This window comes from Engystomops pustulosus, chromosome 2 (genome assembly GCF_040894005.1).
Source record: "Engystomops pustulosus chromosome 2, aEngPut4.maternal, whole genome shotgun sequence".
Lineage (NCBI taxonomy): Eukaryota > Metazoa > Chordata > Amphibia > Anura > Leptodactylidae > Engystomops > Engystomops pustulosus.
Window position 1 is genome coordinate 1526122 of NC_092412.1, and position 72089 is coordinate 1598210.

The 72089-nt window shown below is 52.4% G+C and overlaps 1 protein-coding gene across 1 annotated transcript; it reads right to left on the reverse strand.

The window, feature by feature from the left end:
• Window positions 1–10069: 10069 nt before the first annotated feature.
• On the reverse strand, window positions 10070–31130 carry LOC140116344 (vomeronasal type-2 receptor 26-like). The gene is made up of 5 exons (XM_072132871.1): window positions 30848–31130; window positions 26035–26841; window positions 25095–25352; window positions 23314–23434; window positions 10070–10968 (listed from the first exon to the last, which is right to left on the reverse strand). Exons 1-5 carry the CDS (start codon window positions 31103–31105, stop codon window positions 10070–10072), a joined length of 2343 nt encoding a protein of 780 aa, XP_071988972.1. The 5' UTR covers window positions 31106–31130.
• Between the last annotated feature and the right edge of the window lie 40959 nt (window positions 31131–72089).

The window sequence follows — 72089 nt, forward strand, 5'->3', positions numbered from 1 at the left end:
CACACACAATATTGAGCCACATCAGGAGCATGCCGAGGCTTTGTAGGGAGGTCAAACAGGCACATAGAGAGCTCCCTTACATGTATACAGAGGCCACACACAATTCTGACCTTAACAGGTGCAGGGCGAGCCATTGTATGGGGGGCATTCAGGTACGTGGAGGCCACACACAACACTGAGCCTCATCAGGAGAATGCCGAGGCATTGTAGGGAGGTTATGCAGGCACTTGGAGGCAACAAACTACATTGAGCCTCATCAGGAGCATGGCAAGGCATTTTAGGGAGGTCATACAGGCACGTGGAGGCCACACACAATACTGAGCCTCATCAGGAGCATGCAGAGATGTTGTAGGGAGGTCTTACAGACGTACAGAGGCCACACACAATACTGAGCCTCATTAGGAGCATTCCAAGGCACTGTAGGGAGGTCATACAGGCACGTGGAGGCCACATACACCACTGAGTCTCATCAGGAGCATGCCCAAGTGTTGGAGGGAGGTCATACAGGCACGTGGAGGCCACACACAATACTGGGCCTCATTAGGAGCATGCCCAGGTGTTGTAGGGAGGTCATACAGGCACATGGAGGCCACACACAATATTGAGCTACATCAGGAGCATGCCGAGACACCGACACAAAACCACTTCCCCCCCCCCCCCCTAAATCAGGGAGACAAAGACCTTCCATCCGCATAAACATGATGTCATGTATTGCCATACAAGCCGGTGTTAATTTGCATATAAAAATACAAAAGCTTACTTACATGTAAACAAATTTTAAAAAACTAATTAAAAAAATGAAATGTTCGTTCAATATTCGTGCTTTACATATTACGATCGCCTCCTTCATTCCTATAGCGCAGTGGTGGCAAACCTTTTAGCAGCCGAGTGCCCAAAAAGCAACCCAAAACCCCCCTTATTTATCGCGAAGTGCCAACCAAAAATTAAAGCAGTAACTTATTGCTCCCTTTTCTTCAACAACTTTCAATCATATTGGCCGCCTGAGGACAGCAACACAGTAGAAAGATGGAAAATGTTAGCTTCTTTCCAGTGTCCCTCTGTACACAGAGAATCGTAGGGCCAGCAAGAGGTACTCCAAAAATAATTTGGCCCTGTCTATTCATTCTCCCTCTGCCTACAGCCCCACGTAGCGAAATAAGTATCAAAATATGACTGAACGCAGCATGTTTTAAGTTACTTGGAACTGCAGGAAGATTCTTTGAGTTCTGTCTGCTGTGCTGGGGCAATGGCCCGGGTGCCCACAGAAAGGGCTCTGAGTGCCGCCTCTGGCACCCGTGCCATAGGTTCGCCACCACTGCTATATCGGCATTGGATCATTATACAGTCTCACTGGTTGATAGTAGTAACTATTACCAAGCCGGGACTGCATGGTCCAATCAGCTTTTTAACCAAACAAACGGAACGGCCATGGGTGCGAAATTCACACCCAGTTTTGCGAATTTGTATATGGAGCTGTTTGAGGAGGAGTTTATTTACTCCATTACGAACCCTTTTGAACAATATATACAAGTGTACAGGAGGTATATAGATGATTGCATCATTGTGTGGCCGGGAACTTCTATTGAGTTTGAAAGATTTATTTAGTACCTCAATACAAACAATTTTAATCTAAATTTTACCTACGAAATTGATCCCAAAAAAAATCAATTTTTTGGACCTGGAAATATACATAGAAAATCATAAGATTCTAACTAGAAATCATTTTAAAGCCACTGATGTAAATAGTTTCATTGAATTTAATAGTTGCCATCATCACCCCCTGGATAAGCAACGTACCAAAAGGCCGACTAAAAGGGATTCAAAGGAATTGTAGTAAACGGGAGGATTTTTCTGCACAGGCTGAAATCATCTTAAAGGGGTTGTCCAAGTTTAAAAAAAAATATATATATATTGGCCGGCAGCGGGCTGACTAAAATAATAAAGCTGTACTTACCTCCCGGTGCCCTCCCGTATCCAGCGCTGCTGTCACTCCGGTCCGGGCACCATGTAAACAAACATGGCCGCCAGAGCAGCATTCAGCTTCCGGCCGGACCCGACAACCTTCCGGCCCCCATAAACAATGCTGTGTATAGGGACGGATAGGCGTACCTGGCCACGGCCGGCCGGAAGCTGAATCCAGCGCTGCTCTGGCGGCCATGTTTGTTTACATGGTGTCCGGACCGGAGCGACAGCAGCGCTGGATACGGGAGGGCACCGGGAGGTAAGTACAGCTTTATTATTTTAGTCAGCCTGCTCCTGGCCACATATATATATATATTTTTTTTTAAACTTGGACAACCCCTTTAAATAGGTTTAAGGAAAGGAACTACACCAGCGATATTCTGAAGAGGTATCTAACAACAGACAAAGAATTTCTGAGGAAAAGATAAAAGTGAAAGCCTCTCCTCTAACCCCATCTTTGTTACGAAATATTGCAGGGAGGCACTGGAGGTCAAAAAAATAATAGAGAAACATTGGCATCTCATAACAAGTGATCCGGTCACTGCTAGACCTAAGACCTAAGTCTTTAAAAGAGCACACAATATTAGGGATCTAGTCACCTCAAGCTTTGTGAGAGAGGGAACCACAAAGGGTTCAGGGATGCAAGGATTCTATAGTTGCAAAAAATGTCAGGGATGCAAGTATAGAAGTTGGGTGGATAAAGGGGCAGTAAAGGAATTCAATATAGACAGGAGCTCACCCCCATACAAGATAAAAGGGTTTATAAATTGCGCCATTATTTATTTGATTGTTTGCCCATGTGGACTCAGGTATGTTGGGAGGACGGGGAGAAAGCTACAAATTAGAATCGGCGAGCATGTTAGAAATATAAAAAGGGTTTAAAGACACAACTCTTGTCTGCCCACTTTCAGGAGAAGCACAACCAGGACCCTAAGGCCGGCGCCACACAGGGCGCTTTGTCTGCGCTTGTAAACGCAAACGCAGACAAAGTCGCGCCCACCGGGGCGGGCCTCGGCCCGATCGCATCGGCGTTTCTATGGAAACGCCTGCGATCGGGAACGAGCCACCGGTGTTTTGCGTTAATTTAACGCAGACAAAGCGCCCTGTGTGGCGCCGGCCTAAAGGTTTAATTTTTTTTTGGTCTGGAAAGGGTTGAGGCACACTGGAGGGGAGGAGACCTGAACAAGAAACTGAATGTCAGGGAAGGTTTTTGGATTTACCACCTGAACACCCTCCAACCATATGGCCTTAATATAGACTTTGAACTAAAAAGTTTTCTTGTATGATTATTTTAGTAATCGCCCAAATAATAATACCTTCTATTATAAAAATATACCCCCCCCCCTCCATCTACAGACACCGTTTTTTTGCAAAGATGTTTGTTATAATTTTTGCATCTGTGTTTCTGTTTATGTAGATTGAGGACAGGTGGGTGAGGGGTGTGAATCGAGCTCAAAAACTGATTGGACCATGCAGTCCCGGCTTGGTAATAGTTACTACTATCAACCAGCGAGACTGTATAATGATCCAATGCCGATATAGGAATGAAGGAGGCGATCGTAATATGTAAAGCACGAATATTGAACGAACATTTCATTTTTTTAATTAGTTTTTTAAAATTTGTTTACATGTAAGTAAGCTTTTGTATTTTTATATGCAAATTAACATGGGTTTGTATGGCAATACATGACATCATGTTTATGCGGATGGAAGGTCTTTGTCTCCCTGAGTTGGGGGGGGGGGGAGTGGTTTTGTGTCGGTGTATGGGATTTTGGTATAAAAACACCAGTGATGACGCCAAACACCATGCCCTGGAAGAAGCCTGAATAGGCGAAACCTAGGTCGGGCGAGGTGTTTTAGGCGTCTTATGCTTTTACTATATGCGTGCTTTTAAATTGGAATGTGTGAGTATATACAATAAATACTATTTCCCTTTTTGAACCTGGCAATCTGCACTATCCTTTCGCATACCTCCTGATGTAGGATCGGGAACACACCGCGGACACGGTAACGAGACGAGGATTGAGTTTCAACCCACTAAAGGAGGACGAATGAAGAATGAAGAGTCCATGAAGAGGTGGTGAGAGGCTCTCGCCATTTGACAAACAGTATAAGGAGTAGAGCACTAATTTTATATCTGTGACTTTGTGGCGTATATGGGAGTATGCCGTATTAGTGGCTCCTCCATATTTTGTATGTTACATTTTCCATCTTTCCCTGATATTTTATTATTTATTTCTGTGTACACACAATACTAAGCCTCATCAGGAGCATGCCGAGGTGTTGTAGGGAGGTTATACAGGCACGTGGAGACCACACACACAATACTGAGCCCCATCAGGAGCATGCCGAGGTATTGTAGGGAGGTCATACAGGCACATGGAGGCCACACACAATACTGAGCCTCATCAGGAGCATGCCCAGGTGTTGTAGGGAGGTCATACAGGCACATGGAGGCCACACACAATACTGAGCCTCATCAGGAGCATGCCCAGGTGTTGTAGGGAGGTCATACAGGCACATGGAGGCCACACACAATACTGAGCCTCATCAGGAGCATGCCGAGGCATTGTAGGGAGGTCATACAGGCACACGGAGGCCACACACAATACTGAGCCCCATCAAGAGCATGCTGAGATGTTGTTGGGAGGTCATACAAGCACGTGGAGGCTACACACTACTGAGCCTTATGAGGAGCATGCCCAGGTGTTGTAGGGAGGTTATACAGGCAGTGGAGGTCACACACAATACTGTGACTCATCAGGAGCAGGCCCAGGCATTGTAGGGAGGTTATACAAGCACATGGAGGCCACACACAATACTGAGCCCCATCAGGAGCATGCCCTGGTGTTGTAGGGAGGTCATACAAGCACATGGAGGCCACACACAATACTGAGCCTCATCATAAGGACCTACTGAACCTTATGAGGAGCATGCCCAGGTGTTGTAGGGAGGTTATACAGGCAGTGGAGGTCACACACAATACTGAGCCTCATCAGGCGCATGCTAAGGCATTGTTGAGGAGGTCATACAGGCACGTAGAGACCACACACAATACTGAGCCTCAACAGGAGCATGCCGAGGCATTGTTGGGAGGTTATACAAGCACATGGAGGCCACACACAATACTGAGCCCCATTAGGAGCATGCCGAGGTGTTGTAGGGAGGTCATACAGGCACGTGGAGGCCACACACAATACTGAGCCTCATCAGGAGCATGCCCTGGTGTTGTAGGGAGGTCATACAAGCACAGGGAGGCCACACACAATACTGAGCCTCATCAGGGGCATGCCCTGGTGTTGTAGGGAGGTCATACAAGAACAGGGAGGCCACACACAATACTGAGCCTCATCAGGAGCATGCCCTGGTGTTTTAGGGAGGTCATACAGGCACATGGAGGCCACACACAATACTGAGCCTCATCAGGTGCATGCTGAGAGGTTGTTGGGAGGTCATACAAGCACGTGGAGGCCACACACTACTGAACCTTATGAGGAGCATGCCCAGGTGTTGGAGGGAGGTTATACAGGCAGTGGAGGTCACACACAATACTGAGCCTCATCAGGCGCATGCTGAGGCATTTTTAAGGAGGTCATACAGGCACGTGGAGGCCACACACAATACTGAGCCTCATCAGGAGCAGGCCAAGGCATTGTAGGTAGGTCATAGAGGCACATGGAGGCCACACACAATACTGAGCCTCATCAGGAGCATGCCCAGGCATTGTTGGGAGGTTATACAAGCACATGGAGGTCAAACACAATAAGGAGCTTCATCAGGAGCGTGCAGAGGTGTTCTAACAAGGTCAAACAGGCACGTGGAGGCCACACACAATACTGAGCCCCATCAGGAGAATGCTGAGATGTTGTTGGGACATACAAGCATGTGGAGGCCACACACTACTGAGCCTTATGAGGAGCATGCCCAGGTGTTGTAGGGAGGTTATACAGGCAGTGGAGGTCACACACAATACTGAGCCTCATCAGGAAGAGGCCCAGGCATTGTAGGTAGGTCATAGAGGCACGTGGAGGCCACACACAATACTGAGCCTCATCAGGAGCATGCCGAGGTGTTGTAGGGAGGTCATACAGGCACATGGAGGCCACACACAATACTGAGCCTCACCAGGAGCATGCCGAGGCAGTGTTGGGAGATTATACAAGCACATGGAGGCCACACACAATACTGAGCCTCATCAGGAGCATGCCGAGTTGTTGTAGGGAGGTCACACAGGCACATGGAGGCCACACACAATACTGAGCCTCATCAGGAGCATGCTGAGATGTTGTTGGGAGGTCATACAAGCATCACAATACACAATACACAATACTGAGCCTCATCAGGAGCAGGCCAAGGCATTGTAGGTAGGTCATAGAGGCACACGGAGGCCACACACAATACTGAGCCTCATCAGGAGCATGCCCAGGCATTGTTGGGAGGTTATACAAGCACATGGAGGTCAAACACAATAAGGAGCGTCATCAGGAGCGTGCAGAGGTGTTGTAAGAAGGTCAAACAGGCACGTGGAGGCCACAAACAATACTGAGCCCCATCAGGAGAATGCTGAGATGTTGTTGGGTCATACAAGCATGTGGAGGCCACACATAATACTGAGCCTTATGAGGAGCATGCCCAGGTGTTGTAGGGAGGTTATACAGGCAGTGGAGGTCACACACAATACTGAGCCTCATCAGGAAGAGGCCCAGGCATTATAGGTAGGTCATAGAGGCACGTGGAGGCCACACACAATACTGAGCCTCATCAGGAGCATGCCGAGGTGTTGTAGGGAGGTCATACAGGCACATGGAGGCCACACACAATACTGAGCCTCACCAGGAGCATGCCGAGGCAGTGTTGGGAGATTATACAAGCACATGGAGGCCATACACAATACTGAGCCTCATCAGGAGCATGCCGAGTTGTTGTAGGGAGGTCACACAAGCACATGGAGGCCACACACAATACTGAGCCCCATCAGGAGCATGCCCTGGTGTTGTAGGGAGGTCATACAGGCACATGGAGGCCACACACAATACTTAGCCTCATCAGGAGCATGCCCAGGTGTTGTAGGGAGGTCATACAGGCACATGGAGGCCACACACAATACTGAGCCTCATCAGGAGCATGCTGAGAGGTTGTTGGGAGGTCATACAAGCACGTGGAGGCCACACACTACTGAACCTTATGAGGAGCATGCCCAGGTGTTGTAGGGAGGTTATACAGGCAGTGGAGGTCACACACAATACTAAGCCTCATCAGTCGCATGCTGAGGCATTGTTAAGGAGGTCATAGAGGCACTTGGAGGCCACACACAATACTGAGCCTCATCAGGAGCATGCCAAGGTGTTGTAGGGAGGTCATACAGGCACATGGAGGCCACACACAATACTGAGCCTCACCAGGAGCATGCCGAGGCAGTGTTGGGAGATTATACAAGCACATGGAGGCCACACACAATACTGAGCCTCATCAGGAGCATGCCGAGTTGTTGTAGGGAGGTCACACAGGCACATGGAGGCCACACACAATACTGAGCCTCATCAGGAGCATGCTGAGATGTTGTTGGGAGGTCATACAAGCACGTGGAGGCCACACACTACTGAACCTTATGAGGAGCATGCCCAGGTGTTGTAGGGAGGTTAAACAGGCAGTGGAGGTCACACAGAATACTGTGCCTCATCAGGAGCAGGCCCAGGCATTGTAGGTAGGTCATAGAGGCACGTGGAGGCCACACACAATACTGAGCCTCATCAGGAGCATGCCGAGGCATTGTTGGGAGGTTACACAAGCACATGGAGGCCACACACAATACTGAGCCCCATCAGGAGCATGCCCTGGTGTTGTAGGGAGGTCATACAGGCACATGGAGGCCACACACAATACTGAGCCTCATCAGGAGCATGCTGAGAGGTTGTTGGGAGGTCATACAAGCACGTGGAGGCCACACACTACTGAACCTTATGAGGAGCATGCCCAGGTGTTGTAGGGAGGTTATACAGGCAGTGGAGGTCACACACAATACTAAGCCTCATCAGTCACATGCTGAGGCATTGTTAAGGAGGTCATACAGGCTTGTGGAGGCCACACACAATACTGAGCCTCATCAGGAGAATGCAGAGGTGTTGTAAGCAGGTCAAACAGGCACGTGGAGGCCACACACAATACTGAGCCTCATCAGGAGAATGCAGAGGTGTTGTAAGCAGGTCAAACAGGCACGTGGAGGCCACACACAATACTGAGCCCCATCAGGAGAATGTTGAGATGTTGTTGGGTCATACAAGCATGTGGAGGCCACACACTACTGAGCCTTATGAGGAGAATGCTGGGGCATTGTAGGGAGGTCTACAGGCACGTGGCCACACACAATACTGATCCTCATTTTGACTTGTTTTTAGGCCATTAGATCAAAGTTGGATCAGCCTGTAGTGAGTTTTTCTACTTAAATCCAGGCCTCCATTTTTTTGTGAACCCACAGACTTGGCTGGAGTTGTCAGATGTTATATTTGAGGAATTGGATGACCTAGTCAACCATTCAACAACCTTTGGGTTGTTGATCAGCACACTGCCGGTAGATGACAATGAGAGTCACAGAGTCACCCCTGCCCCGACGTCCCCTTACTGTGCTGCCACCTCTGCCTGCTCCACCTGCCTTCTCTCCGTCTGACATAGTGGTTTATAAACCACGTGGATTTGTCACAGATTTACTTTATCTAACAAAAAAACTGGAAATTTGGGGTATACAGATCCCCCAAATGGACACCCTTGGAGCAGAAATCACTACAGCACAGTACAGTAGAAGTAGCTGGACACTAGAGACAGCACAAGCAGTGTGAAGTGCCGAGATTAGAATATGGCTGCCTCTTTTATAGTCTGTGTGACATGATATAAGCTGCCGGTCACTGATTGGCTAACAGGTCTGCACATGTGATCGGGGGTGCTCCTTTCATCGCCCAGAGTTCTCTGCCTCATGTAACACGCTGTACTCGCGCCTATTTTAGTAATAAAGGAGGAAAAAAAAACTTTGTTCCCACAAATAACTGTAAACTTCGGCTTCGCGAGAAATCAGATTTTTCCTGAAATTGTAACCGAAGTTAGAATCATTAGAATCAATTCAGCCATCTCTAATGATACCAGTAGTAGTAGCAATAGTAGTAGTAGTAATAGTATTAGTAGTAGTATTAGTAGTAGTAGTAGTAATAGTAGTAGTAATAGTAGTAGTAGTATTAGTAGTAGTAGTAATAGTAGTAGTAATGGTAGTAGTAGTAATAGTAGTAGTAATAGTAGTAGTAATAGTAGTAGTAGTAATAGTAGTAATAGAGGTGGAGTAGTCACTGTGGTGGCAGTGTGGAGTCCTGCACTGATGATGGTGGCGGTGACAGACGCTGCACACCTTGTACGGTATATAATGACCAGCAGGCAGATGGCAGAAGTGATTGCGGATGTGGTAGAGCATCAGTGGGAAGTGTAAGAGACAACATACAAACAAATCCAGAGCGATGAGCCGGGAGGCTGCGGCACCAGGGCCTGATGTCATTGGAGTCTACAATTCCAGCTTTGAAATTATTACAGAACCTGCACAAATGTGACATCACCCGCAGCCAATATCAGACTCTTCCTCCCTTACCTCATTGAGTAACCGGAGAGGAGTGAGAAGCCATTGGTGGACCTTCTCTACATAAGGGATTTCTCAAACCAAAACTAAAGCAGCCGCAGGACCCCACTCGGGACACCTAGTCCTCTAGGTCCCCCATCAGGACACCCGCCGATTATAGACACGCTAGGGCCCGAGCAAGACTGTAGGTAGGGGCCCCTAATACTGTATGACTGTGATTACAGATCAGTCACATTCAGAGAATTCAGCTGTCACTGAAGAACTTCCCATCATACACACAATGGATTTACCTGCTACATACCTGAGTGGACATGATACTGCAGTGTACATATCCAAGGATCTGTCGCTGGTGGCCTGAGACAGAACACTGGAGATACTGGGACATATTTATCTACAGAATCTATGAAACAACAAATAGATTTACTCATCACTAATTTACAAAGGTTCTTCCAAACATTGGTAGAATCAGGAGTCACTTCTGTCATATTAAAGTCCTCATGGCTTCCCGATGAGCCTCTGCCTGGTGTTCATCTCCGGAGTGACCAGGATGATGTAACACTTGGGGATGAAGATACAGCCCAGCAGCCCTGCACTAGAGGTCAGGATGGCAAATACCTCCACCGCCACCATGTATTTGCCCTTGGTGCTGAGATATGCCGGGATGAAGGAGATCCACACACTGCAGACCAGCAGCATGCTGAATGTGATGAGCTGGGCCTCATTGTAGCTGGCCGGTAACTTCCTCACCAGGAAAGCCACAAGGAAACTGAATAAGGACAATAATCCCATGTAACCAATCAGAATGTAGAAAGCCACCGCAGAACCTTCATTACAGCGTAGTATCATCTTCTTACTGTCCGATTGCAGGTCATAGTCTGGAAATGGTGGAGAGGAGATCAGCCAGACCATGGATATGATGAGTTGTCCCACCGAGCAGAGGACAACTACACTGATGGACACACCAGACCCCACCCAGTCTTTTAACTTACTCCCAGGCCTGGTGGCCTTGAAGGCCAACACAACCAAGAAGGATTTAGCCAGAACACAAGATACAGACACTGTGAAAAAGATCCCAAAGACGGATTGTCTCAGCAAACAGGTAACTGCCATGGGACGTCCAATGAATAATAAGGAGCAGAGGAAGGAGAAGAGTAGAGACACCAGGAGGACATAGCTGATCTTCTGGTTATTGGCCTTCACTACCGGAGTCTGGTGATATTTCCAGAAGATCCCCAGCACAGCACAAGTCATCATACAAAGGATAATGGAGAGAAGAGCCAAACACATTCCCAGTCCATCATCATAGGAGAGAAATTCAATGGTCTTCAGGAGGCAGGAAGTTCTCATCTCATTGGAGTAGTGATCTTCAGGACACTTCACACATTCATCTGCATCTACAGTATACAAGAGTAAAGTTACTTGAAAAGTAAAGACAATGGAAATCTTATATCCACTTGGTAAGAAAGTGTGATGGACAGTATATTTACTGGGGAGAGACAGGACCAGCAAGAAAAACCATGGCTAAAGGTCATATCACTGATATGGGCAGGAGCCCTAGAGGAAACTTTTAGTAGTAAGTAGAGATGAGCGAGCACTAAAATGCTCGGGTACCTGGGAACCTCAGAAAAGGATGGAAACACAAGGAAATGGACAGGAAACAGCAGGGGCAGCATGTATGGATGCCTCTGAGGCTGCTTAATCACACCATTATGCCAAAATTATGGGCAACAGCATGGCCATGTCAGAGTGACCGAATGAGGCTAGATAGCATCTAAAACATGCAATAATTGACCCTGACACTATAGGGGACGGCATGCAGAGGCAGCGGCAGCAGCGGCAGGCTAGAGAGTGGCATGGCGACATACCCTAAATGGACTCAGGCTTCAAACCAATGGGTGGCAGAGAGGAACCAAAGGAGGTGAGCAAGAAGCGCTGAAATGATTTCCTATGTCAACAAAAGGTTGACGGTACATTTAGTCGATAACACAGCATGGTGGCGACATAGTGACCAAGTTCCATAACGTATCTGGTGAAACACCCGAAAAATGAGCCTGACACAGCTCTTTTGATAAGGGGACGACATGTGGAGGCAGCTATGGAGACGACTTCCATGATTAAGAGCGACAGTATGGGGCATTCATATTGCGCTGCTATGATTGCAACTTCAGGTCTCCAGCATGGCGGCGACAGATGGGCCGAGTTCCACTATGTATCTGGTGAAACACCTGAAAATTCTGCCTGACACAGCTCGTTAGATAAGGGGATGATGTGCTGCATATCCTCTCGTGCTCCAGTGTCTGGGGTATAGAGAGTTGAAAGTTGCGCATGGAGACATTGGTGGACGCTGTGGAGGATCGTGGAGGCAAAATGGACAGGAAACAGCAGGGGCAGCATGCATGGATGCCTCTGAGGCTGCCTAATCTTGGGATGGAGCTGGCGGTCCACTGCCCCTGTCTCTCGGCTCCTCCCCACCCAAAATGGGCCTGGGGGCCAGAAGCGTTTACTTTGAAGAAATTATAATTTTCAAAGCAGGCGGGGTCGTTTGAATATTTCACCTAGGAATAATGGAATAGCATAGCGGTTCTATTTTTAATTGTTTTTACGGAAATGGTTCCATGATTAAGAGTGACAGTATGGGGCATCCATATTGCGCTGCTATGATTGCAACTTCAGGTCTCCAGCATGGCGGCGACAGATGGGCCGCGTTCCACTATGTATCTGGTGAAACACCTGAAAATTCTGCCTGACACAGCTCGTTTGATAAGGGGACCATGTATGGAGGCAGTGAACTAGTAGTAGATTAAAGGTGCTGCAGTTAAAACTATGTTAGTTGGATCTTGAGATGGAGCTGGCGCACTGCTGACAGGCGAGCTTTCGCCAATCCAAGCCCCTGTCTCTAGGCTACTCCCCAAACAGCACTTCTAAGAACCTTTTGTATAAGATCAAGTGTAGTAGCGTTCTTATAAGTTTGGGATATGGTGGGTGAGGGGAATGTAAACAGATGCGCAAGAAGCGCTGAAATAATATTGGTAAATGATAAAAGTTTGCCAGTATATTTTGTGGATTACACAGCAGGGTGGTGACAAAGTTAACAAGTTTGATGTGGAATCCATGAAAACAACCCAAAATTCTGTCTGACACAGTTCGTTTGATAAGGGGACCATGTATGGAGGCAGCTGTATGGACGACTTTTGGAGGCAGCTATGGCGATGACGTGTGGAGGTAGCAATGGAGACAACGTGTGGAGCCAGCTAAAAAGACGACATGTGGAGGCTGCTATGGAGACAATTTAATTTGGATAGTGCCTGCATGTGGCAGTCCAAAAAAGTTTTCAAACCAGAGGAGCAGGTAGGTGATCCTCCAGAAAAATTAAATAGATTGAGTGCCTGTATGTGGCAGTCCAAAAAAGTTTTCTAACCAGAGTAGCAGGTATGTGGTACTCCAGAAAAATTAAATAGATTGAGTGCCTGTATGTGGCAGTCCAAAAACTTTTTCAAACCAGAGGAGCAGGTAGGTGGTCCTCCAGAAAAATTAAATAGATTGAGTGCCTGTATGTGGCAGTCAAATAAAGTTTTCAAACCAAAGGAGCAGGTAGGTGGTCCTCCAGAAAAATTAAATAGATTGAGTGCCTGTATGTGGCACTCCCAAAAATTGTTTAAAACAGAGGACCGGGTAGGTGGCCCTCCAGAAAAATTAAATACATAGAGTACTATAGCTAGAGCCAGTTGGACCTGGCAAAAAATAGCCAGTTTCCTCTGCTTTAGTGTACAAAGAGGAGGAGAAGGAGGACAATGAGGAGGAGGAGTGCATAAATTATTCAGGTTGAGCTTCCTTCACCTGGTGGAGAATGGAAATCCTGAGAAATCCAGGCTTTATTCATCTTGATAAGCGTCAGCCTGTCAGCGCTGTCAGTCGACAGGCATGTACGCTTATCGGTGATGATGCCACCAGCTGCACTGAAAACCCACTCAGACAACACGCTAGCGGCAGGGCAGGCAAGAACCTCCAAGGCGTACAGCGCCAGTTCGTGCCACATGTCCAGCTTTGAAACCCAGTAGTTGTAGGGAGCTGTGTGATCATTTAGGACGATGGTATGGTCAGCTACGTACTCCCTCACCATCTTTCTGTAAAGATCAGCCCTACTCTGCTGAGACTGGCGACAGGTGACAGTGTCTTGCTGGGATGACATAAAACTGGCAAAGGCCTTGTAAAGCGTACCCCTGCCAGTGCTGGACAAGCTGCCTGTTCGCCTACTCTCCCTCGCTACTTGTCCCGCAGAAGTACGCCCTCTGCCGCTAGCGCTGTCAGAAGGGAAATACTGTTTCAGCTTGTGCACCAGGGCCTGCTGGTATTCATGCATTCTCACACTCCTTTCCTCTCCAGGGATGAGAATGGAAAGATTTTGCTTGTACCGTGGGTCCAGGAGAGTGAATACCCAGTAATCGGAGCTAGAATAAATTCTTTGAACGCGAGGGTCACGGGATAGGTGTCACGGGTGCTCCCGCGATCGCTGTCTCGGATCGCGGGCGCACCCGTGTTCCTGCTGCTGCCCCCGGTCCCGGGTCCCGCTCACCTTCCCTGGCTCCCGCGATGTCCTCCCTGGCTCCCGCAGCTCGACGCGCGTGTCCCCGTCTCCTAGGGCGCGCGCGCGCCGTCACTCTTAGATTTAAAGGGCCAGCACGCCAATAATTGGCGCTGGCCTGCTATAAGTTTCTTCCCCTTCCTGTGACCCTTGCCGGATCTTTGTGCCTCTTAGCCTTAGAGAAAGCTTCCAAGCGAGTATTCCTGCGTTCCTGTGTTTTCCTGCGTTCCTGTGTTTTCCTGCGTTCCTGTGTTTTCCTGCGTTCCTGTGTATTTCTGCGTTCCTGTGTGTCTCCGCTCCCAAGTCCTGTGTTTCCCGTGTTCCTCCGTGTTGCTGTGTTCCTGTGCCTGTGTTCCCGTCCCCTTCTGCCTGGACCTCCTGTTGCTGACCCCGGACTTGGACCTGACGTTGCATCTCTGCCGCCTGCCCTGACCCTGTGCCTGGACCTGTCTACGAGATTGTCATCCGCTAAGGTACCTCGACCTCGGCTGCCACCGTGGGCTAGTCACACCTGGGAACGACCTAGTGGTATCCTGCCGCAGCAAGTCCAACCCGCTTTGCGGCGGGCTCTGGTGAATACCAGGTGCCACTAGGCTCCGGTTCCAGGTGTTGGCTAGTTACATCTCCCGCGGTGGTCCAGAGGATCCACTGATCCTGACAGTAAGATCCGGCCATGGATACCGCCGAGGTTCCGCTTCCTACTCGTCCCAACTTTGCCGCCATTGGGGTCCAGCAATCCCGGGAGATTGACGCTCAGCGTGAACAGCTGGATCAAGTCACCACCATGCTGCAACAGCTGCTAGCCACCCAGCAACAGCAACAGGCTCCTGTGCCCGCTCCAGCGACTCCTGCCGTTCCGGTCTGTCTTCCTGCCGCTGAACCCCGACTTCGGCTGTCTATGCCCCGCAAGTTTGACGGAGACCCCAAGGATTGCCGGGGCTTTATAACTCTGTGCTCTCTGCAAATAGAGCTCATGCCTTCGCAATTTGTCTCGGAGCGGTCTAAGGTGGCATTCTTCGTCAGTCTCCTCTCCGGGAAAGCTCTGGCCTGGGCTACCCCTCTTTGGGATAGAGGCGACCCAGTCACGACTACTCTCACGGCTTTTCTGGCAGAGTTCCGGGCCGTATTTGAGGAACCTGCACGGGCCTCTTCTGCCGAGACTGCTTTACTGAACCTGCGCCAAGGCAGCTCGTCTGTGGGAGAGTATGTGGTTCAGTTCCGCACCCTGGCCTCTGAACTTGCCTGGAACGATGCAGCCCTCATCGCTACCTTTAAGAAGGGACTCTCTGCGCAGGTTAAGGACGCTCTGGCTGCTCGGGACCTGCCGTCAACTCTGAGTGGTCTTATCACTCTGGCCACTCGGATTGATGTTCGGTTCAAGGAACACGCCGAGGAACTCTGCACCGAGCACCCTCAAGCCCGGGTAAGACGTTTTCCTCGCCTGGCTCCTGCCTTTCAAAGACCTCTCCAGCCTTCGCCTGAATTGTCTGCTGAGGAACCTATGCAGGTGGACAGAATTCGGCTCTCCCTACAGGAGCGTTCAAGACGACGACAGGAGAACCTCTGTCTGTACTGTGCCAGCCCAGAGCACTTCATCAGTTCCTGTCCTGTCCGTCCTCAACGTCCGGGAAACGCCAGCACCTAGGCTTCTTGGGAGAGGCGTCCCTAGGTGTAAGTACAGCTTCTCCACGTCTGACTCTTCCCGTGCTCCTCAGCGCTGGCACCGGTACCCAGATCCAGGTTTCTGCCTTCCTGGATTCTGGCTCTACAGCGAACTATGTGGATGCAGCCTTGGTCTCTCAGCATCACTTCCCGGTGGTTCGTCTCGAGAAGCCATTGTCCATTGTCTCGGTCAATGGTCAGATTCTCTCCGTGCCCATCTGGTTTCGCACGGAACCCCTGCTTCTGCAAGTTGGTGCCCTACATCAAGAGAGACTTTCTTTTTTTGTGCTGCCCCAAAGCACATCTGCTCTACTGCTGGGTCTCCCCTGGCTGCAGCTTCATGCCCCTGTTCTGGACTGGTCTTCTGGAGAGATTCTCCGTTGGGGTCCGGATTGTTCCTCACATTGCATGCGGGTCCTTCATCCACTGCCTGTAAGGACTTCTACGTTGTCTCACAAATCCCTGCAGAGACTTCCCGATCTGTATATGGACTTCGCAGATGTGTTTTCCAAGAGACAAGCTGAGACACTACCTGCACATCGTTCCTATGATTGCCCTGTGGATCTCCTTCCGGGTGCCACTCTCCCCAGAGGTAGGGTCTATCCGCTTTCTGTTCCTGAGATGGCTGCTATGTCTGAATACATCAAGGAGAATCTTAAGAGGGGTTTCATACGCAAGTCCTCCTCTCTGGCTGGTGCAGGATTCTTCTTTGTCACCAAGAAAGACGGCTCCTTACGTCCCTGTATAGACTATCGTGGGCTGAATAAGATCACGGTTAAAAACCGATACCCCTTGCCGTTGATCACGGAACTCTTTGATCGCCTGCGCGGCGTCAAGGTGTTCTCCAAACTGGATCTTCGGGGTGCTTACAATCTCATCCGGATCCGCAAAGGTGACGAGTGGAAGACGGCGTTTAATACCCGGGATGGGCATTTTGAATATTTAGTAATGCCCTTTGGACTGTGTAATGCCCCTGCTGTCTTTCAAGAATTTGTTAATGACATTTTCCGGGACCTCCTCTATACATGTGTCGTGGTCTACCTGGATGACATCCTGGTGTACTCTCCGGACCTTGAATCCCACCAGAGACACGTACGCCAAACTGAAGAAATGCCAGTTTCACCAGCACAGTCTTCCATTTCTTGGTTATATAATTTCCGACAAAGGCCTCCAGATGGATCCCGCAAAACTGTCTGCAGTTCTTCAGTGGTCTCGCCCAGAGGGCCTCCGAGCCATACAGAGGTTCCTGGGGTTTGTAAATTATTATCGACAGTTTATTCCCCATTTTTCCACTGTGGTGTCTCCCATCGTGGCCCTCACTAAGAAGGGTGCCAATCCATGTTCCTGGTCTCCTACAGCTGAAGAGGCCTTCTCCAAGTTAAAGTCCGCTTTTGCCTCAGCTCCAGTACTCTCTAGGCCTGATACCGACAACCTTTCTTTCTTGAGGTGGATGCATCCTCCGTAGGAGCTGGAGCGGTCCTCACCCAAAAAGGGCCCAGGGGCGGAACTTCCACTTGCGGCTTCTTTTCAAAAACATTTTCCCCAGCTGAAAGAAATTATTCGATTGGTGACCGAGAGCTCTTGGCCATTAAACTTGCTCTGGAGGAATGGCAGTATCTTCTGGAGGGTGCTCCTGTATGTGTGTACACTGACCACAAGAACTTGTTATACCTCCAGTCAGCCCAGCGCCTGAATCCCAGGCAAGCCTGGTGGTCATTGTTCTTTTCCCGTTTCAACCTGCTAATCCATTTTCGTCCGGCTGACAAGAACGTCAAGACTGATGCTCTATCCCGTGCCTCTGATGTGACTGGAGAGGAACCAGCTCCTCGGCATATAATTTCTCCGGACCAGCTTGTTGTTGCAGCTCCTGTTGATCTTCGGCAGCTACCTCCTGGCAAGACATATGTTAGACCTGCTCTTCGGAAGAGGATTTTGTCTTGGGGACATTCTTCCCGTGTGGCTGGGCACCCTGGAGTGCAACGCACCGTGGCCCTCATCTCCCGCTACTACTGGTGGCCTGACCTGGTCAAAGATGTTCGGGAGTTTGTGGGATCCTGCTCCTCCTGTTCCCGCAACAAAGCCTCTCATCTCAAGCCAGCTGGACTGTTATTACCGTTACCGATACCCAGTCGCCCGTGGTCCCACGTGGCAATGGATTTTGTCACTGATCTGCCTGTCTCCTCGGGCTGTACTGTCATCTGGGTGGTGACGGACCGGTTTTCGAAGATGTCACATTTTGTTCCTCTTCCAGGTCTTCCGTCTTCTCCACAGCTTGCCGGCCTTTTCTTCAGACATATCTTCCGGCTGCATGGTCTTCCGCTGCACATCGTGTCCGATCGTGGAGTCCAGTTTGTGTCAAAATTCTGGTGTTCCTTGTGTAACCAACTGCAGGTCAATCTTGACTTTTCTTCTGCCTACCACCCTCAGTCTAATGGTCAAGTGGAGAGGGTGAACCAGACTTTGGGCTGCTATTTCCGTCACTTCGTCTCAGCCCGTCAGGACAACTGGGCTGACCTCCTACCCTGGGCTGAGTTCTCATATAATTCCCTGGACTCTGGGTCTACTGGCTTATGTCCATTCTTCGTGGTCTATGGACGTATTCCTCGCCCTCCTCTTCCGCTGTCTACTCCCTCTGATGTCCCTGCGGTTGAGGATCTGCTGTTGGACCTCAACTCTATTTGGGACCAGACCCGCCAGTCTCTTCTGCGAGCTACAGACCTTATCAAGACCCAGGCTGATAAGAGGCGTCGGGCTCCTCCCGTCTTTTCTCCTGGTGAAAAAGTATGGTTATCTTCCAGATACGTCCGACTCAAGATACCTAGCTACAAGCTCGGTCCCCGGTTCCTTGGTCCTTTCGAGGTAATCAAGTGCATCAATCAAGTGGCCTACAAACTCCGCCTTCCTCCTTCTATGCGCATACCGAACTCCTTCCATGTCTCCCTCCTGAAACCTGTCATCCTGAACCGCTCCTCCCAACAATCCCCTCCTCCTGCTCCTGAGGCGGATTCCCCAGACGTCTATGAGGTTAAGGAAGTTCTGGACATGAAGTTTGTGAGGGGTAAGCGGTTGTTTCTTGTAGACTGGAGGGGGTTCGGGCCTGAGGAGAGATCCTGGGAGCCCGAAGAGAACATTTTGGATCGGACTCTCCTCCAGAGGTTTATTGGCCGCAGGAAGAAGAGGGGGAGGTCAAAGGGGAGGGGGGGGAACTGTCACGGGTGCTCCCGCGATCGCTGTCTCGGATGTCCTCCCTGGCTCCCGCAGCTCGGCGCACGCGTCCCCGTCTCCTAGGGCGCGCGCGCCGTCACTCTTAGATTTAAAGGGCCAGCACGCCAATAATTGGCGCTGGCCTGCTATAAGTTTCTTCCCCTTCCTGTGACCCTTGCCGGATCTTTGTGCCTCTTAGCCTTAGAGAAAGCTTCCAAGCGAATATTCCTGTGTTCCTGTGTTTTCCTGCGTTCCTGTGTATTCCTGCGTTCCTGTGTTTTCCTGCATTCCTGTGTTTTCCTGCATTCCTGTGTATTCCTGCGTTCCTGTGTATTCCTGCGTTCCTGTGTGTCTCCGCTCCCAAGTCCTGTGTTTCCCGTGTTCCTCCATGTTGCTGTGTTCCTGTGCCTGTGTTCCCGTCCCCTTCTGCCTGGACCTCCTGTTGCTGACCCCGGACTTGGACCTGACGTTGCATCTCTGCCGCCTGCCCTCACCCTGTGCCTGGACCTGTCATCCGCTAAGGTACCTCGACCTCGGCTGCCACCGTGGGCTAGTCGCACCTGGGAACGACCTAGTGGTATCCTGACGCAGCAAGTCCAACCCGCTTTGCGGCGGGCTCTGGTGAATACCAGGTGCCGCTAGGCTCCGGTTCCGGATGTTGGCTAGTTACATCTCCCGCGGTGGTCCAGAGGATCCACTGATCCTGACAATAGGCAGCCTAGCATGAAATTTGCCATATGCGCCAGAGTCCCAATGCGCAAGAATTCACTCCCCTCACTGGCCTGACTGCCCATTTCCTCCTCCTCCAACTCCTCCAACTCCTCTTCTTCTGCCCATACACGCTGAACAGTGAAGGACTGAACAATGGTCCCCTCTTCTGTCTCGCCAACATTCTCCTCCTCTTCCTCCTCATCCTCCTCCACCTCCTCCGATATGCGCTGAGAAACAGACCTAACGGTGCTTTGGCTATCAACAAGGGAATCTTCTTCCGCCGTCTCTTGTGACGAGCGCAAAGCTTCCGACTTCATGCTGACCAGAGAGTTTTTCAACAGGCCAAGCAGCGGGATGGTGAGGCTGATGATGGCGGCATCGCCACTGACCATCTGTGTTGACTCCTCAAAGTTACTCAGCACCTGACAGATATCAGACATCCACGTCTACTCCTCATTGTAGACTTGAGGAAGCTGACTGACCTGACTACCAGTTCTGGTGGAAGTTGACATCTGGCAGTCTACAATCGCTCTGCGCTGCTGGTACACCCTGGTAACATGGTCAGTGTTGAATTCCACCTCGTGGGCACGTCGCACAACAGTCGGTGAGCGGGCAGTTGGAGGCGGCGCTGCCCTGAGAGTGGCAGCATCTGTGCTGGACTTCCTGAAATGCACACAGATGCGGCGCACCTTCGTGAGCAAATCAGACAGATTGGGGTATGTCTTGAGGAAACGCTGAACTATGAGATTCAACACATGGGCCAGGCATGGCACATGTGTCAGTCTGCCGAGTTGCAGAGCCGCCACCAGGTTACGGCCGTTGTCACACACAACCATGCCTGGCTTCAGGTTCAGCGGTGCCAGCCACAAATCGGTCTGCGCCGTGATGCCCTGTAATAGCTCTTGGGTGGTGTGCCTTTTATCGCCTAGGCTCAGCAGTTTGAGCACCGCCTGCTGTCGCTTAGCGACGGCACTGCCGCTGTGCCTAGAGCTACCGACTGATGGCGCCATGCCCACGGATGGTAATTCTGAGGAGGTGGAGGAGGGGTGGGAGGAGGAGGAGGCATAGTAGGCCTTTGAGACCTGGACCGAGGTAGGCCCCGCATTCCTCGGCGTCGGCAGTATATGACCAGCCCCAGGGTCAGACTCGGTCCCAGCCTCCACCAAGTTAACCCAATGTGCCGTCAGCGATATATAGTGGCTCCGACCGGCAGCACTCGTCCACGTGTCTATGGTCAGGTGGACCTTGTCAGAAACGGCGTTGGGAAAGGGCACGGATGATGTTCTCTGACACGTGCTGGTGCAGGGCTGGGACAGCACATCGGGAAAAGTAGTGGCGGCTGGGGACCGAATACCGAGGGGCGGCCGCCGCCATGAGGTTTCGAAAGGCCTCAGTCTCTACCAGCCTATAGGGCAGCATCTCCAGGCTAAGCAACTTGGAGATGTGGACGTTGAGGGCTTGGGCGTGTGGGTGGGTTGCGCTATACTTCCTTTTGCGCTCCATCGTCTGGGGTATGGAGAGCTGAATGCTGGCGGATGCTGTGGAGGCGAAGATGGGGTTTTCGCACGGGAGGTGTTTGGGCTGGGGTCCTGGGCAGGGGGCTGACTAGCAGATGACACAGGGGAAGGAGCAGTGGTGTGCCCAGCCGAAGGTGAACGGGCTTGGTGCCATTGAGTGGGGTGTTTAGCATTCATATGCCTGCGCATACTGGTGGTAGTTAAGCTAGTAGTTGTGGAACCCCTGCTGATCCTGGTTTGGCATAGGTTGCACGCCAGAGTCCGTCGGTCATCCGGTGTTTCTTTAAAGAACCTCCAGACTTCTGAAAATCTAGCCCTCGCCACGGGAGCTTGACTACGGGAAACATTTGGCGCTGATGCACCAGCTCTGGCCCTGCCTCTCCGTCTGGCCCCACCACTGCCTCTTCCAACCTGTTCTGCTATAGGACTCGCCTCCATCTCAGAAGCACTGTGTTCACCCGGCCTATCAACCCAGCTTGGGTCTGTCACCTCATCATCCTCCGATCCCTCAGTCTGCTCCCCCCTCAGACTTTCTGCCCTGACAACAACTTCACCACTGTCTGACAACCGTGTCTCCTCATCGTCCAACACCTCTTTACACACTTCTTCCACTACGTCAATAATGTCATCATCACCCACAGACTGCGACCGGTGGAAAACCTGGGCATCGGAAAATAGCTCAGCAGCAACCGGACAAGTGGTTTGTGACTGTGGGAAGGGTCCAGAAAACAGTTCCTCAGAGTATGCCGGTTCATATGCTGACTGGTGGACAAATGGCTAGAAGCATTGTCCGCAATCCACGACATCACCTCTTCGCACTGTTCTGGCCTCAACAAAGCTCTACCACGAGTCCCAGTAACTTGAGACATGATGAACCTGGGGAGTGTAGCTCTGCGGTGTTCCCCTGCTCCCTCATCAGCAGGTGGTGTCTCACCCCGCCCAGGACCACGGCCTCTGACCCCTGCAGTAGTTGGACGCCCACATCCACGCCCTCGTCCTCTACCCCAAGCCCTCGGGTTAAACATTTTCCAAATTAAAGTGTAAACTTTAAATTTTTTTTTTGTATTTATTTTTTTTATTTATTTATTTTTTTAAACAAAACGATGCTATCCTATTGCTATGGCTAGTTTCTAACCTACACTGACAGCACACAACTGGATTTTGTGCTGTGCCTGATGACTTTGAGTTATAAAAAGAAATAAAGGTAAAAAAAAATAAATCAGCAGACTCTGCCTAATTCTAATCAAACCCCTAATAAATTGTCCCACTTCGGTGTTTGAGATGGATATGTGTGTCACTAAGAGCTAAACACAAGTCTCCCTTCAAATTCCTCACAATATGGTACTAGCTGCACTACTAATGCCAGCAAGCCCAGCCACAAGCAAACACAAAAAAGGAAAATATAACGCTATTGTAGCCCTAAGAAGGGCTGTTGGGTTCTTGTAGAATCACTCCTGCCTAACACTATTCTAATAGAACAGCCTAACGCTTTCCCTGACCAGCAGCAGCTCTCTCCCTAGCGGCATCCAGACACAGAATGATCCGAGCAGCGCGGGCAGGGGCTAGTCTATTCCGGGGTCACCTGATAAGGCCAGCCAACCACTGCTATCGACGTGTAAGGTTACCACGTCATGCTGGGTGGAGTGCAGAGTCTCCTGGCTTGTGATTGGTTCTGTTTCTGGCCGCCAAAAATCACAACGGCGGGAGATGCCATTTTCTCGAGCGGGCGAAGTATTCGTCCGAGCAATGAGCAGTTTCGAGTACGCTAATGCTCCAACCAGCATCAAGCTCGGACGAGTATGTTTGCTCATCTCTAGTAGTAAGATATCATTCACCAGCAAAATTTATTAAGAGAAGACTCTTTCCAGAAATGTCTCATGGTTGGCCTCCTCAATTTCTTCCAATACTTCAGGAATGTCCAATTTTTGATAAAATAAGACACTTTTGAGCTGTGGGGATGTCCTGCACTTATATGGTCTCTGGGGGTCTCTGTGCTGGGATTGTGATGAACATCTACTAGTCTTGGGATCCCTCTATCTACACAGACGCATCTAGTTCCCCACCTGAGGTGTTGGAGATCTCCCCCTCAGAACATACGACACAACTGTAGCAACAAATGTGGAAGCTCTCAGTCCTCTTCCGGTATCCGGGTTCACAAGTCTCACTACATGATGATCGAGGGAGCTGGAATGATTGGAAAGATAATAAAGGAAATTAACCATTTAAAAGGCAAAAAAACATCTAAGGATACTCACCTGGGCTCCTCTTCATTCTGATCCCGGCGCTGCCTTCTGCTAAGTTTGACACACTGGGATCACCTAGAAAGTCTGGGACAAGTTGTACGGTGCTCCAGGATGCTAATTATCCATGTCCCAGCATGCCGGGAGTGGGAGGTGACGTCATGTGAAGGGAGAGAGAGGTGGTGAGTAATTAGCATTTTGTGTCCGTGCTTTGTGCTGCTTTTTATAAATTTGTTTTCTGAGTCATCCTGGTTTAGCAAAGGACAGAGCCAGGATCGGAATAAAGAGGAGCACAGGTGAGTATCCTTAGATGATTTTTTGTTTATTTAAAAGGTTTGTCACGGGTGTTTCCACGACCGTCATGGCCTCACCCATGCCCTTCGCTCCCCGCAGCTCCTGCTGCTTATATGTGTGGCATTCGAAGTCTATAATACACATTCCACATCTATTGTTCTTCCCGCTGATGTGATGTAAGATTTGTGTGCAGAGACGGCTTGGTCCAAGGCAGTGGGGTCCCTCCTGTAACTTCCTGTGCTGTCCTCCTCCGGTCATAGAGATGAGTGCAGAGAGGGGACAGAGAGGACTGTGCAGCTTTTCCTAATTGGGAAGATCCTGTCCTCTGCAGGATCCATGTACTGACTGTACAGATAGGATTTGCCCAATATTGAGGAGGATTTATAAAAACATTCTCCCAGTGTTTTAGTTTGGTGATATAGAAGGGTGACCTGCTTCTCGGTATCATGGGTGATAGTTTTTTCATTCTCCTGGAAGATGCTCAGGATACTCCGTACTGTTCAATCTTCTCACAGTGATCAAAAAATGTATTGTGCAGAGTCCATGGGGTACAGCACCTCCTGCGCTATCCTGCCACTAATTCTTTGGATGAGGGGGAGCATTTGGGGGTCATTTAATCATGTGTGTATCCTGATGAATGGGCCACAGAGTTGTGGAAAAAAGCAGGATGGGCCCAGCAAACTCAGACAATAGGGAACTATTAGTGATGGTGTAACAATTGAGTCAGCATCATTCTCTCTCTGTTGCTTGCGACTGAGGAGGCGATTGATTAGCAGCACACCTGTCTCTTTCCTGCCTCTTGGCTATCCGCTAGTCAACCCACTATGATTGACAGCTTCCACACTTCTCACATTGCTCCCTTGCTCTCTGTGTTCTGACCAAATCACTATTGAGGCTGCCTCTCAGAAATCACATATTTACCCTTATTAAGCTATATAAGTTTCTTATTTAGTTAGCTCCATGCTTGTGATTCAGATTTTTGTTTTCATGGTATATTGACTTTTGCCTTGTGTTCAGACTATTCTACTGTCTTGTGATATTATACTGCATTTGCACTTTTTGTGGTGATCTTAATCTGATGGTCTTCTTATCTGTTTTGTCTTTGCTTCTATGTTTAGCCCTTTGCTGCAAGAAGGGATCTTTGACCAGTTGTCTTTTCCCCTTAGCGTTTGCGAGGCAATTGGGAAGAGAATTATGGCTAGTGGGCTGAGGCTTCTTGTCTGTTACCTGAGCATGAATTTCAGATGGTCTGTCCATCAGGAGATCTGAACACTAGAGGAAGGACATGAACAGAAAAGAAGGTAACTCACCTGTGTAAAACTGTGGTGCCAGGAGATGTGACTGTCATTGATGACCAGCCGCTGGTCCTCAGGAGCTGAGAGGTTGTAGGTTCCCACATCAATAGCCTGGACATCTTCTACATTAATGGAAGTTTTATCTGTGTAGTCAACAGACTTAATGAGCCAATTCTGGATATCAAGATCTCTGGTGATCTCTCCATCCTTACTAAAATAAATATCATCCCCGGAGCCAGAAGTAAAATGGAGCCTCTTCAGATATCCATTCAGCTGAAAGTAAAGAAACCAAACACAAAAGCAAATTGTAGACATATACAGAGGTGTAAGATAACAAGATAAGAATCAACACAATACCAGGTGCCTTCAATACTAGAGGAAGGAGACCTACACTATTATGTAAAATGGGACATTACCAATGAAAACCTATAATGGGAATAGTTGACTGAGATGGTCAGACAGTAGAATGGGAGAAATGGGGAGAGCTGTAGCTAAAGATTTGTTAATAAAGGTCCTGTTAGAGTATGTAGAGGGTCTACTGGGGTTTTGAGAGCTGGTGACCTTGGCTAGTAATGCTCCATTTAATGACTGAATAGGCTACAGCTCAGCCTGGAAGGGAATGTATGTAACCAAAGCCAGGAGTAGAATGGTTACCCTGAAGCTGGTAATGTGGTCTGGTTTCTGGTTTTGTCCTGTGGTGAAACCAATGTAAGAGAAGTGCGGCAGGAGGGATGTGAGGAAGCCTAATCCTGAGAGTTAGATAACTACAACAGGTTGTGTATAGCAATGTTACGTTACTGCGTGGGCACTACTATAACCCGTTTACAACAACCATAAAGCTTCTTTGTTTCAGGGCGGTCCTGTAACCATAAAGCCTGTTGTACTCTTGTCACAGGAAGCAAAGATCTTCTGTTTCAAACAACATGCAACTTGGACATAAAAAGTAATAGAAAACCTTCCACGGCTGTAGAGGTCTCTCCGGGATGGAAGGCTCCATGATGATTCCATGGGATTTGTCCATCAGCATCTCATGAAGAGAATTGGCCACAATGTAGACGGCGGTGTAAATGCTGTGCACAATTCTGAAATTGACCACATCATAGAGATGAAGTGATACGGACTCCAACGTCTCATCACCAGAACAAGGATCAAGGGCCGGAATAGCCCGATTGATATTGGCCAACACCGGATAACAGCCAAACAAACCAATCCAAACGTCTTTTAATAGATAGTCCTCTTTGTGACCATAGGGGGTATAATTGTATATAAACTCCCTCAGGCCAGGGATGTCCCCCTTATGGAGGAGGAAGGTCAGCGACCCGTTTAGCACCTCTGGGATGTATGCTACTTCAGATAATTGAAAATAGGTCAGACCTGACAGAAAGATCCAGACTTTACCAGATTTCATTATAGATAAGTGAAGTATTACACTGCTCGAAGAGTGAACATCACTGTTGACAATCACAACTCTAGCCGATGATAACATCATTTTTTCTTCCACATTTTCTCTTTGCCTATTATCAGATACCGTGTACATAAACTCCACACAACCTCCGCTGCTCAGGATGAGATTCTTCAGGTCTCGGCTTCCCCTCTCGCTGCTGTCATCATCTGCACTCAAGATTCCCACCCAAGTCCATCCAAAATGTCTCAATAATTGGACCACAGCCCGATGCTGATAATTCTGATTGGGAACCGTCCGGTAAACATGTGGAAATTGAACACGGTCTGTAAAGATGGGATCCATGGCCCCGTAGCTGATCTGGAGAGTAGAAAATCCCAATGTTATTATAGGTAACATCATCCATTCACAATGCACGTGGTGACACATCCTGAATGGAGCTGGACGTTGTGTGTTGTTTTATACGTTGTGTCTGTAAGTGGTAAGAGGTGTAATGCAGACTCTCTTCCTCTAAGTCACGCTTAGCATGGCTGCCACCATCTAGGTCTTTCAGGTAACATTTGTGCTTGTCTCTCGGTTGTCAGTAACATGGCTAGCCATTACTATCCCTCAGTGATATGTAGCATGACAGTCTGTATCTAGCTGATGTGTAACATGGCTGCCATCTCATCCAGCCACATCCTTTCCTACAGTTTGCTGAGGAAATACAAAAACATTGAAACAGTGTTGTCTACAGCTGAGAATCGCTTCCTTTTGGAACAGTGTTTTGGCTTTTATCCCGCATCACTAGGCTATTACTCCTGCTTAATGTTTATGAGGCTTGACTTTAAGGAAGCTTTGAGGAAAGTTACCGTTATTCAAAAATATTAAACTCACATCCTCCAAGGTTCGACGCAGCTCTCTTCTAGCAATGTGCAGGGATTTTAGGCAGCGGCGTCAGCCTGAAGCCACCAATAGCGGGCATAAGCAGTGTAATTTCCCTCTATATCCCTGTGTGCTGTGTCAGGCTTCTGGGGAAGTGGACCCACTGGACCACTGCAGACGATGACGTAAGCTGACACCTAGAACCTTAATCTATGTGTCACCCAGATTTCACAAGAGCCTGCCGCAAAGGACTTGCTGCGGCGTGGTATCACCAGGTAGACAGGGACAGGCAGGGGGTCAGGACAGGCAGCACAGGATCAGAGTCAGGGACGTAGCAATAGGTCAAGGCAGGCAGCAGAAGAGCATAGTCAGGAACGGAACCGATGTCACAATGTGAAATCACAAGAACAGCACAGAGCATTGAACACAGCTCTATGGCACAAGGAACGAAGATCCAGCAGGGTGTGCAGGGAGAGGCAGATTTATATAGAATTCTGGAAAATAGCCAGCGCCAATAAGTTTCTGAAACTGGCGTGCGCTTCTAGTGAATGGGGAGGACCCGAGGACCATGATCAGGAGCGGGGAGAGCTTAGCAGTGCAAGGGGTGTACCAAGGGGCACGGGTGAGCCTGCGACCCACGATATGGGTCGCGGCAGCACCCGTGACAGTACCCTCCCTTCAGCCTCCCCCTCTTCTTAGGGTGGAGAAATCTCTGCAGGAGATCCTGGTCAAGGATATTGTCTTCAGGCTCCCAGGACCTCTCATCCGGACTGAACCCCTTCCAGTCAATGAGAAAGAACCGCTTTTCTCTGACCAACTTCAACTTCAGGACCTCCCTTACCTTATAGACATGAGTTTCATCAGGAGCGGGAGGAGGTGGTTCAAGATGACTGGCTTCAGGAGGGAGACATGGAAGGAGTTCGGGATGAGCATGGTGGGTGGAAGGCACAGCTTGTATGCCACAGGATAAATCCCGATCACCAATAGAGTAGTTTCTTTCTGCGGCTGTAAAGGTCTTGGAGAAGAACCCACAGGTGGTAGTTCGGCCTTTGGGCCTTTTCTGGATGAGAACGGCTCCAGCACCAACGTATGAGGCGTAAACCTCTAGCAGGAATGGTTTCTCAGTATCAGGCTGGGTGAGAACGGAAATGGATGAAACGGCAGACTTCAGCTTAGTGAATGCTTCTTCAGCCGCCGGAGGCCAGACCTTACGGTTGGCATTCTTCTTGGTCAGTGCCACAATGGGAGATACCGGGGAGGAGAAATGTGGGATAGTAATGGCCACAAAGAAGAATCCCGCAGCGGCAGGCGATGAAGACTTGAGTATAAAGTCCTTCTGCCGGTTCTCCTTTACATAGGTCGACATGGCCACAGTTTTGGGAACAGATAGGGGGTACACTCGACCCCAAGGGGGAGATGCACAGTCATGGGGTCATTGTATAGGCAGAGTCTCTGCTTGCTTCTCTGAAAAACATCAGCAAAGTCTGCATATGGAGCACAAAGTCTGCGTGTAGAGCACCAGTGCTTGGTGCTGCAACCACGGAAGAACTGAAAACATGCACCGGGTTAGCACGTAAAAGGAAAGTCTCTCCTTGTGCAAGACCCCCACTTGTAGTCATGGGGATTCAGTGTGGTATCAGATCGGGTCTTGGAGTATCTGCCCCCTGACTGATGAGATGAACAGCTGCTTCTTAAGACGGACCGCAGGAAGATGGTACTGAGAGACCGGGGCAGCATCCACAAAGTTTCCTGCCAAACCGGAATCCAGGAAGGCAGAGGCTGAAATGAATTAACCATCCTGGAGCTAAGGAAGACAGGTAAAAGCTTTGTTCTCACCTAGGGACGCTTCTCCCATGAACCCTAGGTGCATGCGTTTTCCGGATGCTGGGAATGGAGTGGACAGGTCTGAAGGAAATGTTCCAGGCTGGCACAATAGAGACAGAGGTTCTCCTGAAGACGGTTCCTCTGCAGCTGTCACTGCAGGTGGATCTTTGTGACCATAGGTGGAGCCAAATGAGGCAAACGCTGGACCCGGACTTGCGCTTGCTTGAGACATTGCTCCTCAGAGTGCTCCATAAAATAGATATCAATCCGAGTGGCCAGAGATATGAGGTCGCTCAGAGTAGACGACTGGTCATGTGCAGAAAGTGTGACTTTAACTTGTCCCGAAAGTCCCCTTTTAAAGGTCACAATCAGGGCTGCTATATTCCAGGCTAACTCAGAGGCCAAAGTACAGAACCGAACCACATAGTCACCAACAGATGAGTCCCCTTTCCAGAGGTTCAGCAGTGTGGTCTCAACTGAAGATGCTCGTTCAGGTTCCTCAAATACAGACCGGAACTCAGCAAAGAAGGAGGTGATGTCACCTGTAACTGTAAATGGGAGTAGCCTATGGCAGGGCTTTCCTGGAGAGAAGATGTGGATGAATGCCACCTTAGACCGTTCCTTGATGATGTGTGTTGGCATGAGCTCAATATGAAGGGAGCACTGGGTGATAAAGACCCTGCACAACTTTGGGTCCCAATCATATTTAGATGGTATGGATAATCTCAGCCTAGGTTCAGCGGTTGGTAGGCTAACCGGAGTAGCAGGAGAAGCCACAGGAGCTTGACGTTATTGCTGAGTTGCCATTATTTGCCTCAACATGGCGGTGACTTGACCAAGCTGTTCACCTTGCACAGCAAACTGCCGGGACTGCTGGACCCCGACGGTGGTAAGATCAGCCAGAACAGGTAGCTGAACCTGGGGAAGTGGACCCACTGGACCAACGCAGGTGATGATGTAAGCCAACACCTGGAACTGGAATTTAGGTGGCAACCGGTTTTCACCAGAGCCCACTGCAAAACTGGTTGGACTTGCTGCGGCATGGTACCCCCAGGTCGTTCCACAGCTGCGACATTGTCCGCAGTGGCAGCCAAGGTGAGGTACAAAGACGTTAAGTGGAATCGTAGTTGGGACAGGCAGGAGGTCAGGAAGGGCAGCACAGTATCGGAGTTGGGGATGTAGCAATAGGTCAAGGCCGGAAGGGGAGGAGCGTAGTCAATAACGGAACCAGAGTCACAACGGGAAATCAAAAGAACAGCATAGAGCATGGAGCACAGCTTTCTCTAGGGCACAAGACATGAAGACCCGCTGGGTGTGCAGGGAGAGGCAGATTTATATAGAATTCTGGGAAATGGCCAGCGCCAATTAATGGTGTGCCGGCCCTTTAAATTTTCTAAAGCCGCCATGAGCTCAGGGAGACAGGGACGCACGCACTGCCCAAGGAGTGGGATCAGGAGTAGGGAGAGGTAAGCAGCATGAGCACCGCGCTGGCGTATATTGAGGGGCACAGTATATATTAGTAAATGAGGGGGCGCTGTATATATATATATATATATACCATTTATGTGAGTTCAATAGACAGATAAGTGGATGACTGGATGCACTTTGGTTTCAATGGTTTTTATAATTTTCCTTTTCTATAGTTTTGATCTCTACCATAGGACTTGGGTTGTGATACCTGCGGATAGTGATACAGGCCGATCAGCTGAGAGATCATATACGTTGAAGAAGATTCCAGATCCCCAATGATTGCCACCAGATCTTCCCCCTTACGACAGACATAGTTTGGCACCAGGACTTGTCCTCCGGTCATCAGGGACATGGAGCCTTTAACCGTTCCTCGCTTCAGCCCCTTCGTGTTATAAATCTCGTAGCCCAGAGTGATGTTGGGTAATAAATCTTGTCTTCCATTGATCTCTTCTATCGCAAACAGCATAGCCAGGTAATGTCTGTAGAGCCGAGGAGAAGATCTGCAAAGAAGATTAGATCTGGTGAGATTATTCTAGATTATGCTGGATTACACCAGAATATAGAATATTAGACTAGAATAGTAGATCACACAGAAGGATTATCCTGGAGACCAGTGTGAGATCTGTAGTGAGGCCCTTCATAATTACACATTAGGAATAGCCAAGGGGTAGATGTGTGTATATACTTCCATCACTGAAGATTGCAGGTCATCACTCCTTGCCTCCAGTTGCGTCATCGTTCTCCATCCAGTCAGTATCGATCCGCACCGACAGTATCAGCACAGCCATGAGAAACCGCAGCCGGCCAAAGACCACACAATACACAAAGTATGGAAAAATTCCCTCCCAACCCCTAAAGTAACTCCCTGGATTAACTAAAACTTTCCGAAAAAAATCTAAATGAAATATCACAAACACTTTTGAAAAACACATTTTTTGAAAAGTTTTTTTTTTTAGAAAATCTGAAACAAATTCTTTTTGAAACACATTTTTTGTAAATTTTTTACAGAAAACTGAAACTTTACAACTTTATTCATTTGTGTATTTATTGATCTATTTGTTTATGTCCTTAGTTTTAGATTTATTGTGTGTCTTTCCATTGATGTACATGTGGGCACTTATCTATTTTATTAGCTTTCACTCTTCACTTCGCTTCTAGAGTTTGATTATGAATATATCGTCCTTTTATGTATAATCAGTTCTCTTGTGGTTGCTTATGGTTATTTATATACTTTGAAATACTTTTCATACTCACAATTGTTATAATTCTTATATATTTGTTAGTCCTCTGCACCTATGAGTTATATATAATTCTCCCATCATCTGAAACACTCTCTTTTTTATTTTTTATGATTTTATCTTCAGCATTTTTTGACCCTAAAGTGCATTGTGATAATAAAATGTTCCTAAACCACATATTTTATGTTGATTTCTGACTACCAGCGTAGGCCGAAAACGACAAACAAACCGACCTATCCGAGCATTTTCAAAAACAAATCCCACAATAACCATTTCTTGACCTTTTGATACACATCAAATCGGTTATGGCGGTGAGAAGAAGGGCCAAGTTTTTCCAATGGCCGATACCGGCACATGGCTACTGCTGCACATTGTGATTCCACCACCGGAGCTCATGAGAGAAGAATACCATCAACTCATTATCTTCTGGAGAACTTGTTTCTACCACAAGGCTTCTGTATCGATTGTCACTCAAACTCATCAATGCTATATGAGATCGGCCAGTGTCTGCGAATGACTTACATGCATCACCAAAATTACCTTATCAATTCCCAGCAATTATAGACTTGTGAAACCAGGAGAAGTCATTGTAGTCTTCACCAGATCCTCAGGAACTTCACCACTCCCATTGGCTGCACTTCCCTCCACATTGGAGTCCAAGGACCTGCCTCATCACTTGACTGCTCCGTCAGGTTCCCATTACAATACTCAGGCACTCGGCTTCTATATCTCACTCCAGGTAGAGGTCCTTTCTACCAAGCTGTGAAGGCCCTCCTCATGCTCTGCAGCATTATTCACCAAACACGGGCTAAAATCTCCTTTCATCCTTTTGACAAGACCAAGTGCTTTACCTTCTCCTTCATTATAACAACCTGCAGGGGGCACAGTTTCGAGCACAAGAACGTAATTGTACGTCCCTGCGGGAAGATACTTCCCGCACCCGGATGTTTTATTACTTCCCGCATCTAACAAACAGAGCTGCCACCAGAAGCAGCGGGTGTCAGCTATATATTACAGCTGACACCGCGCTCTAACACCCGTGATCAAACATGACTGCGGTGTGTAACGGTCTTCCTTCTAAGGATCGGATCCCCCTTGTAGCTTACCGAAGGATCCGTTCCTCTTCTGCGCAGCCCCGAGGTCTGCCGAGTGCCCCGGGCTGCCCGATATTCGAGGCAGTCAGATCCCTTCCGGGTCTCACTGTAACCTGTCTGAACATGCGTGAGCACCGCCAGACAGTGCACACTGCTCTACAATGCATTAGTATATACATTAGTGTCGTAGTGCAGGGCACTGGACTTTAACCTCAAGTTCAAGTTTGTATTAGTAAAAAAAAGTTTCAAAAAATAAATTTAAACATTAAATAAAAAAATAAATAATAAAAACATAACACATTCCCATACAAACACTAAAGTATAAAAAAAAAACGCAACCCCCCCCCCCACACACATATTTGGCAGCAACGCGTCCATAACAATCTGTATAATAATCTGTAAAATATTCTGTATAAGGCTATATTCACACTGCCGTTGCCCGCCCGTACTGTATAAGAATTGTTACTGGAGCTGCACGGTAAACCAAAATAGATCATTTTTAATTAATACACTTACAAATACAAATAGGTTGTGATTAAACAAATGTTACGCACTCTAAAATAAGACCAGTAAAAAGGAACAACTTTTCTCACAAAAGATAAACCCTTAACCAGATTCGCCGACCGAAAAATAAAAAAGTTCTGCATCTGAAATGACGGTGATGCTAAAATAAACAAGATTTTCGCCAAATTAGTTTTTATTCAGTAAAATTGAATATAATATACAAAATCAATGACCCAAAAAGGAGAGCCACAAAAAATCATCAAAAATAAAATTAATAATGTATTTTATTATGAAATTGATACACAATGTACAAGAAAAAATTCTATCACATAATAGGGAAAGACAATAAGGGGAAACAAGTGGCCCCTGATGAAAAATGGGGCAACCACGAAAAGCATAAGCCCCTGCAGACACCCCAAAACCTATAGGTAAATAATAATATAAAGACAAAAAATGTCTAATAAGTAATGGTAAATGATGCAAACGGGAAAATGGGTAAAGAAATATCCCCTTGATTGAATCCTATGTACGATAGGGGCCGGAGGTACCTTCCGGCTCCCACTTTGCACAAAATCAAATTGAGTTCTTACCCGTAAGCATGATGACAGGTATGATGGGGGTCCCCAGGAGGCCAATGAACTACACCCCGACGCGCGTTTCGCTGATGCTTCGTCAGGAGGTGGAGTATGTGTGTGGCATCCCCTGCTTTATACTTACCATCGGCCATCAAGCTAAGAGACGCGCTCGTCACGTGACGCGATTGCCACGTGGGGCTGCGCACCGGAAACACGTCACCACGACACGCCCACCCGAATCACATGATCGGAAGGGAAGTTGCCATGGAGACGCGCCCGGAGCGCGCACCACCACACGAACGATCACGGCGCACGCGTACAAGCGCGTCAACCAGATACCGAAGGCAAGCAAAAACAGGTGGATGTAAAATAGGTACAAGTGCATATTTCTATATAATAACATAAAATAGGTGAACGGGAAAATCGTAACATCTACAGGATCAAAAAAACCGAAAATACATATATAATGCCTATAATCCACAAAAAGTATATATATATCTCTGGAAGATCATTTATAGTGGCCATCGGGCTATGCATGTCACTAACGTATATATACATATTACAAAGACCACAATACCCAGCCCTGCATACAGAAATATTGTTCATGTGTGGTATATAAATACATAAATAAAGTGCTTGCAGTAGACGATCCATATTTAACATATATGATGGAAAAAGTGCAAAAGTGCCATACATACAAAATATATAGATAAGGTATATTCCATAAAATATACATATAAACATCTATGTTAAGCAAATATAAAGAATTCATACATAGTGTGACAGTGCCGAGTCACAAAAGTGCATAAAGTGCCAAACGTGCATAATATAAAAAATATATATATCAAAAAATGTATTTTAAGAAAAATTAGTGAGGACAGAAAAATAAAATGCATACATGTATCACAATTCAAGACCCATATGATGACGGGCACAATCTAAATATAAAGTGCAAAAGTGCTCAGAAGAATCCCACACAGGGCAGCAGGATAGGTGTGTGCATCAGGAGATGGATTTTCTCTGTATACCAACGTCTTCAAATCTTTAAGATATCCAGTAGGCCACATGGGGGATCGGAATCCATAATGGTCACTAAAATTCAGTATACATCTATAATGGAATAGGCATAACAAACAATTACTAAAACCACACCACAACAAATATAACAATAAAGGGAATTATAAAAAAGGTTTAAAGCTAGTGGCCTCATTGAGGCCTTTCGGTTGTACTGTGTCCAGGAGGGTAATCCATCTCAGTTCCTTCTGTAATAGACGTTTCTTCACGTCCCCACCCCTGGAGCCCATGAGGACTCTATCGATTCCTCGTACTGTGAGTCCTCTCGGATTACAGTTATGTACATCCCGAAAGTGTTTTGGAATAGGCTGCAACTTTTTCAAGTCCCTCAAAGGGCCCAAGTTGGTCTCATCCCGGCTGATTTAATACTCCTGACATGTTCCAGGACCCGTACCTTCAGGGATCTCGTTGTCATGCCAATGTATATTTTGCCACAAGGACAGCGCAGATAGTATACCACCGCCTCCGTATTGCAGTTAATGTGATATACAATTTGGTATTGTTTCTTGGACTCGGAGTCGGTGAAATCATATGTGCGCTCCATGTAGCGGCATGCTTTACACTTCCCACAACAAAATGAACCCCACGTTGGGCCCCTACTGCCCAGCCAGCTTTTTTCAATGGGAGGGACATAATGGCTGCGGACCAGCATGTCCCGTAAATTACGGGACTTCCGCCATGTAAGAGAGGGATATGTTTTTAGGCTCTGTGCTAAATCATAGTCAGTCAAAAGAACAGGCCAGTGTCGCTCAACAATTTCCTTAACCTCCCTCCAATGGGAATTAAAATTTGTGATCAAACGCACCGGTTCCTCCTCTTTTTTCTTTTTTGGCTTACTCACCAATAGGGAGCCACGGGTCTCATTCTTCGCACGGTCGTAGCCCTTTTTGATGGTAGTCTCATTGTATCCCCTATCGCGGAATCTCCTGGTAAGGTCCCTAGCCTGATGTTCAAAAGAGAGGTCACTGGAGCAGATACGTCACATCCGCAGGAACTGCCCTACAGGAATAGCTTGCTTGGATTTAGGATAGTGGGAGGAGGATGCATGGAGTAACGAATTTACAGATGTTTCCTTCCGGTAAACATCAGTGGTGATGAATCCCGATGGATCCCTTGCAATCAGGATATCCAGAAATTCGATCTGGCTCTGGCTATATTTCCAAGTCAATCTGATATTTTGTTGGTTGGTGTTGAGGCTCTGCAAGAAAATTTCCAGGTCAGTATCTGAACCCTGCCAAATGAACAACACATCGTCTATATACCTAAACCACGAGACGACGGCGTCCCAGCCCAAAGTATTGTCTACCGTTTCTCTCTCCCACAGCCCCAGGAAAAGATTGGCATACAAGGGCACACAAGTCGCCCCCATAGCCGTTCCCTGGAGCTGTAGGAAAAAACGGTCCCGGAAAACAAAAAAGTTGTGTGTCAAAATAAAATCCAAAAGTAATAGAATGAATTCAACCAAATTAGTGTCCAAATTTGACATTGACAGAAAAAATCTAGACGCCCTCATCCCGTGGTCATGGCATATAGACGTATACAGAGCCTTCACATCGCATGTGACCAGCCACATATCAGGCTCCAAATGCACTCCCTCCAGCCTGCGCAGCAAGTCCGTGGTGTCTTTCACAAAAGATGGGAGTGTCTCTACGCATCTTTGTAAATAAAAGTCAACAAATTGACATATTTTCTCGCAGAGTCCCCCCACCCCCGACACTATTGGCCTACCTGGTGGTTTCCTCGCATTTTTGTGTTGTTCATTTGGCAGGGTTCAGATACTGACCTGGAAATTTTCTTGCAGAGCCTCAACACCAACCAACAAAATATCAGATTGACTTGGAAATATAGCCAGAGCCAGATCGAATTTCTGGATATCCTGATTGCAAGGGATCCATCGGGATTCATCACCACTGATGTTTACCGGAAGGAAACATCTGTAAATTCGTTACTCCATGCATCCTCCTCCCACTATCCTAAATCCAAGCAAGCTATTCCTGTAGGGCAGTTCCTGCGGATGTGACGTATCTGCTCCAGTGACCTCTCTTTTGAACATCAGGCTAGGGACCTTACCAGGAGATTCCGCGATAGGGGATACAATGAGACTACCATCAAAAAGGGCTACGACCGTGCGAAGAATGAGACCCGTGGCTCCCTATTGGTGAGTAAGCCAAAAAAGAAAAAAGAGGAGGAACCGGTGCGTTTGATCACAAATTTTAATTCCCATTGGAGGGAGGTTAAGGAAATTGTTGAGCGACACTGGCCTGTTCTTTTGACTGACTATGATTTAGCACAGAGCCTAAAAACATATCCCTCTCTTACATGGCGGAAGTCCCGTAATTTACGGGACATGCTGGTCCGCAGCCATTATGTCCCTCCCATTGAAAAAAGCTGGCTGGGCAGTAGGGGCCCAACGTGGGGTTCATTTTGTTGTGGGAAGTGTAAAGCATGCCGCTACATGGAGCGCACATATGATTTCACCGACTCCGAGTCCAAGAAACAATACCAAATTGTATATCACATTAACTGCAATACGGAGGCGGTGGTATACTATCTGCGCTGTCCTTGTGGCAAAATATACATTGGCATGACAACGAGATCCCTGAAGGTACGGGTCCTGGAACATGTCAGGAGTATTAAATCAGCCGGGATGAGACCAACTTGGGCCCTTTGAGGGACTTGAAAAAGTTGCAGCCTATTCCAAAACACTTTCGGGATGTACATAACTGTAATCCGAGAGGACTCACAGTACGAGGAATCGATAGAGTCCTCATGGGCTCCAGGGGTGGGGACGTGAAGAAACGTCTATTACAGAAGGAACTGAGATGGATTACCCTCCTGGACACAGTACAACCGAAAGGCCTGAATGAGGCCACTAGCTTTAAACCTTTTTTATAATTCCCTTTATTGTTATATTTGTTGTGGTGTGGTTTTAGTAATTGTTTGTTATGCCTATTCCATTATAGATGTATACTGAATTTTAGTGACCATTATGGATTCCGATCCCCCATGTGGCCTACTGGATATCTTAAAGATTTGAAGACGTTGGTATACAGAGAAAATCCATCTCCTGATGCACACACCTATCCTGCTGCCCTGTGTGGGATTCTTCTGAGCACTTTTGCACTTTATATTTAGATTGTGCCCGTCATCATATGGGTCTTGAATTGTGATACATGTATGCATTTTATTTTTCTGTCCTCACTAATTTTTCTTAAAATACATTTTTTGATATATATATTTTTTATATTATGCAAGTTTGGCACTTTATGCACTTTTGTGACTCGGCACTGTCACACTATGTATGAATTCTTTATATTTGCTTAACATAGATGTTTATATGTATATTTTATGGAATATACCTTATCTATATATTTTGTATGTATGGCACTTTTGCACTTTTTCCATCATATATGTTAAATATGGATCGTCTACTGCAAGCACTTTATTTATGTATTTATATACCACACATGAACAATATTTCTGTATGCAGGGCTGGGTATTGTGGTCTTTGTAATATGTATATATACGTTAGTGACATGCATAGCCCGATGGCCACTATAAATGATCTTCCAGAGATATATATATACTTTTTGTGGATTATAGGCATTATATATGTATTTTCGGTTTTTTTGATCCTGTAGATGTTTCGATTTTCCCGTTCACCTATTTTATGTTATTATATAGAAATATGCACTTGTACCTATTTTACATCCACCTGTTTTTGCTTGCCTTCGGTATCTGGTTGACGCGCTTGTACGCGTGCGCCGTGATCGTTCGTGTGGTGGTGCGCGCTCCGGGCGCGTCTCCATGGCAACTTCCCTTCCGATCATGTGATTCGGGTGGGCGTGTCGTGGTGACGTGTTTCCGGTGCGCAGCCCCACGTGGCAATCGCGTCACGTGACGAGCGCGTCTCTTAGCTTGATGGCCGATGGTAAGTATAAAGCAGGGGATGCCACACACATACTCCACCTCCTGACGAAGCATCAGCGAAACGCGCGTCGGGGTGTAGTTCATTGGCCTCCTGGGGACCCCCATCATACCTGTCATCATGCTTACGGGTAAGAACTCAATTTGATTTTGTGCAAAGTGGGAGCCGGAAGGTACCTCCGGCCCCTATCGTACATAGGATTCAATCAAGGGGATATTTCTTTACCCATTTTCCCGTTTGCATCATTTACCATTACTTATTAGACATTTTTTGTCTTTATATTATTATTTACCTATAGGTTTTGGGGTGTCTGCAGGGGCTTATGCTTTTCGTGGTTGCCCCATTTTTCATCAGGGGCCACTTGTTTCCCCTTATTGTCTTTCCCTATTATGTGATAGAATTTTTTCTTGTACATTGTGTATCAATTTCATAATAAAATACATTATTAATTTTATTTTTGATGATTTTTTGTGGCTCTCCTTTTTGGGTCATTGATTATGTTGTGTGTTGAGAGCTATAGTGATATTCTATGAGGCTCTTTTTCTTCTATTGGTTTTTGTTGTATAATATACAAAATCACCCACATATTTGTTATCACTACGTCTGTAACCATCTGTGTAATAAAACAGAATCGTTACTGGACCTGCACAGTAAGAAAACTCCAAAAAAAATCACTTTTAATTAATACCTTTAAAAAAAAAAAAAACCCTTAACCAGATTTGTCAGCCAAAGAAGGTGATGGTAAAATTAACATTTTCGCTAAATTAGTTTTTATTCAGTAAATTTGTGGAAAAAAAAAAAAAAAGTGGACAGGTGCAGTAGAGTAGGCTCCTGTGTAGCTTCTCAGGGCTCAAAAAATGTTTTGGTAAAAAAAAATGTGTATAGTCTTATGTATCAATGCGGGGTTGGATGCCGGTGGGGAGGGGGGCCCACAAAAATTTTCCAGTCTGTGGCCCCGAAATTCCTAGTGGTGGCCCTGCATACAGACATTTACAGCACAAACATACAACAGATATACACATGGAGCATGTGCAGATATATATTGTATTGTGGTCCCTGCTGCATTTGGCTGATTACATTTACAAATTAAAAAAAAAAACATGTTCAAAAATGCTGACAACATTACTAACGAAAATACAGCACCACCAGCTCACCTTAAATGGCCTCCTGGTGCACCTACTAGGAGCTAGAAGTCAGACAGTGACACAGAGAATAGTGGCTTCTAGTACCTCACAGGTGACAATCTGCTCCATCATCACAACTTCTCCCGCCATTTGCCACCAGATGTCATCAGCTCCCAGCAACACATTTCCGCACTGCACTCATAATATACCACAGTCACTTATAGTACTCCCAGCTGGCAAGTCGGCAAACCGAGCAACCACCATCATTCTGCCACCAGCAGATCCGTGTCCCCCTATACGGATCTGCACCCCCATCTAGCAAGAAGAAGTGTCTACTCAATACTATCGGAAAACCCCAAAGGAATATATCCAGCCCCATCTCTTTAAGCAAACATGGTATAGCCACAGAATATCAGCATTGTTCCCTACCATCTCCCTGTGCCATATTAGATCTCCACACTTACACTGCATGAAATGGACCATGCCAGAACTTTATGCCCGGCCCGCACAGTAGTATTCCTAGCACCTTGCCAGACAACCGGAAGCCGCTGACCCGCCTAAAATATGCACAAATGACCCAGAAGCCAAACAGTCATCGTGGGGCAAGCATCAACTGGAGAACCTGAAACGATAAGTAAAAAGCAAACCTACAATAAATCAGGTGAATGCAATGAAAAAAGCATGTAGACCACCCAAACCTCATAACCCCTGCGTCTGGGAGGCTCTAATCACCTCTATAGCTGCCCCAATCTGGAAGGAATGAGCGCAGTAACATCCAAGGGTCCAAAGACCTCCAACACATTTGCAACATCACCTGAAGTTGAATATGGGAAAGGGAAGGGGGGGGGGCCCTTTTATTAACTAAAAATTGGGACCCAAACCAAGGTCACTGTAACCGGGGCATAGACACCCCCAGAGGGCTCCAAGAATTATTGCACACCATTCCTATATACAAACACTTGGGACTTATTGAATGACTTAGTGAATTATTCCTCAATAAACACAAGGGGTGGCTGATGGAGCGACAAGATCCATGATACGGAAGGTCCAAAAACTGGGGGTTAGGCTAAAGGCTAAGGAAGACAATAATGTCCTGTATTCTAAGCAGAAAACTGCTGGGTAGCACCTAACCAGGTCACATGGCAATTTTAAAGATAATAGCCATGTGGTGGACCCAGACCTTCCATAGCCGATATTGGATGCTGCTGGTCAAAAACCCAAAGACTAAGACTGGACACATTGCAGCCAAAGTATTAGACAAACTCAGTACACGTTGGGCCCATTAGGTGATGTTCAACTCCAAACAGCAAAGAACCAAGTAACGCATCAGGGAAAGACACGGAAGGGAAGAAGAAGATTACAGCAAGTCAATTACAAACTACAACCTCAGCACAAAAAACAGCTTCTCAAATTGACAAACAATGGCCCCACCACTCAATGCAACCAGAAATGGGAAGAGATCCAGAAAAGTCAGGTTCTGATCCGGGCCAGAGTCAGACCACTAGGGGAAGGGGCAAGGTTCTGCACCACACGTCCCAAACTCTACCCAAAACCACAGGACACCGGACACTGGCTGCAACAAAATTAGCACTAAATCGGAAGGTGGACATGAAGTCTGGAGATAATATGGATGAGGTTCTGGTATATTCAGACAAGGACAAATGGGGTGTAACCCCCAGAGCAACAACCAGGAAGCCAAGGAAGAGGCTGCACCTTGTGGGCAGAACCTCCCTGACTGCACAAAAGCAATAAGCCTCCCTGTGTATCTTGCGGCAAATGCCCAAAAAGCTGAGGACCGAGCAGAAGCCTCCAGTCTTATCAGGGGGGATACCAAAACTATGCATGAAAATGTAAACAAAATGGGCACAAACAGGCAAATCTGCTGGATCTACAGCAAATCATCCAAGAAGGGACTAAGCAAACACCAGTGACTGCATGTGAGGGGTTAATTAAAGCAACTTCCTGCCTATGGGATGGGGGGAGCTGCAGTGCGGACAGGTCTGGTGCAAGTACTGGGCTTAACCGGGCAAGTACTGGGTCCCAGGGCTCCAGGGGGGGGGGGGGGGGGCGCTCAAGGAATCCATGAGGTGAGAGGGGGCTTATATGAAATATTTATAAGCGGGTGGTTTGTTATGATAAAGTAGAGAATATTTTAGGTAACAAGAGACTGTTTCAGCTTCTAAATTTTAACGCCACCACATGAGTTCACTGCAATGGGGCCTACTGAGAAGCTGTCGCACAAGGGCCTCCTGAAACTTGGAGCCGACCCTGAGTAAGGATTCCACATAACCAGCACATGAGGGGTTAATTATAGCAGCTCCCTGACTATGGGGTGGGGGTGTGCTGCAATGGCATCTGACACAGACACAGCAACTGGTGACTGAACTGACACCCAGCAACCACCTGAGAAGGTGGAGGGGCGTCCTCTGAGCACTGAGCAGAACTATTATGGGAGAGATGATGAGAGAGGCTGGAGCTGCAGGGAGAGGAGATGATGGGGCTAATGCTGCAGACTCCGAGCAGAGACAGCATGGAGCTGCATATGTGGAATAGTGAAGAAGCAGAGACCTGAACAGAGCTTCTGCTGGACTGGATGGGCTGAGACAAGCATAGCTCCCAAACGTCCTGGACAGTCCCGTTTTTTTTTTTACTCTGCCCACGTCACAGGCAGCTGGGAGATTGTGATGGATATTCCCTCCAGGTCCCGCACTGTCTGTGTCCGGCATAGTAAATACTTTCAAAACCAGAACTCATAGTACTGAATGGCTTCTACAGACATCGGGCAGGGAATCCTTTGGAGAGAAGTGTCGGGTTAGCGGAAAGCAGCGACCACGTCATCAGGTTCAGATCTCCATCTGACCCTCAGACCCTCTGCAGTCCAACTGCCATAGAGACACAGAGCCTCTATCCACTGAGCTATGAACTCAATGATTACCTAGCTGAGGTTTTTTTGTAACTAAGAGCTGGTTTCTGTTACACTATGACTTAATGCACTGATATAGAGAGAGCGATCTTCTCAGAGATTATTTTTATAAATTGTATTATGTTTATTATTATGGAGACAATTATTAATAATAGCAAAAATAATAATAATCATCTCCATTATAATAACAAAAATAATAATAATAAAAAAAATAATTGTCTATTTATATATCAGTGCATTAAGTTTGTGTCACAGTGTAACAGTAATAGGTAACAGCTCTTAGTTACCAAAAATGATCAACTACATAAAAGGCTCTGTGTTATTATAGCACATGGACTGTGCTGGTTCTGAGTTCAAATCCCAACTAAGCTAAAAGAATTTTTAATATTATTATTGAGAAGATGATTTTTATTATTATAATATGGTAAAAATTTGGGGCATGGTCAGGGAGTGATTGGGGGTGTTATTTATGGGGATTTTGTCCCTCTATCCCTTCCAGAAATGTTGGGAGGAATGGACAAGCAAGTGCCTGGAGATGAGATGGGAAGAGGAGCAGACATTGGCGAGAGATGGCTGAGCTCTACCTTTAAGTGACTGGATGAATCCTCCATAGCTACCAGGCCCAGAGCCATAAACAAAGCACAATCCTGCAGCGCACACCAGCCTAACCCAAACAGACTTTTCACACACCAGCCTGACCCCTGGAGACAGCTCACACATCAGCCTGACCCCTGGAGACAGCTCACACACCAGCCTGACCCACGTAGACAGCTCACACACCAGCCTGACCCTGGAGACAGCTCACACACCGGCCTGACCCCTGGAGACAGCTCACACACCAGCCTGACCCCTGGAGACAGCTCATACACCAGCCTAACTCCTGAAGACAGCTCACACACCAGTCTGACCCCTGGAGACAACTCACACACCAGCCTGACCCCTGGAGACAGATCACACACCAGCCTGAGCCATGGAGACAATTTACACACCAGCCTGACCCTGGAGACAGCTCAAACACCAGCGTGACCCCTGGAACCACCTCATACACCAGCCTGACCCCTGGAGACAGCTCACACACGAGTCTGACCCCTGCAGACAGTTCACACACCAGCCTGAGCCCTGGAGACAGCTCACACATCAGCCTGACCCCTGGAGACAGCTCACACACCAGCCTGACCCCTGGAGATAGCTCACACACCAGCCTGACCCTGGAGACAGCTCACACACCAGCCTGACCCTGGAGACAGCTCACACACCGGCCTGACCCCTGGAGACAGCTCACACACCAGCCTGACCCCCGTAGACAGCTCACACACCAGCCTGACCCTGGAGACAGCTCACACACCGGCCTGACCCCTGGAGACAGCTCACACACCAGCCTGACCCCTGGAGACAGCTCATACACCATCCTGACTCCTGAAGACAGCTCACACACCAGTCTGACCCCTGGAGACAGCTCACACACCAGCCTGACCCCTGGAGACAGATCACACACCAGCCTCAGCCATGAAGACAATTTACACACCAGCCTGACCACTGCAGACAGCTCACACACCAGCCTGACCCCCGTAGACAGCTCACACACCAGCCTGACTCCTGGAGACAGCTCACACACCAGCCTGACCAGTGGAGACAGCTCACACACCAGCCTGACTCCTGTAGACAGCTCAGACACCAGTCTGACCCCTGGAGAGAGCGCACACACCAGCCCGACCCCTGGAGACAGGTCACACACCAGCCTGACCCCTGTAGACAGTTCACACACCAGCCTCAGCCATGAAGACAATTTACACACCAGTCTGACCACTGCAGACAGCTCACACACCAGCCTGAGCCCTGGAGACAGCTCACACACCAGCCTGACTCCTGGAGACAGCTCACACACCAGCCTGACCCCTGGAGACAGCTCACACACCGGCCTGACCCCTGGAGACAGCTCACACACCAGCCTGACCCCTGGAGACAGCTCACACACCAGCCTGACCCCTGGAGACACCTCACACACCAGCCTGACCCCTGTAGACAACTCACACACCAGCCTGACTCCTGGAGACAGCTCACACACCAGCCTGACCCCTGGAGACACCTCACACACCGGCCTGACCCCTGGAGACAGCTCACACACCAGCCTCAGCCATGAAGACAATTTACACACCAGCCTGACCACTGCAGACACCTCACACACCAGCCTGACCCCTGGAGACAGCTCACACACCAGCCTGACCCCTGGAGACACCTCACACACCAGCCTGACCCCTGTAGACAACTCACACACCAGCCTGACTCCTGGAGACAGCTCACACACCAGCCTGACCCCTGGAGACACCTCACACACCGGCCTGACCCCTGGAGACAGCTCACACACCAGCCTCAGCCATGAAGACAATTTACACACCAGCCTGACCCCCGTAGACAGCTCACACACCAGCCTGACCCCTGGAGACACCTCACACACCGGCCTGACCCCTGGAGACAACTCACACACCAGCCTCAGCCATGAAGACAATTTACACACCAGCCTGACCCCCTTAGACAGCTCACACACCAGCCTGACTCCTTGAGACAGCTCACACACCAGCCTGACTCCTGTAGACAGCTCACACACCAGCCTGACCCCTGGAGACAGCTCACACACCAGCCTGACCCCTGGAGACAGCTCACACACCAGCCTGACCCCTGGAGACAGCTCACACACCAGCCTAACTCCCGGAGAAAGCTCACACACCAGCCTGACCCCCTTAGACAGCTCACACACCAGCCTGACTCCTGGAGACACCTCACACACCAGCCTGACCCCTGGAGACAGCTTACACACCAGCCTGACCCCTGGAGACACCTCACACACCAGCCTAACCCCTGGAGAAACCTCATACACCAGCCTAACCCCTGGAGACAGATCACACACCAGCCTGACCCCTGGAGACAGCTCACACACCGGCCTGACCCCTGGAGACAGCTTACACACCAGCCTGACCCCCGTAGACAGCTCACACACCAGCCTGACCCCTGGAGACACCTCACACACCGGCCTGACCCCTGGAGACAGCTCACACACCAGCCTCAGCCATGAAGATAATTTACACACCAGCCTGACCCCCGTAGACAGCTCACACACCAGCCTGACTCCTGGAGACAGCTCACACACCAGCCTGACCCCTGGAGACAGCTCACACACCAGCCTAACTCCCGGAGAAAGCTCACACACCAGCCTGACCCCCTTAGACAGCTCACACACCAGCCTGACTCCTGGAGACACCTCACACACCAGCCTGACCCCTGGAGACAGCTTACACACCAGCCTGACCCCTGGAGACACCTCACACACCAGCCTAACCCCTGGAGAAACCTCATACACCAGCCTAACCCCTGGAGACAGATCACACACCAGCCTGACCCCTGGAGACAGCTCACACACCGGCCTGACCCCTGGAGACAGCGTACACACCAGCCTGACCCCTGGAGAGCGCTCACACACCAGCCTGACCCCTGGGGACAGTTCACACACCACCCTGACCCCTGCAGAAACCTCACACACCAGCCTGACCCCTGGAGACAGCACAAACACCAGCCTGAACCCTGGAGACTGCTCACACACCAGCCTGACCACTGGAGGGAGCTCAAAAACCAGCCTGACCCCTGGAGACAGCTCACACACCAGCCTGACCCCTGGAGACAGCTCACACACCAGCCTGACCCCTGGAGAAACCTCACACACCGGCCTGACTCCTGGAGACAGCTCACACACCAGCCTGACCCCTGGAGACAGCTCACACACCAGCCTGACCCCTGGAGACAACTCACACACCAGCCTGACCCCTGGAGACAGCTCACACACCAGCCTGAGCCCTGGAGACAGCTCACACACCAGCCTGAGCCCTGGAGACAGCTCACACACCAGCCTGACCCCTGGAGACAGCTCACACACCAGCCTGACTCCTGTAGACAGCTCACACACCAGCCTGACTCCTGGAGACACCTCACACACCAGCCTGACCCCTGGAGACAGCTTACACACCAGCCTGACCCCTGGAGACACCTCACACACCAGCCCAACCCCTGGAGAAACCTCATACACCAGCCTAACCCCTGGAGACAGATCAAACACCAGCCTGACCCCTGGAGACAGCTCACACACCGGCCTGACCCCTGGAGACAGCTTACACACCAGCCTGACCCCTGGAGAGCGCTCACACACCAGCCTGACCCCTGGGGACAGTTCACACACCACCCTGACCCCTGCAGAAACCTCACACACCAGCCTGACCCCTGGAGACAGCACAAACACCAGCCTGAACCCTGGAGACTGCTCACACACCAGCCTGACCACTGGAGGGAGCTCAAAAACCAGCCTGACCCCTGGAGACAGCTCACACACCAGCCTGACCCCTGGAGACAGCTCACACACCAGCCTGACCCCTGGAGAAACCTCACACACCGGCCTGACTCCTGGAGACAGCTCACACACCAGCCTGACCCCTGGAGACAGCTCACACACCAGCCTGAGCCCTGGAGACAGCTCACACACCAGCCTGACCCCTGGAGACAGCTCACACACCAGCCTGACCCCTGGAGACAGCTCACACACCAGCCTGAGCCCTGGAGACAGCTCACACACCAGCCTGACCCCTGGAGACAGCTCAAAAACCAGCCTGACCCCTGGAGACAGCTCACACACCAGCCTGACCCCTGGAGACAGCTCACACACCAGCCTGACCCCTGGAGAAACCTCACACACCGGCCTGACTCCTGAAGACAGCTCACACACCAGCCTGACCCCTGGAGACAGCTCACACACCAGCCTGAGCCCTGGAGACAGCTCACACACCAGCCTGACCCCTGGAGACAGCTCACACACCAGCCTGACCCCTGGAGACAGCTCACACACCAGCCTGACCCCTGGAGACAGCTCACACACCAGCCTGAGCCCTGGAGACAGCTCACACACCAGCCTGACTCCTGGAGACAGCTCACACACCAGCCTGACCCCTGGAGACAGCTCACACACCAGCCTGAGCCCTGGAGACAGCTCACACACCAGCCTGACCCCTGCAGACAGCTCACACACCAGCCTGACTCCTGTAGACAGCTCACACACCAGCCTGACCCCTGGAGATAGCTCACACACCAGCCTGACCCCTGGAGACAGCTCACACACCAGCCTGACCCCTGGAGACAGCTCACACACCAGCCTGACCCCTGGAGACAGCTCACACACCAGCCTGAGCCCTGGAGACAGCTCACACACCAGCCTGACCCCTGGAGACAGCTCACACACCAGCCTGACTCCTGTAGACAGCTCACACACCAGCCTGACTCCTGGAGACACCTCACACACCAGCCTGACCCCTGGAGACAGCTTACACACCAGCCTGACCCCTGGAGACACCTCACACACCAGCCTAACCCCTGGAGAAACCTCATACACCAGCCTGACCCCTGGAGACAGATCAAACACCAGCCTGACCCCTGGAGACAGCTCACACACCGGCCTGACCCCTGGAGACAGTTTACACACCAGCCTGACCCCTGGAGAGCGCTCACACACCAGCCTGACCCCTGGGGACAGTTCACACACCACCCTGACCCCTGCAGAAACCTCACACACCAGCCTGACCCCTGGAGACAGCACAAACACCAGCCTGAACCCTGGAGACTGCTCACACACCAGCCTGACCACTGGAGGGAGCTCAAAAACCAGCCTGACCCCTGGAGACAGCTCACACACCAGCCTGACCCCTGGAGACAGCTCACACACCAGCCTGACCCCTGGAGACAGCTCACACACCAGCCTGACCCCTGGAGACAGCTCACACACCAGCCTGAGCCCTGGAGACAGCTCACACACCAGCCTGACCCCTGGAGACAGCTCACACACCAGCCTGACCCCTGGAGAAACCTCACACACCGGCCTGACTCCTGGAGACAGCTCACACACCAGCCTGACCCCTGGAGACAGCTCACACACCAGCCTGACCCCTGGAGACAGCTCACACACCAGCCTGACCCCTGGAGACAGCTCACACACCAGCCTGAGCCCTGGAGACAGCTCACACACCAGCCTGACTCCTGGAGACAGCTCACACACCAGCCTGACCCCTGGAGACAGCTCACACACCAGCCTGAGCCCTGGAGACAGCTCACACACCAGCCTGACCCCTGCAGACAGCTCACACACCAGCCTGACTCCTGTAGACAGCTCACACACCAGCCTGACCCCTGGAGATAGCTCACACACCAGCCTGACCCCTGGAGACAGCTCACACACCAGCCTGACCCCTGGAGACAGCTCACACACCAGCCTGACCCCTGGAGACAGCTCACACACCAGCCTGACCCCTGGATACAGCTCACACACCAGCCTGACCCCTGGAGACAGCTCGCACACCAGCCTGACTCCTGCAGACAGCTCGCACACCAGCCTGACTCCTGGAGACAGCTCACAAACCAGCCTGACCCCTGGAGAATCCTCACACACCAGCCTGACCCCTGGAGACAGCTCACACACCAGCCTGACTCCTGTAGACAGCTCACACACCAGCCTGACCCCTGGAGACAGCTCACTCCTGGAGACATCTCACCCACCAGTCTGATCCCTGGAGACAGCTCACACACCACCCTGACTCCTAGAGACAGCTCACACACCAGCCTGACCACTGGAGGCAGCTCAAAAACCAGCCTGACCCCTGGAGACAGCTCACACACCAGCCTGAGCCCTGGAGACAGCTCACACACCAGCCTGACCCCTGCAGACAGCTCACACACCAGCCTGACCCCTGAAGACAGCTCACACACCAGCCTGACCCCTGGAGACAGCTCACACACCAGCCTGAGCACTGGAGGGAGCTCAAAAACCAGCCTGACCCCTGTAGACAGCTCACACACCAGCCTGACCCCTGGAGACAGCTCACACACCAGCCTGACCCCTGGAGACAGCTCAAACACCAGCCTGACCCCTGGAGAAACCTCACACACCGGCCTGACTCCTGGAGATAGCTCACACACCAGCCTGACCCCTGGAGACACTCACACACCAGCCTGAGCCCTGGAGACAGCTCACACACCAGCCTGAGCCCTGGAGACAGCTCACACACCAGCCTGACCCCTGCAGACAGCTCACACACCAGCCTGACCCCTGGAGACAGCTCACACACCAGCCTGACCCCTGGAGACAGCTCACACACCAGCCTGAGCCCTGGAGACAGCTCACACACCAGCCTGAGCCCTGGAGACAGCTCACACACCAGCCTGACACCTGCAGACAGCTCACACACCAGCCTGACCCCTGGAGACAGCTCACACACCAGCCTGACCCCTGGAGACAGCTCACACACCAGCCTGACTCCTGTAGACAGCTCACACACCAGCCTGACTCCTGGAGACACCTCACACACCAGCCTGACCCCTGGAGACAGCTTACACACCAGCCTGACCCCTGGAGACACCTCACACACCAGCCTAACCCCTGGAGAAACCTCATACACCAGCCTGACCCCTGGAGACAGATCAAACACCAGCCTGACCCCTGGAGACAGCTCACACACCGGCCTGACCCCTGGAGACAGTTTACACACCAGCCTGACCCCTGGAGAGCGCTCACACACCAGCCTGACCCCTGGGGACAGTTCACACACCACCCTGACCCCTGCAGAAACCTCACACACCAGCCTGACCCCTGGAGACAGCACAAACACCAGCCTGAACCCTGGAGACTGCTCACACACCAGCCTGACCACTGGAGGGAGCTCAAAAACCAGCCTGACCCCTGGAGACAGCTCACACACCAGCCTGACCCCTGGAGACAGCTCACACACCAGCCTGACCCCTGGAGAAACCTCACACACCGGCCTGACTCCTGGAGACAGCTCACACACCAGCCTGACCCCTGGAGACAGCTCACACACCAGCCTGAGCCCTGGAGACAGCTCACACACCAGCCTGACCCCTGGAGACAGCTCACACACCAGCCTGACCCCTGGAGACAGCTCACACACCAGCCTGACCCCTGGAGACAGCTCACACACCAGCCTGACCCCTGGAGACAGCTCACACACCAGCCTGAGCCCTGGAGACAGCTCACACACCAGCCTGACCCCTGGAGACAGCTCAAAAACCAGCCTGACCCCTGGAGACAGCTCACACACCAGCCTGACCCCTGGAGACAGCTCACACACCAGCCTGACCCCTGGAGAAACCTCACACACCGGCCTGACTCCTGGAGACAGCTCACACACCAGCCTGACCCCTGGAGACAGCTCACACACCAGCCTGACCCCTGGAGACAGCTCACACACCAGCCTGACCCCTGGAGACAGCTCACACACCAGCCTGAACCCTGGAGACTGCTCACACACCAGCCTGACCACTGGAGGGAGCTCAAAAACCAGCCTGACCCCTGGAGACAGCTCACACACCAGCCTGACCCCTGGAGAAACCTCACACACCGGCCTGACTCCTGGAGACAGCTCACACACCAGCCTGACCCCTGGAGACAGCTCACACACCAGCCTGAGCCCTGGAGACAGCTCACACACCAGCCTGACCCCTGGAGACAGCTCACACACCAGCCTGACCCCTGGAGACAGCTCACACACCAGCCTGACCCCTGGAGACAGCTCACACACCAGCCTGAGCCCTGGAGACAGCTCACACACCAGCCTGACTCCTGGAGACAGCTCACACACCAGCCTGACCCCTGGAGACAGCTCACACACCAGCCTGAGCCCTGGAGACAGCTCACACACCAGCCTGACCCCTGCAGACAGCTCACACACCAGCCTGACTCCTGTAGACAGCTCACACACCAGCCTGACCCCTGGAGATAGCTCACACACCAGCCTGACCCCTGGAGACAGCTCACACACCAGCCTGACCCCTGGAGACAGCTCACACACCAGCCTGACCCCTGGAGACAGCTCACACACCAGCCTGACCCCTGGATACAGCTCACACACCAGCCTGACCCCTGGAGACAGCTCGCACACCAGCCTGACTCCTGCAGACAGCTCGCACACCAGCCTGACTCCTGGAGACAGCTCACAAACCAGCCTGACCCCTGGAGAATCCTCACACACCAGCCTGACCCCTGGAGACAGCTCACACACCAGCCTGACTCCTGTAGACAGCTCACACACCAGCCTGACCCCTGGAGACAGCTCACTCCTGGAGACATCTCACCCACCAGTCTGATCCCTGGAGACAGCTCACACACCAGCCTGACTCCTAGAGACAGCTCACACACCAGCCTGACCACTGGAGGCAGCTCAAAAACCAGCCTGACCCCTGGAGACAGCTCACACACCAGCCTGAGCCCTGGAGACAGCTCACACACCAGCCTGACCCCTGCAGACAGCTCACACACCAGCCTGACCCCTGGAGACAGCTCACACACCAGCCTGACCCCTGGAGACAGCTCACACACCAGCCTGAGCACTGGAGGGAGCTCAAAAACCAGCCTGACCCCTGTAGACAGCTCACACACCAGCCTGACCCCTGGAGACAGCTCACACACCAGCCTGACCCCTGGAGACAGCTCAAACACCAGCCTGACCCCTGGAGAAACCTCACACACCGGCCTGACTCCTGGAGATAGCTCACACACCAGCCTGACCCCTGGAGACACTCACACACCAGCCTGAGCCCTGGAGACAGCTCACACACCAGCCTGAGCCCTGGAGACAGCTCACACACCAGCCTGACCCCTGCAGACAGCTCACACACCAGCCTGACCCCTGGAGACAGCTCACACACCAGCCTGACCCCTGGAGACAGCTCACACACCAGCCTGAGCCCTGGAGACAGCTCACACACCAGCCTGAGCCCTGGAGACAGCTCACACACCAGCCTGACCCCTGCAGACAGCTCACACACCAGCCTGACCCCTGGAGACAGCTCACACACCAGCCTGACCCCTGGAGACAGCTCACACACCAGCCTGACTCCTGTAGACAGCTCACACACCAGCCTGACCCCTGGAGACAGCTCACACACCAGCCTGACCCCTGGAGACAGCTCACACACCAGCCTTACTCCTGGAGACAGCTCACACACCAGCCTGACCCCTGCAGAAACCTCACACACCAGCCTGACCCCTGCAGAAACCTCACACACCAGCCTGACTCCTGTAGACAGCTCACACACCAGCCTGACCCCTGCAGAAACCTCACACACCAGCCTGACCCCTGGAGATAGCTCACACACCAGCCTGACCCCTCGAGACAGCTCACACACCAGCCTGACCCCTGGAGACAGCTCACACACCAGCCTGACCCCTGGAGACAGCTCACACACCAGCCTGACTCTTAGAGACAGCTCACACACCAGCCTGACCCCTGGAGACAGCTCACACACCAGCCGTACCCCTGGAGACAGCTCACACACCAGCCTGACCCCTGGAGACAGTGCACACACCAGCCTGACCCCTGGATACAGCTTACACACCAGCCTAACCCCCATAGACAGCTCACACACCAGCCTGACTCCTGGAGACAACTCACACACCAGCCTGACCCCTGGGGACAGCTCACACACCAGTCTGACTCCTGGAGACAACTCACACACCAGCCTGACCCCTGGGGACAGCTCACACACCAGTCTGACTCCTGGAGACAACTCACACACCAGCCTGACCCCTGGGGACAGCTCACACACCAGCCTGACCCCTGGAGACAACTCAGACACCAGCGTGACCCCTGCAGAAACCTCATACACCAGCCTGACCCCTGGGGACAGCTCACACACCAGCCTAATTCCTGAAGAAGGCTCACACACCAGCGTGACCCCTGCAGAAACCTCACACACCAGCCTGACTCCTGGAGACAGCTCACACACCAGCCTGACCCCTGCAGAAACCTCACACACCAGCCTGACCCCTGCAGAAACCTCACACACCAGCCTGACTCCTGTAGACAGCTCACACACCAGCCTGACCCCTGCAGAAACCTCACACACCAGCCTGACCCCTGGAGATAGCTCACACACCAGCCTGACCCCTCGAGACAGCTCACACACCAGCCTGACCCCTGGAGACAGCTCACACACCAGCCTGACCCCTGGAGACAGCTCACACACCAGCCTGACTCCTAGAGACAGCTCACACACCAGCCTGACCCCTGGAGACAGCTCACACACCAGCCGGACCCCTGGAGACAGCTCACACACCAGCCTGACCCCTGGAGACAGTGCACACACCAGCCTGACCCCTGGATACAGCTTACACACCAGACTAACCCCCATAGACAGCTCACACACCAGCCTGACCCCTGGAGACAGCTCACACACCAGCCGGACCCCTGGAGACAGCTCACACACCAGCCTGACCCCTGGAGACAGTGCACACACCAGCCTGACCCCTGGATACAGCTTACACACCAGCCTAACCCCCATAGACAGCTCACACACCAGCCTGACTCCTGGAGACAACTCACACACCAGCCTGACCCCTGGGGACAGCTCACACACCAGTCTGACTCCTGGAGACAGCTCACACACCAGCCTGACCCCTGGAGACAACTCAGACACCAGCGTGACCCCTGGGGACAGCTCACACACCAGTCTGACTCCTGGAGAAACCTCACACACCGCACTGACTCCTGGAGAAACCTCACACACCAGTCTGACCCCTGGAGACAGCTCACACACCAGCCTGAACCCCGTAGACTGCTCACACACAAGCCTGACCACTGGAGACAGCTCACACACCAGCCTGACCCCTGGAGACAGCTCAACCACCAGCCTGACCCCTGGAGACAGCTCAACCACCAGTCTGACCCCTGGAGACAGCAAACACACCAACCTGACTCCTTTAGACAGCTCACAGACCAGCCTGACCCCTGGAGACAGCTCTCACACCAGCCTGACTCCTGGAGACAGCTCACACACTAGCCTGACCTATGGAGACAGCTCACACACCAGCCTTACCCCTGGAGACACCTCACACACCAGCCTGACCCCTGAAGACAGCTCACACACCAGCCTGACCCCTGGAGACAGCTCACACACCAGCCTGACCCCTGGATACAGCTTACACACCAGCCTAACCCCCATAGACTGCTCACACACCAGCCTGACTCCTGGAGACACCTCACACACCAGCCTGACCCCTGGAGACAGCTCACACACCAGCCTGACTCCTGGAGACAGCTCACACACCAGTCTGACCCCTGGAGACAGCTCACACACCAGCCTGACTCCTGGAGACAGCTCACACACCAGCCTGACGCCTGGAGACAGCTCACACACCAGCCTGACCCCTGGAGAAACCTCACACACCAGCCTGACTCCTGTAGACAGCTCACACACCAGCCTGACTCCTGGAGACAGCTCACACACCAGCCTGACGCCTGGAGACAGCTCACACACCAGCCTGACCCCTGGAGACACCTCACACACCAGCCTGACCCCTGGAGACAGCTCACACACCAGCCTGACTCCTGGAGACAGCTCACACACCAGCCTGACCCCTGGAGACAGCTCACACACCAGCCTGACTCCTTTAGACAGCTCACACACCAGCCTGAAACCTGTAGACAGCTCACACACCAGCCTGACCCCTGGAGACAGCTCACACACCAGCCAGACCCCTGGAGACTGCTAACACACCAGCCTGACTCCTGCAGACAGCTCACACACCAGCCTGACCACCGTAGACAGCTCACACACCAGCCTGACTCCTGGAGACAGCTCACACACCAGCCTGACCAGTGGAGACAGCTCACACACCAGCCTGACTCCTGGAGACAGCTCACACACCAGCCTGACTCCTGGAGACAGCTCACACACCAGCCTGACCCCTGGAGACACCTCACACACAAGCCTGACCCCCGTAGACAGCTCACACACCAGCCTGACTCCTGGAGACAGCTCACACACCAGCCTGACTCCTGTAGACAACTCACACACCAGCCTGACTCCTGGAGACAGCTCACACACCAGCCTGACCCCTGGAGACAGCTCACACACCAGCCTCAGCCATGAAGACAATTTACACACCAGCCTGACCACTGCAGACAGCTCACACACCAGCCTGACCCCCGTAGACAGCTCACACACCAGCCTGACTCCTGTAGACAACTCACACACCAGCCTGACTCCTGGAGACAGCTCACACACCAGCCTGACCCCTGGAGACAGCTCACACACCAGCCTCAGCCATGAAGACAATTTACACACCAGCCTGACCACTGCAGACAGCTCACACACCAGCCTGACCCCCGTAGACAGCTCACACACCAGCCTGACTCCTGGAGACAGCTCACACACCAGCCTGACCAGTGGAGACAGCTCACACACCAGCCTGACTCCTGGAGACAGCTCACACACCAGCCTGACTCCTGGAGACAGCTTACACACAAGCCTGACCCCCGTAGACAGCTCACACACCAGCCTGACTCCTGGAGACAGCTCACACACCAGCCTGACTCCTGTAGACAGCTCACACACCAGCCTGACTCCTGGAGACAGCTCACACACCAGCCTGACCCCTGGAGACAGATCACACACCAGCCTGACCCCTGGAGACAGCTCACACACCAGCCTGACCCCTGGAGACAGCTCACACACCAGCCTGACCCCTGGAGACAGCTCACACACCAGCCTGACCCCTGGATACAGCTCACACACCAGCCTGACCCCTGGAGACAGCTCGCACACCAGCCTGACTCCTGGAGACAGCTCACACACCAGCCTGACCCCTGGAGACAGCTCACACACCAGCCTGACCCCTGGATACAGCTCACACACCAGCCTGACCCCTGGAGACAGCTCGCACACCAGCCTGACTCCTGCAGACAGCTCACACACCAGCCTGACTCCTGTAGACAGCTCACACACCAGCCTGACCCCTGGAGATAGCTCACACACCAGCCTGACCCCTGGAGACAGCTCACACACCAGCCTGACCCCTGGATACAGCTCACACACCAGCCTGACCCCTGGAGACAGCTCGCACACCAGCCTGACTCCTGGAGACAGCTCACAAACCAGCCTGACCCCTGGAGAATCCTCACACACCAGCCTGACCCCTGGAGACAGCTCACACACCAGCCTGACTCCTGTAGACAGCTCACACACCAGCCTGGCCTCTTGAGAAACCTCACACACCAGCCTGACCCCTGCAGAAACCTCACACACCAGCCTGACTCCTGTAGACAGCTCACACACCAGCCTGACCCCTGGAGACAGCTCACTCCTGGAGACATCTCACCCACCAGTCTGATCCCTGGAGACAGCTCACACACCAGCCTGACTCCTAGAGACAGCTCACACACCAGCCTGACCACTGGAGGCAGCTCAAAAACCAGCCTGACCCCTGGAGACAGCTCACACACCAGCCTGAGCCCTGGAGACAGCTCACACACCAGCCTGACCCCTGCAGACAGCTCACACACCAGCCTGACCCCTGGAGACAGCTCACACACCAGCCTGACCCCTGGAGACAGCTCACACACCAGCCTGAGCACTGGAGGGAGCTCAAAAACCAGCCTGACCCCTGTAGACAGCTCACACACCAGCCTGACCCCTGGAGACAGCTCACACACCAGCCTGACCCCTGGAGACAGCTCAAACACCAGCCTGACCCCTGGAGAAACCTCACACACCGGCCTGACTCCTGGAGATAGCTCACACACCAGCCTGACCCCTGGAGACACTCACATACCAGCCTGAGCCCTGGAGACAGCTCACACACCAGCCTGACTCCTGGAGACAGCTCACACACCAGCCTGACCCCTGGAGACACCTCACACACAAGCCTGACCCCCGTAGACAGCTCACACACCAGCCTGACTCCTGGAGACAGCTCACACACCAGCCTGACTCCTGTAGACAACTCACACACCAGCCTGACTCCTGGAGACAGCTCACACACCAGTCTGACCCCTGGAGACACCTCACACACCGGCCTGACCCCTGGAGACAGCTCACACACCAGCCTCAGCCATGAAGACAATTTACACACCAGCCTGACCACTGCAGACAGCTCACACACCAGCCTGACCCCCGTAGACAGCTCACACACCAGCCTGACTCCTGGAGACAGCTCACACACCAGCCTGACCAGTGGAGACAGCTCACACACCAGCCTGACTCCTGGAGACAGCTCACACACCAGCCTGACTCCTGGAGACAGCTTACACACAAGCCTGACCCCCGTAGACAGCTCACACACCAGCCTGACTCCTGGAGACAGCTCACACACCAGCCTGACTCCTGTAGACAGCTCACACACCAGCCTGACCCCTGGAGACAGATCACACACCAGCCTGACCCCTGGAGACAGCTCACACACCAGCCTGACCCCTGGAGACAGCTCACACACCAGCCTGACCCCTGGAGACAGCTCACACACCAGCCTGACCCCTGGATACAGCTCACACACCAGCCTGACCCCTGGAGACAGCTCGCACACCAGCCTGACTCCTGGAGACAGCTCACACACCAGCCTGACCCCTGGAGACAGCTCACACACCAGCCTGACCCCTGGATACAGCTCACACACCAGCCTGACCCCTGGAGACAGCTCGCACACCAGCCTGACTCCTGGAGACAGCTCACAAACCAGCCTGACCCCTGTAGAATCCTCACACACCAGCCTGACCCCTGGAGACAGCTCACACACCAGCCTGACTCCTGTAGACAGCTCACACACCAGCCTGGCCTCTTGAGAAACCTCACACACCAGCCTGACCCCTGCAGAAACCTCACACACCAGCCTGACTCCTGTAGACAGCTCACACACCAGCCTGACCCCTGGAGACAGCTCACTCCTGGAGACATCTCACCCACCAGTCTGATCCCTGGAGACAGCTCACACACCAGCCTGACTCCTAGAGACAGCTCACACACCAGCCTGACCACTGGAGGCAGCTCAAAAACCAGCCTGACCCCTGGAGACAGCTCACACACCAGCCTGACCCCTGCAGACAGCTCACACACCAGCCTGACCCCTGGAGACAGCTCACACACCAGCCTGACCCCTGGAGACAGCTCACACACCAGCCTGAGCACTGGAGGGAGCTCAAAAACCAGCCTGACCCCTGTAGACAGCTCACACACCAGCCTGACCCCTGGAGACAGCTCACACACCAGCCTGACCCCTGGAGACAGCTCAAACACCAGCCTGACCCCTGGAGAAACCTCACACACCGGCCTGACTCCTGGAGATAGCTCACACACCAGCCTGACCCCTGGAGACACTCACACACCAGCCTGAGCCCTGGAGACAGCTCACACACCAGCCTGACTCCTGGAGACAGCTCACACACCAGCCTGACCCCTGGAGACACCTCACACACAAGCCTGACCCCCGTAGACAGCTCACACACCAGCCTGACTCCTGGAGACAGCTCACACACCAGCCTGACTCCTGTAGACAACTCACACACCAGCCTGACTCCTGGAGACAGCTCACACACCAGTCTGACCCCTGGAGACACCTCACACACCGGCCTGACCCCTGGAGACAGCTCACACACCAGCCTCAGCCATGAAGACAATTTACACACCAGCCTGACCACTGCAGACAGCTCACACACCAGCCTGACCCCCGTAGACAGCTCACACACCAGCCTGACTCCTGGAGACAGCTCACACACCAGCCTGACCAGTGGAGACAGCTCACACACCAGCCTGACTCCTGGAGACAGCTCACACACCAGCCTGACTCCTGGAGACAGCTTACACACAAGCCTGACCCCCGTAGACAGCTCACACACCAGCCTGACTCCTGGAGACAGCTCACACACCAGCCTGACTCCTGTAGACAGCTCACACACCAGCCTGACCCCTGGAGACAGATCACACACCAGCCTGACCCCTGGAGACAGCTCACACACCAGCCTGACCCCTGGAGACAGCTCACACACCAGCCTGACCCCTGGAGACAGCTCACACACCAGCCTGACCCCTGGATACAGCTCACACACCAGCCTGACCCCTGGAGACAGCTCGCACACCAGCCTCACTCCTGCAGACAGCTCGCACACCAGCCTGACTCCTGGAGACAGCTCACAAACCAGCCTGACCCCTGGAGAATCCTCACACACCAGCCTGACCCCTGGAGACAGCTCACACACCAGCCTGGCCTCTTGAGAAACCTCACACACCAGCCTGACTCCTGTAGACAGCTCACACACCAGCCTGACCCCTGGAGACAGCTCACTCCTGGAGACATCTCACCCACCAGTCTGATCCCTGGAGACAGCTCACACACCAGCCTGACTCCTAGAGACAGCTCACACACCAGCCTGACCACTGGAGGCAGCTCAAAAACCAGCCTGACCCCTGGAGACAGCTCACACACCAGCCTGACCCCTGCAGACAGCTCACACACCAGCCTGACCCCTGGAGACAGCTCACACACCAGCCTGACCCCTGGAGACAGCTCACACACCAGTCTGAGCACTGGAGGGAGCTCAAAAACCAGCCTGACCCCTGTAGACAGCTCACACACCAGCCTGACCCCTGGAGACAGCTCACACACCAGCCTGACCCCTGGAGACAGCTCAAACACCAGCCTGACCCCTGGAGAAACCTCACACACCGGCCTGACTCCTGGAGATAGCTCACACACCAGCCTGACCCCTGGAGACACTCACACACCAGCCTGAGCCCTGGAGACAGCTCACACACCAGCCTGAGCCCTGGAGACAGCTCACACACCAGCCTGACCCCTGCAGACAGCTCACACACCAGCCTGAGCCCTGGAGACAGCTCACACACCAGCCTGACCCCTGGAGACAGCTCACACACCAGCCTGACTCCTGGAGACAGCTCACGCACTATCCTGTCCCCTGGAGACAGCTCACACACCAGCCTGACCCCTGGAGACAGCTCATACACCAGCCTGACTCCTGGAGACAGTTTAGACACCAGCCTTACTCCTGGAGACAGCTCACACACCAGCCTGACCCCTGGAGAGAGCTCAATCATCAGCCTGACCACTGGAGACGGCTCACACACCAGCCTGACTCCTGGAGACAGCTTACACACCAGCCTGACCCCTGGTGACAGCTCACACACCAGCCTGACCCCTGGAGATAGCTCACACACCAGCCTGACTCCTTTAGACAGCTCACACAGCAGCCTGACCCCTGGAGACAGCTCACACACCAGCCTGACTCCTGTAGACAGCTCACACACTAGCCTGACCCCTGGAGACAGCTCACACACCAGCCTGACCCCTGGAGACAGCTCACACACCAGCCTGATTCCTGGAGACAGCTCACACACCAGCCTGACCCCTGGGGAAAGCTCACACACCAGCCTGACCCCCGTAGACAGCTCACACACCAGCCTGACCCCTGGAGACAGTTCACACACCAGCCTGACACCTGGAGACAGCTCACGCACCAGCCTGACCCCTGGAGACAGCTCACACACCAGCCTGACCCCCGGAGACAGCTCACACACCAGCCTGACTCCTGGAGAAACCTCACACACCAGCCTGACCCCCGTAGACAGCTCACACACCAGCCTGACCCCTGGAGACAGCTCACACACCAGCCTGACTCCTGGAGAAACCTCACACACCAGCCTGACCCCCGTAGACAGCTCACACACCAGCCTGACCCCTGGAGACAGCTCACACACCAGCCTGACCACTGCAGAAACCTCACACACCAGCCTGACCCCTGAAGACAGTTCACACACCAGCCTGACCCCTGGAGACAGCTCACGCACCAGCCTGACCCCTGGAGACACCTCACACACCAGCCTGACTCCCAGAGACACCTCACACACCAGCCTGACTCCTGGAGACAGCTTACACACCAGCCTAACCCCCGTAGACAGCTCACACACCAGCCTGACCCCTGGAGACTGCTTACACACCAGCCTGACTCCTGGAGACAGCTCACACACCAGCCTGACTCCTGGAGACAGCTTACACACCAGCCTGACCCCTGGAGAAACCTCACACACCAGCCTGACTCCTTGAGACAGCTTACACACCAGCCTGATCCCTGGAGACAGCTCACACACCAGCCTGACATCTGTAGACAGCTCACACGCCAGCCTGACCCCTGGAGACAGCTCACACACCAGCCTGACCCCTGGAGAAACCTCACAAACCAGCCTGACTCCTGTAGACAGCTTACACACCAGCCTGACCACTGGAGACAGCTCACACACCAGCCTGACCCCTGGAGACAGCTCACACACCAGCATGACCCCTGGAGAAACCTCAAACACCAGCCTGACTCCTGGAGACAGCTTACACACCAGATTGACCCCCGTAGACAGCTCACACAAGAGCCTGACTCCTGGAGACAGCTCACACACCGGCCTGACGCCTGGAGACAGCTCACACACCAGCCTGACCCCTGGAGACAGCTCACACACCAGCATGACCCCTGGAGAAACCTCAAACACCAGCCTGACTCCTGGAGACAGCTTACACACCAGATTGACCCCCGTAGACAGCTCACACAAGAGCCTGACTCCTGGAGACAGCTCACACACCGGCCTGACGCCTGGAGACAGCTCACACACCAGCCTGACCCCTGGAGAAACCTCACACACCAGCCTGACTCCTGTAGACAGCTCACACACCAGCCTGACTCCTGGAGACAGCTCACACACCAGCCTGACGCCTGGAGACAGCTCACACACCAGCCTGACCCCTTGAGAAACCTCACACACCAGCCTGACTCCTGTAGACAGCTCACACAACAGCCTGACTCCTGGAGACAGCTCACACACCAGCCTGACTCCTGGAGACAGCTCACACACCGGCCTGACTCCTGGAGACAGCTCACACACCAGCCTGACCCCTGGAGACAGCTCACACACTAGCCTGACTCCTAAAGACAGCTTACACACCAGATTGACCACTGGAGACAGCACACATCAGCCTGACCCCTTGAGACAGCTCACACACCAGCCTGACTCCTGGAGACAGCTCACACACCAGCCTGACCCCTGGAGACAGCTCACACACCAGCCTGACCCCTGTAGAAAGCTCACACACCAGCCTGACTCTTGGAGCCAGCATACACACCAGCCTGACCCCTGGAGACAGCTCACACACCAGCCTGACCCCTGTAGAAACCTCACACACCAGCCTGACCCCTGTAGAAACCTCACACACCAGCCTGACCCCTGGAGACAGCTCACACACCAGCCTGACTCCTGGAGACAGCTCACACACCAGCCTGACTCCTGGAGCAAGCTTACACACCAGCCTGACCCCTGGAGACAGCTCACACACCAGCCTGACCCCTGTAGAAACCTCACACACCAGCCTGACCCCTGTAGAAACCTCACACACCAGCCTGACCCCTGGAGACAGCTAACACACCAGCCTGACCCCTGGAGAAACCTCACACACCAGCCTGACTCCTGTAGACAGCTTACACACCAGCCTGACCCCTGGAGACCGCTCACACACCAGCCTGACCCCTGGAGAAAGCTCACACACCAGCCTGACTCCTGGAGCCAGCTTACACACCAGCCTGACCCCTGGAGACAGCTCACACACCAGCTTGACCCCTGTAGAAACCTCACACACCAGCCTGACCCCTGTAGAAACCTCACACACCAGCCTGACCCCTGTAGAAACCTCACACACCAGCCTGACCCCTGGAGACAGCTCACACACCAGCCTGACTCCTGGAGACAGCTCACACACCAGCCTGACTCCTGGAGCCAGCTTACACACCAGCCTGACCCCTGGAGACAGCTCACACACCAGCCTGACCCCTGTAGAAACCTCACACACCAGCCTGACCCCTGGAGACAGCTCACACACCAGCCTGACCCCTGGAGACAGCTCACACACCAGCCTGACCCCTGGAGAAATCTCACACACCAGCCTGACTCCTGTAGACAGCTTACACACCAGCCTGACCACTGGAGACAGCTCACACACCAGCCTGACCCCTGGAGACAGCTCACACACCAGCCTGACCCCTGGAGAAACCTCACACAGCAGCCTGACTCCTGTAGACAGCTTACACACCAGCCTGACCACTGGAGACAGCTCACACACCAGCCTGACCCCTGGAGACAGCTCACACACCAGCCTGACCCCTGGAGACAGCTAACACACCAGCCTGACCCCTGGAGAAACCTAACACACCAGCCTGACTCCTGTAGACAGCTTACACACCAGCCTGACTCCTGGAGACAGTACATACACCGGCCTGACTCCTGGAGACACCTCACACACCAGCCTGACCCCTGGAGACAGCACACACACCAGCCTGACCGCTGGAGACAGCTCACACACCAGCCTGACTCCTTGAGACAGCTCAGACACCAGCCTGACCCCTGGAGACAGCTCACACACTAGCCTGACCCCTGGAGACAGCTCACACACCAGCCTGACTCCTAATGACAGCTCACACACCAGCCTGACTCCTTGAGACAGCTCAGACACCAGCCTGACCCCTGGAGACAGCTCACACACCAGCCTGACCACGGGAGACAGCTCACACACCAGCCTGACCCCTGGAGACAGCTCACACACCAGCCTGACTCCTGTAGACAGCTTACACACCAGCCTGACTCCTTGAGACAGCTCACACACCAGCCTGACCCCTGGAGACACCTCACACACCAGCCTGACCCCTGGAGACAGCTCACACACCAGCCTGACCGCTGGAGACAGCTCACACACCAGCCTGACTCCTTGAGACAGCTCAGACACCAGCCTGACCCCTGGAGACAGCTCACACACCAGCCTGACCACGGGAGACAGCTCACACACCAGCCTGACCCCTGGAGACAGCTCACACACCAGCCTGACTCCTGTAGACAGCTTACACACCAGCCTGACTCCTTGAGACAGCTCACACACCAGCCTGACCCCTGGAGACACCTCACACACCAGCCTGACCCCTGGAGACAGCTCACACACCAGCCTGACCGCTGGAGACAGCTCACACACCAGCCTGACTCCTTGAGACAGCTCAGACACCAGCCTGACCCCTGGAGACAGCTCACACACTAGCCTGACCTCTGGAGACAGCTCACACACCAGCCTGACTCCTAATGACAGCTCACACACCAGCCTGACTCCTAATGACAGCTCACACACCAGCCTGACTACTGGCGGAACCTTACAAACCAGCCTGACCCCTGGAGATATCTCACACACCAGCCTGACCTCTGAAGACACCTCACACACCAGCCTGACCCCTGGAGACAGCTCACACACCAGCCTGACTCCTGGAGGCAGCTCACAAACCAGCCTGACTCCTAATGACAGCTCACACACCAGCCTGACCCCTGGAGAATCCTCACACACCAGCCTGACTCCTGGAGACAGCTCACACACCAGCCTGACCCCTGGAGACAGCTCACACACCAGCCTGACCCCTGGAGACAGCTCACACACCAGCCTGACCCCTGGAGACAGCTCACACACCAGCCTGACCCCCTTAGACAGCTCACACAACAGCCTGACCCCTGGAGACACCTCACACACCAGCCTGACTCCTACTGACAGCTCACAAACCAGCCTGACTCCTGGAGACAGCTATCTCACACACCAGCCTGACCCCTGGAGAATCCTCACACACCAGCCTGACCCCTGGAGACAGCTCACACACCAGCCTGACCCCTGGAGACAGCTCACACACCAACCTGACCCCTGGAGACAGCTCACACACTAGCCTGACCCCTGGAGACAGCTCACACACCAGCCTGACTCCTGGAGACAGCTTACACACCAGCCTAACCCCCGTAGACAGCTTACACACCAGCCTGACCCCCGTAGACAGCTCACACACCAGCATGACCCCCAGAGACACCTCACACACCAGCCTGACTCCTGGAGACAGCTTACACACGAGCCAGACCCCCGGAGACAGCTCACACACCAGCCTGACCCCTGGAGACAGCTCACACACCAGCCTGACCCCTGGAGACAGCTCACACACCAGCCTGACTCTTAGAGACAGCTCACACACCAGCCTGACTCCTGGAGACAGCTTACACACCAGCCTAACCCCCGTAGACAGCTTACACACCAGCCTAACCCCCGTAGACAGCTCACACACCAGCCTGACTCCTGGAGACAGCTCACACACCAGCCTGAGCCCTGAAGACACCTAACACACCAGCCTGACTCCTACTGACAGCTCACACACCAGCCTGACCCCTGGAGGCAGCTCACAAACCAGCCTGACTCCTGGAGACAGCTCACACACCAGCCTGACCCCTGGAGACAGCTCACACACCAGCCTGACCCCTGGAGAATCCTCACACACCAGCCTGACCCCTGGAGACAGCTCACACACCAGCCTGACCCCTGGAGAATCCTCACACACCAGCCTGACCCCTGGAGAAAGCTCACACACCAGCCTGACTCCTTGAGACAGCTTACACACCAGCCTGACCCCCGTAGACAGCTCACATAACAGCCTGACCCCTGGAGACAGCTCACACACTAGCCTGACCCCTGGAGACAGCTCACACACCAGCCTGACTCCTGGAGACAGCTTACACACCAGCCTGACCCCCGTAGACAGCTCACACACCAGCCTGACCCCTGGAGAAAGCTCACACACCAGCATGACCCCTGGAGACACCTCACACACCAGCCTGACTCCCAGAGACACCTCACACACCAGCCTGACTCCTGGAGACAGCTTATACACCAGCCTGACCCCTGTAGACAGCTCACACACCAGCCTGACTCCTGGAGATAGCTCACACACCAGCCTGACTCCTGGAGACAGCTTACACACCAGCCTGACCCCCGTAGACAGCTCACACACCAGCATGACCCCCAGAGACACCTCACACACCAGCCTGACTCCTGGAGACAGCTTACACACCAGCCAGACCCCCGGAGACAGCTCACACACCAGCCTGACCCCTGGAGACAGCTCACACACCAGCCTGACCCCTGGAGACAGCTCACACACCAGCCTGACTCTTAGAGACAGCTCACACACCAGCCTGACTCCTGGAGACAGCTTACACACCAGCCTAACCCCCGTAGACAGCTTACACACCAGCCTAACCCCCGTAGACAGCTCACACACCAGCCTGACTCCTGGAGACAGCTCACACACCAGCCTGAGCCCTGAAGACACCTAACACACCAGCCTGACTCCTACTGACAGCTCACACACCAGCCTGACCCCTGGAGGCAGCTCACAAACCAGCCTGACTCCTGGAGACAGCTCACACACCAGCCTGACCCCTGGAGACAGCTCACACACCAGCCTGACCCCTGGAGAATCCTCACACACCAGCCTGACCCCTGGAGAAAGCTCACACACCAGCCTGACTCCTTGAGACAGCTTACACACCAGCCTGACCCCGGTAGACAGCTCACATAACAGCCTGACCCCTGGAGACAGCTCACACACCAGCCTGACCCCCGTAGAAAGCTCAAACACCAGCCTGACCACTGGAGAAACCTCACACACCAGCCTGACCCCCAGAGACACCTCACACACCAGCCTGACCCTTGTAGATAGCTCACACACAAGACTGACCCCTGGAGACAGCTCACACACCAGCCTGACTCCTGGAGACAGTTCACACACCAGCCTGACCCCTGGAGACAGCTCACACACCAGCCTGACCCCTGGAGACAGCTCACACACCAGCCTGACCCCTGGAGACAACTCACACACCAGACTGACTTCCAGAGACACCTCACACACCAGCCTGACTCCTGGAGACAGCTTACACACCAGTCTAACCCCCTTAGACAGCTCACACACCAGCCTGACCCCTGGAGACACCTCACACACCAGCCTGACTCCTGTAGACAGCTCACACACCAGCCTGACCCCTGGAGAAAGCTCACACACCAGCCTGACTCCTGGAGACAGCTTACACACCAGCCTGACCCCCGTAGACAGCTCACATAACAGCCTGACCCCTGGAGACAGCTCACACACCAGCCTGACCCCAGTAGACAGCTCACACACCAGCCTGACCCCCGTAGAAAGCTCAAACACCAGCCTGACTCCTGGAGACAGCTCACACACCAGCCTGACCACTGGAGAAACCTCACACAACAGTCTGACCCCCAGAGACACCTCACACACCAGCCTGACTCCTAATGACAGCTCACACACAAGACTGACCCCTGGAGGCAGCTCACACACCAGCCTGACTCCTGGAGACAGCTTACACACCAGCCTGACCCCTGGAGACAGCTCACACACCAGCCTGACCCCAGGAGACAGCTCACACACCAGCCTGACTCCTGGAGACACCACACACACCAGACTGACTCCTGGAGACAGATTACACACCAGCCTGACCCCTGGAGACAGCTCACACACCAGCCTGACTCCTGGAGACAGCTTACACACCAGCCTGACCCCTGGAGACAGCTCACACACCAGCCTGACTCCTGGAGACAGCTTACACACCAGCCTGACCCCCTTACACAGCTCACACACCAGCCTGAGCCCTGAAGACACCTAACACACCAGCCTGACTCCTGGAGACACCTCACACACCAGACTGACTCCTGGAGACAGCTCACACACCAGCCTGACCCCTGTAGACAGCTCACACAGCAGCCTGACTCCTAGAGACACCTCACACACCAGCCTGACCCCTGGAGACAGCTCACACACCAGCCTGACTCCTGGAGACAGCTTACACACCAGCCTGACCCCCGTAGACAGCTCACACACCAGCCTGACCCCTGTAGACAGCTCACACACCAGCCTGACCCCTGGAGAAACCTCACACAACAGCATGACCCCTGGAGATAGCTCAAACACCAGCCTGACCCCTGGAGACAGCTCACACACCAGCCTGACCCCTGGAGACAGCTCACACACCAGCCTGACTCCTAGAGACAGCTTACACACCAGCCTGACCCCCGTAGACAGCTCACACACCAGCATGACTCCTGGAGACAGCTCACACACCAGCCTGACCCCCGTAGCCAGCTCACACACCAGCCTGACCCCTGGAGACACCTCACACACCAGCCTGACTCCCAGAGACACCTCACACACCAGCCTGACTCCTGGAGACAGCTTACACACCAGCCTAACCCCCGTAGACAGCTCACACACCAGCCTGACCCCTGGAGACTGCTTACACACCAGCCTGACTCCTGGAGACAGCTCACACACCAGCCTGACTCCTGGAGACAGCTTACACACCAGCCTGACCCCTGGAGAAACCTCACACACCAGCCTGACTCCTTGAGACAGCTTACACACCAGCCTGATCCCTGGAGACAGCTCACACACCAGCCTGACATCTGTAGACAGCTCACACGCCAGCCTGACCCCTGGAGACAGCTCACACACCAGCCTGACCCCTGGAGAAACCTCACACACCAGCCTGACTCCTGTAGACAGCTTACACACCAGCCTGACCACTGGAGACAGCTCACACACCAGCCTGACCCCTGGAGACAGCTCACACACCAGCATGACCCCTGGAGAAACCTCAAACACCAGCCTGACTCCTGGAGACAGCTTACACACCAGATTGACCCCCGTAGACAGCTCACACAACAGCCTGACTCCTGGAGACAGCTCACACACCAGCCTGACGCCTGGAGACAGCTCACACACCAGCCTGACCCCTGGAGAAACCTCACACACCAGCCTGACTCCTGTAGACAGCTCACACACCAGCCTGACTCCTGGAGACAGCTCACACACCAGCCTGACGCCTGGAGACAGCTCACACACCAGCCTGACCCCTTGAGAAACCTCACACACCAGCCTGACTCCTGTAGACAGCTCACACAACAGCCTGACTCCTGGAGACAGCTCACACACCAGCCTGACTCCTGGAGACAGCTCACACACCGGCCTGACTCCTGGAGACAGCTCACACACCAGCCTGACCCCTGGAGACAGCTCACACACTAGCCTGACTCCTAAAGACAGCTTACACACCAGATTGACCACTGGAGACAGCACACATCAGCCTGACCCCTTGAGACAGCTCACACACCAGCCTGACTCCTGGAGACAGCTCACACACCAGCCTGACCCCTGGAGACAGCTCACACACCAGCCTGACCCCTGGAGAAAGCTCACACACCAGCCTGACCGCTGGAAACAGCTCATACAGCAGCCTGACCCCTGTAGACAGCTCACACACCAGCCTGAACCCTGGAGACAGCTCATACAGCAGCCTGACCCCTGGAGACACCTCGCACACCAGCCTGACCCCTGGAGACAGCTCACACACCAGCCTGACCCCTGTAGAAAGCTCACACACCAGCCTGACTCTTGGAGCCAGCATACACACCAGCCTGACCCCTGGAGACAGCTCACACACCAGCCTGACCCCTGTAGAAACCTCACACACCAGCCTGACCCCTGTAGAAACCTCACACACCAGCCTGACCCCTGGAGACAGCTCACACACCAGCCTGACTCCTGGAGACAGCTCACACACCAGCCTGACTCCTGGAGCAAGCTTACACACCAGCCTGACCCCTGGAGACAGCTCACACACCAGCCTGACCCCTGTAGAAACCTCACACACCAGCCTGACCCCTGTAGAAACCTCACACACCAGCCTGACTCCTGGAGACAGCTAACACACCAGCCTGACCCCTGGAGAAACCTCACACACCAGCCTGACTCCTGTAGACAGCTTACACACCAGCCTGACCCCTGGAGACCGCTCACACACCAGCCTGACCCCTGGAGAAAGCTCACACACCAGCCTGACTCCTGGAGCCAGCTTACACACCAGCCTGACCCCTGGAGACAGCTCACACACCAGCTTGACCCCTGTAGAAACCTCACACACCAGCCTGACCCCTGTAGAAACCTCACACACCAGCCTGACCCCTGTAGAAACCTCACACACCAGCCTGACCCCTGGAGACAGCTCACACACCAGCCTGACTCCTGGAGACAGCTCACACACCAGCCTGACTCCTGTAGACAGCTTACACACCAGCCTGACCCCTGGAGACCGCTCACACACCAGCCTAACCCCCGTAGACAGCTTACACACCAGCCTGACCCCTGGAGAAAGCTCACACACCAGCCTGACTCCTGGAGCCAGCTTACACACCAGCCTGACCCCTGGAGACAGCTCACACACCAGCTTGACCCCTGTAGAAACCTCACACACCAGCCTGACCCCTGTAGAAACCTCACACACCAGCCTGACCCCTGTAGAAACCTCACACACCAGCCTGACCCCTGGAGACAGCTCACACACCAGCCTGACTCCTGGAGACAGCTCACACACCAGCCTGACTCCTGGAGCCAGCTTACACACCAGCCTGACCCCTGGAGACAGCTCACACACCAGCCTGACCCCTGTAGAAACCTCACACACCAGCCTGACCCCTGGAGACAGCTCACACACCAGCCTGACCCCTGGAGACAGCTCACACACCAGCCTGACCCCTGGAGAAATCTCACACACCAGCCTGACTCCTGTAGACAGCTTACACACCAGCCTGACCACTGGAGACAGCTCACACACCAGCCTGACCCCTGGAGACAGCTCACACACCAGCCTGACCCCTGGAGAAACCTCACACAGCAGCCTGACTCCTGTAGACAGCTTACACACCAGCCTGACCACTGGAGACAGCTCACACACCAGCCTGACCCCTGGAGACAGCTCACACACCAGCCTGACCCCTGGAGACACCTCACACACCAGCCTGACCCCTGGAGACAGCTCACACACCAGCCTGACCCCTGGAGACAGCTAACACACCAGCCTGACCCCTGGAGAAACCTAACACACCAGCCTGACTCCTGTAGACAGCTTACACACCAGCCTGACTCCTGGAGACAGTACATACACCGGCCTGACTCCTGGAGACACCTCACACACCAGCCTGACCCCTGGAGACAGCACACACACCAGCCTGACCCCTGGAGACAGCTCACATACCAGCCTGACCCCTGGAGAAACCTCACACACCAGTTTGACTCCTGTAGACAGCTCACACACCAGCCTGACCCCTGGAGACAGCTCACACACCAGTCTGACTCCTGTAGACAGCTTGCACACCAGCCTGACTCCTGGAGACAGCACACACACCGGCCTTACTCCTGGAGACACCTCA

Excerpts from the sequence above, each read along its gene's own strand:
- LOC140116344 (XM_072132871.1), bottom strand. The coding sequence starts at position 31,105 with ATGCTGTTTGCGATAGAAGAGATCAATGGAAGACAAGATTTATTACCC. Across the intron at positions 25,353-26,034 it reads GACCTCTACAGCCGTGGAAG|CTGAATGGATATCTGAAGAG; the intron begins GTTTTCTATTAC and ends CTTTACTTTCAG. Across the intron at positions 10,969-23,313 it reads GGAGATCTCCAACACCTCAG|ATGCAGATGAATGTGTGAAG; the intron begins GTGGGGAACTAG and ends TGTATACTGTAG.